At 46.6% G+C, this 72089-nt stretch overlaps 1 protein-coding gene across 2 annotated transcripts; it reads left to right on the forward strand.

Moving 5' to 3' along the window:
* The first annotated feature begins 1216 nt into the window (after positions 1–1216).
* Positions 1217–58539, forward strand: LOC138292881 (volume-regulated anion channel subunit LRRC8D-like). Of its 2 annotated transcripts, none has more exons than XM_069231729.1 (2): positions 1217–1805; positions 55251–58539. In XM_069231729.1, exon 2 carries the CDS (start codon positions 55253–55255, stop codon positions 57728–57730), a length of 2478 nt encoding a protein of 825 aa, XP_069087830.1. In that variant the 5' UTR covers positions 1217–1805; positions 55251–55252; the 3' UTR covers positions 57731–58539. The 2 variants fall into 2 exon arrangements, with proteins under 2 accessions (XP_069087830.1, XP_069087831.1); XM_069231730.1 differs by lacking the exon at positions 1217–1805 and adding an exon at positions 2590–2739.
* The last annotated feature ends 13550 nt before the right edge of the window (positions 58540–72089 follow it).

The raw sequence follows: 72089 nt of genomic DNA on the forward strand, positions 1-72089 counted from the left end.
TTAACATTTGTTTCTTTTGTAGGTTCAGTGCCGGGACACCTGTCTGCAAAATTGAGCGTGTGGGTGGTGGGACATTCGTTCATCAGAAGGGCGGAGCAGGAAACCAGGAAGTTGGATACAGTCAATTTGAGACTGAGTGAAATGTGTGTGGGGGGTCTCATGGCATGGTAAAAGGGGCATGAGGTGGAAAGAATTGCTGCCAGCTTTGGTTAAGTTACGAAAGGGGGCGGTGTGCCCCAATATCTTGATAGTGCATTTAGGAGAAAATGACTTAGTGCAGGAGAAAGGCTTGGCACTGGTAAAATGGATGAAAGGAGGCTTGTTGGAAATAAAGCAGCAGTGGGCAGGTTGTTTTCCAGTGTGGACAGAGTTTATACCTAGGAGAAGTAGGAGGGGGGCATACAAGCCAGCAGCGATAGATAGGGCCCACAGGAAGCTTAAAAGGAGATGAGGCATTTTTGTAGGGACCGGAAGAAAGGTTGCATTGTGCACTCTGATATAGATATGATGCTGTGGATTTTTTTCATGTGGATGGGGTTCATCTGTCAAGATCTGGCAGGGGGCAGAAAAAGGTCAGGGATGCCCGTTTTTCTGGTGGTGGATGCCCAGAAGATTGGAGGGGCCTTTACAGAAGGTCGGTGGAGTTTACAGAGGGGAACCAGGCCCTAAGAGAGGAGGCAACGAATTAGAAATAGAAAGAGAGCAGGGATTAAGGTTATTAAATAGGAAGTTAGCATTTACGAATTGGCATGAGTTAAAAGTTAAGCAGGGGAAGTTCAAGTGTTATGAGTAACAGAAGGTAGTTGGACATTGGATAGTTTGCAAGGTTAAAGGGGAGGGTGATGTTTTAGGGGTGAGGGAGTAGGTGGTAGGCAGATGTGGTTGGTATAGTGAGATATATAGTTTTGGAAAGCAGGATGCCAAGGGCTGAATTGTGATACGCACCTGTTTCAACAAAGCAGCCTTTTACTCACACAAGATGGGTAGTGGTCTGTCTGGGCTCATTTCACCCAAATGTAGGTTCCACGTAGTCTGTGACAGCTGGCACATTGAGCCATTGAAATGTAGCTGCCAGGTAGATTCTTATGTGTACCACATTCCACCAGAGTCCTGACTTTTATCCTCGCAGCACTGTGCATGCTTACTCCTACAAGTCCCAGCATGCAAGGTGCTGTTGGAAAAGAAAACCAGGAGTGGTAGAGAGGGTCAACCATAACACGAAGCCGCTTGACAATTACGAAGCTCTTACAAGCTCTGCTTCTGAAGGCGCGCCTGGGTTGACATGTTACAGGAGAGGACTCTCGACTATGAGCAATCCGCGGGCGCTCCCACAAGATAACTCTGACAGGAGGAGGAGGAGATTCTGAACGCCGCAAAGAGGAAATCGAGCACTTTCTGCAGCCTTAGTCTCTCGCAATGTAATGCGGTGTACATTTCCGGAGCCTTTAAGGAGTCCTTGTTTTGATTAAAAGCAGGAAGTTTACTACAATTACGACCCCCACCCCCCTTCGCAAAGTCCTTGGCGGGAATTCCTGCCTCGGCTGTTGGGATGTTTTGTTCTTCGTTTTAAAGCCCTTTATTTTTGGAGGGAGAGTTTCCCTGGGGCGCGAGGCGCTGCCTTGGCTATTACAAAGGGAAGCGGGTCACGTGGGCCCGGGTTGGGGCGCCGGGCCAAGGGAGCCCAAGGTTTGGGAAGCGCTGACTAGATGGAACAACCGGACACGAGCCAGGAGGCATAGTCCGGGCCACCGCGTCCAGAGGAGCGGCATCGACTGAGCCCGCACCGGAGGATGCCGGCGGCAACAGTAAGTCAGGCCGCACTACTAGTACCAAAGGCCGATTTTAACGTGCCCTCGCTCAGTCTTTAGCGCCGAGTTCGTGTAAAAGTGATCTCGTACATCAGGAGCCACGGACTTGGACATCTATCTAGGCTGTGAGCTCGACTGAGTTACGCTCCCGTTGTTGTGTTTTTACAGCGCTACGCACGCACTGCATGGCTCTAACCCCTGTTGCTCCGGTTCTGTGAGTTGGCGACCGGCCAGCAGCTCGGATTTATGTGGCATCAACACGAGTAGATTTTTGTTTTTTTACTATTTACTGAAGGGCTTTAACAACTACTAGTCATTTTTTGTATTATATCTGAGCGCCTGTAAAACTGTAACACAGCTTCTTAGCGCTGGTAGCGGGATAGCCTCCCGGCGCTACATACGTCGCGATGTATGTCTTCATTTTAGTATCTTGAAATTGGGCTAAAGTATACCTTTTTGGCTACGCCGAAGTGTCATCCCATTCCCCTTGATCGGATTGGCGGAGGATAAAATAGGGTATGTTAAACACCATCTTATGTGGATTTGTATGGGCATTATACGTAAACGATGTTTGATTACCTGCAGGAGCAAAACAAGCAGTGAGGGTGACCGTGTGGAGAAATCTGTAATATGCACAACTCATTGGTCACACACTGCAGAGGTACAGCCATTCTACCTCGTGCGTGACTATGGTGACCAGATGACTCCGTGACACAACTTTTCCAGTTCCGGGTTTTGATTTAGTATCTCAGTGCATTCTTGGGGGTTATAGCCTTGATTGAGTTTAATTGACCAAATTGGACAAACGCTTGCCTACAATGCTTTGTAAAAGAGTAGTCCAGTATTGCTCCATCACCCTAATCGTGACTCGTCACTTCTTAAACATATGAGGCCCGAACTGCTCCGTTTTCATCTGTTTCTCGGAGACCAGGTAATGTATCCAGCCGTTCCACGTTTTCCATGTCAATGCATATCCAGCTGCCCCAGCCCAGGTTATTGCTCTGTTTTATTCAGTGGTCGAAGTGCATTAATAAGGTTGGGGAAATGTGATGCTGCACGCAGCGTGGGCGGGGTTAGTGAGTGGGGCAGGATCAAAGGTTTTGCTGAAAAACTAAAGATTCTGTACTTTTTTTTCAGCTTTTCGCCTTCAGGTAACCTCATATAAAATAATCACATATTAAATAAAAAATAAATGCAAGTTAGGTTATTCAGTGGGAATTAGGTTAATTGGGGAGGCTGTGGCATAACGGCCTGAGCTGCCGACTTCGGAGCTGGGTCAGCCAGGCTCGAGTCTAGGCATTGGCTCAACATACTTAGGTTTTTGGGAAAATCACTTAATATCCCACATGCCTACAATTCAGAGCCTTGAGACCCTCGCAGGTGATCTACTGTGCTTTACAAATCCTGGCTTTATTTATTATGTATTCTATCAGTTAATGCAATGCAGAGGGCCATGTGTGTAACCAGAGAGCCACAAAGTTGAACCTGGGTTGGTGCATTGGAGAATGATGATTTTGGTATGCTTAGTGCTACGAGGTCCCAATCTGCGACAAAAAGCATTATGAATTAAAAATATATCTATTCCAGGCAATATAGGATAGGTTGATGGAAAATGCACAAAAAGGTTTAAAATAAAACAAGTGCTTCTAAAAAAAACAGATTTTAGTGATAACCAGACTGTAGGTAGTGTATTTTCCTTTACAACTGTCCTTTAAAAGCACACACACTGCAGCTCAGCTGATAGCTCCCTAGCATACCACTTAAAAATACCTGTCCCATAAGGAAGCTTCAGTTGATTCCATCAATAAAAGCCAATATCAACTTCCAAACACCCTTCACATTTGCAGATTAACTAGTTGCGGACATTAACATTTCTTCCAGACAAGCAGGCACAATGGCAAGAAGGTTCGTTTCTTGTTAGCGGTCAGCCCCTCCCTTGGTTTCGCAGCTGGTGAGACTCCCTGCCTCACGCTTCACCTGAAGCATTTCAATTGTTGGAATTTACGGTCCCAGGGCTGTTGTGTTTTCACAAAAAGTAGGGGAATTGTTTTTCTTAAATTAAAAAAAAAAAAAAGTATGGGCAACAATGTGCCTCTCAACTCCCACCCACTTCAACCACTGTTTTTATTATAAAATCAGGGCCACATGCCCCAAAATGGAAAGAAAAAACCTAGGCTGGAGCAAACAGTCATGTATAGAGGTGGGCGAGCCACTGAAAGCCCAAGCCTGTGCTCTGGCTAAGCTCGAGGTCCTCTGGGAACCTCGAACCCATAACAAGTTGAGTTTTTAATGTGGCTACTGTCGATATGGTGTTGGGGCCAGAACTGTGGATTTTGGACTTGGGGTACCAGGTTAGAGTCCTGTGATTCTGGGTAAATCTCTTCATCTCCCCATCCTTATAAACAATGAATGGTTATCTTGTGTAATGGGTGCTCAAGTAAAGCACTCCAATACTTTCGGGTTTTGCTCTATATTAGAATTGCAGGAAAGTACACATAGATAAAAACAAAGTCCTAACACAAGGAAAGAGAAAAAAATACACATTTGCTGACTGATATGTACAAAGTGAAGCCAGAAAACCTAGATACATTGCAGCTTCCCTACCTAAATTGTTTGATCTCAGGCAAATATTTTATTTCAGTTTTAATAAAGTGCTTCTAAGTGCCCTGCAATAATTTGAAGTATTAATGTCAAAGCTTCCACATGCTAAAGAAATACACTTTTTTTTTTTTTCTATTAAAGAGACTTCATAGTTTACGTGATGCTTGGTCTATGACTTGCATAGCAAACATTTTCAGGGCTTGGCTTGTGCACGGGCTCCGAGCCAGGACCCTTGGCTCCGCTTTCCCTGTTAATTTGTTGGCTTGCCCACCTTTAGTCATGCATGGACCTGGGAAACCTGGCAGCTATGTGTACCATGCCCTTCTAGCTGCAGCTTCATAGATCCAGTGACATTGGCCAGGCACAGTGCTTAATTTGAGCCAGTGATTGCGGGTAGGGTCCATTAGCAGTTATTTTTGGGAACCAGCACTTATATTTTCATAGAGAAAATAGAAAGTGCAGAAAGTGCCTAGTGGTAGGCGAAAGAGGCAATTAACTGGAATAAAGACTACGCAGCCTTGGCATTGCACCACTGACATTCGATAGCGCCGGTCACGGACTCCATGCACTCATTCGTTTACAAATTAAGCATTGGCTAGGCAGTGCGCTCTGGGCCTAGCATGGCATTGTCATGTTATGGTCATGTGTAGCAGGGTTATCAAGCTGCACAGCAAAGCTGGGATTTTCATAAATAGTGCGGTGCGCCCTGCATGCCGAAAGTGTCAGGACGTGCTTTAGTAAAGCAGTGCAGTGCTCTATGGGCGGCAGTGCAGTGACCACTTCGGCCCTAGAATACCAGGGTGACAGGTCATGTGCAGTCTAGCGCTGTGGTGTACTCTGAAACCTTCCATGGAAGTGCCATGCTTTGTTCGGGAAGTGGAGTGCCTGTTGCAGAGCTGCCACGAATAGCCTGTTTCTTGAAGCAGTGCGTGCCGTGCGTCCCGCGTGTAAAAGCCATACCTTAGTCAGGCAGCGCACTCTTTGGACAGTCCGTGCAGTGGGCGCAGGCCGCTACGCACGACAGGACCATGCGTTAGCCAGCGAGTGCTCAGCACACTCCTTGCCTGCCACGGCAGTACCGTGCTTTGTCCAAACAGTGCGCACCTGGAAGGGCTGGTAGCGCCGTACCTTTTGCAGGTAGTGCGGTGTTTTTCTGCAGCGTTGACATGAAAAGGAGGAAGTTTGTTGAAGCAGAGCACGATGCGCCCATGTACACGTCCACGCTCAGCTGGGCGCGTGGCTGCGTCTTTGCTGAGGGCTGCATGCCCGTACCTGTGCCTGACACGGAGGCAAGCGCTGCCTGCAGCTGGGGATTCCTTGCAGAGCATGCGTGCATCTTCCTCGAGGCATGGGTTTTGGATTTGGCACGATAATCACTTCAAAATTGATTTATATCGCCATCTTATTCACTACTCTATTTTTTTTGAGTGAAGATCCACAGGTTCTTCCTGGACACTAATTTAATGGCACTTGGCATCTCCTGGCGTTATCCAGACCTTTTGCGCCAAACAGCATTAAGAATGGTGTGGAGAATCAAGAGTAGAAAAACGATTTGCTGCCCAGCCCATCAGATTAAAAGCGTCCTTATTCCCGTTGTCCGACCTTCACAGCTTGTGTGTGTGTGTGTATATATGTAGTATTTGCGTAGCGAGAACCCAGCTAAATGTCAGTAGGGCGCTGTACAGGGTCAAAGGCAAAAATGCAGTGAACGAGTGATTGTAGGGGTAGCGGAGCTCTAAGAGTGGAAGTGGACTGTTAGTGCACCATGATATACAGTTCTTTGCAGAGGGGAGTCTTCAGCTCTTTCTTAAATTGGACCAGCGCTGGGACGGTCTAGATGGATGTATTTCCAGACATTGGGTGCACCCATAGAGAAAGTCTCTTATCTTCTTTTACTCATTTCCTTATTTTCAGTCTGGTGGTGCCCGGGGTGCGGTTACGCCAAGAGCCATCGGAAATCAGCCATAAGTACAGGGCTCCAATGCTGATGACTTGGCAGATGATGCAGCTGGCAAGGGAAGCCATTGGAGCCCCACTAGGGTGGAGATATGCGGTCATATGGCTTAATGTCCTTAATGAGCCGTGCAGGAGTATTCCTGATACCCTTAAGGATGGAGAAGGGTAGAGTTGGGCAGGCCTTGGCGGCGTCCAGATCTGGACCTCGGCCTACTGATGAGTGAAGTTGTATTCGTCAGTCGTGGCACGCTCGGAGCATAAAGCACCAAGGCTTTGCTCAATGGTGCATCTCATTCCAGAGCCAGACATTCTTCAAGTATCGCATGAAGTAGGAGGAGAAAGTGGGCCGGTTCCAATTTAGCAGCCTAAGCAGAACCAAACCCTTCCTGCCCCCAGTAATTCACAATGTAAGCCCTTGTTTTGTTCCCTATAAACAGTGACAACGCCCTGCCGACAGAAACCCACCCAACCCCAGGAAAGCTGTCAAGTCATAATGCAACCAGTGAACCAGTGAGCTATTATTTACTTATTTCTTGTAATCTACATAGCCGTGAAGGATGTTATGTAACTAAATGTCTTTTTCTTGGTTAGTGAACACAGGGAAAAGTGATCCAAAGCGGACTCTTTCAACAAGTTAACAAATATCTGGTAGTTAATATAAAACCAGTGATGCCAGGTGTGTGCGACTTTCCAAGTATTAACAAAAAGAAAAATTTTAAGTACCACAGTTTAGTTTTACTTCTTTTATTGCGCTACTCATCCCAATGCAGGGTGTCAGAGCGGTTTACATCACACGTACACTATACATTGACAAATCATGTGTGTGTGTGTGAATCAGTGTAATTGATTTATTACGTAAGCCAGTGAGGATTAAAAGGCGTAGGCCCTTCATAACTCGTTGTGCTAAATGAGAAGGATTATAATTTATGAACTACAAGTAACAATGGATCTCACGTACCTGTTTACATAAAATACAAATCTGTTATTGGCATGTTACATGATAAGCGTTGCAGGAGACGCATTAACCCTCTGTTACTTTGATTTTAAACTCGGAATAGAAAAAAACATAGATCTCTCCAGCAAATGCATTAAGCTGAAGAGTTATGTTATCGTTATTATTGTTCCTTGTGATTTACTGGACACCCAAAGATCTCTACAGCTGGTGCCTTTAACCCCATAAGGCATTTTTAAGATGCAGCCTTTGCAACCAATTAACCAGAACACCTTTAATGCCATGCTTCTCTTTGTTGCCAAAATTCTTTGTGGCGGGGCTTTAAAAAAAGAAAACAAAAAGGTCTGATTCACAAAGGTAAGCTTACGCTTTTGTGTAAGTTTACAATTATTGACTAGTCACAAAGGTATGTTACTGACAGTATTTTACCACTGCTGAGTCTCTGCAGGACTGTCCTATCTTTGTTTGTGCAGACTCCACAGTGGTGACAATACTACTAATAAAACCCCTTTTTGAGTAGTGTTGGACCTGGCTTTTTGACAGGGACATCCCCAAACTTTTTGCCTCCTTCCTCCTATTTTTTCTGACCTGCTGTTGTTGGCTTTTGACCTCTGAGCACTTTACCACTGCTAACCAGTGCTAAAGTGCATATGCTCTCTGTGTAAATTGTACTATTGATTGGTTTATCCATGATTGACTATTTAATCTACCTGTAAGTCCCTATTAGAGTGCACTACATGTGCCTAGGGCCTGTAGATTAAATGCTACTAGTGGGCCTGCAGCACTGGTTGTGCCACCCACCTCAGTAGCCCCTTAACCTTGTCTCAGGCCTGCCATTGCAAGGCCTGTGTGTGCAGTTTCACTGCCACTTCGACTTGGCATTTAAAAGTACTTGCCAAGCCTAGAACTCCCCTTTTTCTACATATAAGTCATCCCTAATGTGTGCCCTAGGTATCCCCTAGAGCAGGGTGCTGTGTAGGTAAAAGGCAGGACATGTACCTGTGTAGTTATGTGTCCTGGTAGTGTAAAACTCCTAAATTCGTTTTTACACTACTGTGAGGCCTGCTCCCTTCATAGGCTAACATTGGGGCTGCCCTCATACACTGTTGAAGCGGCAGCTGCTGATCTGAAAGGAGCAGGAAGGTCATATTTAGTATGGCCAGAATGGTAATACAAAATCCTGCTGACTGGTGAAGTCGGATTTAATATTACTATTCTAGAAATGCCACTTTTAGAAAGTGAGCATTTCTTTGCACTAAAATCTTGTTGTGCCCTTCAATCCACGTCTGGCTAGGTTTAGTTGACAGCTCCTTGTGCATTCACTCAGACACACCCCAAACACAGGGTACTCAGCCTCACTTGCATACATCTGCATTTTGAATGGGTCTTCCTGGGCTGGGAGGGTGGAGGGCCTGCCCTCACACAAAGGACTGCCACACCCCCTACTGGGACTCTGGCAGACAGGATTGAGCTGAAAGGGAACCGGGTGCATTTCTTAGAGACTCTTTGAAGTCACCCCCACTTCAAAGGCACAACTTAGTATAAAACAGGGCCTCTGCCCTACCTCATCAGACACTTGCTGGAGAAGAAACCTGAACCAGAAACTACATCCTGCCAAGAAGAACTGCCTGGCTGCTCAAAGGACTCACCTGTCTGCTTTTCTACAAAGGACTGCTGCCTTGCTGTTGGCCTGCTGCCTTGCTGAACTGCCTGGCTGCTCAAAGGACTCACCTGTCTGCTTTTCTACAAAGGACTGCTGCCTTGCTGTTGGCCTGCTGCCTTGCTGAACTCTTGTCTGGCTGTAAAAGTGCTCTCCAAGGGCTTGGATAGAGCTTGCCTCCTGTTCCTTGAAGTCTCAGGACCAAAAAGACTTCTGCCTTTCACGTGGACGCTCCGTGCGCCGAAAATGTCGACGCACAGCTTGTTTCGCGGCGAGAAAAACGCCGCACACCGACGCTGATCAACGCGACGCCCTCGGGACGATCGAGACTTCGACGCACAACCTCGCAAGGACAAAGCCGCCCGACTTCCAAGGAGAAATCGACGCGACGCCTCCCGTGAGTGCGAAACTTTGACGCACGGCCTCGCAAGGACAACGCCGCCCGACTTCCAAGGAGAAATCGACGCGACGCCTGCCGTGAGACCAAAATTTCGACGCACGGCCTCGCAAGGAAAACGACGCCCGACTTCCAAGGAGAAATCGACGCGACGCCTACCGTGAGATCGAAACTTCGACGCGCAGCCCCGCAGAACGACGCGCAGCCGGAAAATAAGCAGGAGAACCCACGCACAGACCCGGGACATCTGGTAATCCCCGCGATCCACAAAAAGAGACTGTCTGCGCGCCGGAAAACGACGCCCGACTTCCCCGCGTGGAAAAGAACGACGCAAGTCTGTGTGTGCTGAGCGGAAAACGACGCACACACCCCTTTTTCCACGCATCTCTTCTCCTGTGGCCCTCTGAGGAGATTTCCCACCAGAAACCAGGTACTCTGTGCTTGAAAGACACTTTATTGCTTTCTAAAGACTTAAAGACTCTTAATATCACTTTTCAGTGATATCTTTACAAATTCGTATTGCAACTTTGATCGTTTTGACCTACAATTATCCAGATAAATATTCTATATTTTTCTAAACACTGTGTGGTGTATTTTTGTGGTGTTATACTATGGTGTTGTATGATTTATTGCACAAATGCTTTACACATTGCCTTCTAAGTTAAGCCTGACTGCTCGTGCCAAGCTACCGGAGGGGGAGCACAGGCTGATTTTGGATTGTGTGTGACTTACCCTGACTAGAGTGAGGGTTCTTGCTTGAACAGAGGGCAACCTATCTGCCAACCAAAAACCCCATTTCTAACATTGGTGATCAGCGGTGAGGATAGGACTTGTGTTTGTGCAGTGACATACAGTAGCTAAGTATTTCACTACCTACCCACAGTTGAAGGTCAACTTGATTTTTTATCTCTTTTTTGACTTTTGGTCTCTGATGTCCTCCTGGATATACTATTGATATTTTGGACTTTGGATTTTGGTTTTTGCTGGTAAGATCCTATCAGAATGGGATCGCTTACCTACTTATTCTTTTTGCCTACTGACCACCTCACTAAGGCTGACCTAAGGAAGCTTTGCAGAGAATGTGGCCTTCCTGTAGCAAAGAGATCTACTAAAGCAGAGATGCTACGTGCCTACATAGTCTGGGAGGAAGACAGATGGGCAGAGAGAGAGGCAGCAAGAAACCAAATGACTAAGTACCCCTCAGAGGAGGAGGAGGACGACTCAGATGAGGAAAGAGACCCAGTGAAAAAAGAATGGCTCATGGCTCAAGCACGGTGGATGGAAGAGCTAGATGAGTTTATTGAAAGGGCTGAGGCAGCAAGTCTCTTAGCCCTGGAAGAAGAAAAGATTGCAGCTCAAGAGCTGAGCTGTAAAGAGCTGAAACTGGAGGCCGGAAGGGCTGAGTCCAGTTCAGATGGTGGCAGCAAAAATCTTGCATCTAGTACTGCTGAAGAAGGGCACAAGCCCAGAGATGTGGTACCCAACTTGAAGAAGAGAGTTGACACACCCCAGGCGGTTCAAGGGTATGAGGTAGTTCCCGTTATGCACAGGGTCCCTGAGAAGGATTGGGGAACTGGCACAGGGAGTCATATTCCTACTGGGGGGAGGGACACTTTACTGACTCTAGCAGAGAGTGACAGAGAAAAGGGTTCCCCCCTGGTGGACGTCCTGGATATAGAGTGTAGAGACATCCCAGAAGAGTTTGGGTTGAGTGTCAGGGACAGACAGATACTGTCTCACCAGTCTCAGGAGGGTGAAGTAGAGTGCTTTTCCAAGGTTGAGTTACTAGGTGGTTGGGTGAAGGGTACTGTGGTTAATACATGTGAAGGGCAGAGTGATGTAATTGCTGGAGAGCATATGTCTGGTCCTTATTTTCCAGAGCTACGCCAACACCAGGTGGAGTGTGAGTTCTCTGACCCCAGGGAACTTACAGTGGAGGCAGACTTTTGGGTGAGTACCAGAGAGTCTGAAGAGGCATTTGGGGGTGCTCCTGAAGGGAGTGGTCTAGGTGGTTCCCGACCAAGTGAGGTGGGAAAGGATTGTAGTGTCCCAGGTAGGTCTCAGAGCCTAACCTGTACCGTAGGGCCACCTTTTGAGGGAAGCCCCGCAGTGGCAGAAGAACTTGGGGGGATGACTGTAGACAGCATCCCAACAGTTCTGGTGTCTGGCAGTACCACTCCTAGTGAGGGGGTGCAGAAGTCCAGACATAGGGTTGAGAGGGGGTGGCAGACCCCAGTGGAGGATCTTGAAAGTCAGGGGTCAGCTCTGAGAGCAGAGCCCCCCAGGAATGACCCAGGTGAGACCGTTTCTGGTTTGGGGGAAACCCAGACTCTGCCGGATGGGCAGAGGTCGGGAGACCTGCGCCAACCAGACTCTTGTGTGGCCCTTGGGGACGGCGTGTCCCTTGTGGGGGGTGAGAGTGCCCCCCAGGAAGTCCTGGCATGCCAGGCAAGGATTCAACCTCAGGGTGGTGACTCTGGGTTGGATAACCGGGTTCAGAGGTTAAACTTTGACCTGGTGGGGGGTAGATGTGCCCCCCAGAAAGTCCTGGAATGCCAGGCAATGGCTCAACCTCAGGGTGGTGACTCTGGGTTGGCTTACCAGGTGAAGAGGTCAAACTCTGACCTGGTGGGGGGTAGGTGTGCCCCCCAGAAAGTCCTGGCGTGCCAGGCAGTTGTCCAACCTCAGGGTGTCGACTCTGGGTTGGATGGCCAGGTTCAGAGGTTAAACTCTGACCTGGTGGGAGGTAGGTGTGCCTCCCAGAAAGTCCTGGGGTGCCAGGCAATTGCCCAACCTCAGGGTGGTGACTCTGGGTTGGCTAACCCGGTTCAGAGGTCAAACTCTGACCTGGTGGGGGGTAGGTGTGCCCCCCAGAAAGTCCTGGTATACCAGGCAATGGTTCAACCTCAGGGTGGTGACCCTGGGTTGGAGAACCAGGCTCAGAGGTTAAACTCTGACCTGGTGGGAGGTAGGTGTGCCTCCCTGAAAGTCCTGGCCTGCCAGGCAATGGTTCAACCTCAGGGTGGTGACTCTGGGTTGGATATCCAGGTTCGGAGGTTAACCTCTGACCTGGTGGGGGGTAGGTGTGCCCCCCAGAAAGCCCTGGTGTACCAGGCAGTTGTCCAACCTCAGGATGGTGACCCTAGGTTGGAGAACCAGGTTCAGAGGTTAAACTCTGACCTGGTGGAGGGTCAGTGTGCCCTCCAGGAAGTCCTGGCGTGCCAGGCGATTGTTCTACTTCAGGGTGGTAACTCTGAGTTGAATGGCCCAGTTCAGAGGTTAAACTCTGACCTGGTGGAGGGTCAGTGTGCCCTCCAGAAAGTCCTGGCGTGCCAGGCAATTGTTCAACCTCAGAGTGCTGACTCTGGGTTGGATACCCAGGTTCAGAGGTTAAACTCTGACCTGGTGGGAGGTAGGTGTGCCTCCCAAGAAGCCCTGCTGTGCCAGGCAATTGTCCAACCTCAGGGTGTTGACTCTGGGTTGGATGACCAGGTTCAGAGGTTAAACTCTGACCTGGTGGGGGGTAGGTGTGCCCCCCAGAAAGTCCTGGCGTGCCAGGCAATTGCCCAACCTCAGGGTGGTGACCCTGGGTTGGGGAACCAGGCTCAGAGGTTAAACTCTGACCTGGTGGGAGGTAGGTGTGCCTCCCAGAAAGTCCTGGTGCGCCAGGCAACTGTTCAACTTCAGGGTGGTGACTCTGAGTTGAATGGTCAGGTGCAGAGGTTAAACTCTGACCTGGTGGAGGGTCAGTGTGCCCTCCAGGAAGTCCTGGTGTGCCAGGCAATTGTTCAACTTCAGGGTGGTGACTCTGAGTTGAATGGTCAGGTGCAGAGGTTAAACTCTGACCTGGTGGAGGGTCAGTGTGCCCTCCAGGAAGTCCTGGCGTGCCAGGCAATTGTTCAACTTCAGGGTGGTGACTCTGAGTTGAATGGGCAGGTGCAGAGGTTAAACTCTGACCTGGTGGGGGGTAGGCGTACCCCCCAGGAAGTCCTGGTTTGCCAGGCGGTGATCCAGTCTGAGGGTACAGACCCTGGGCTGGAAGACCAGGTTCAGGGTGTCCCCCTGGACCTGGAGGGAGGGGCTACTGATAACAGTGCCCCTACCATGTTGTCTTCTGAGGAGGCCACTCCTAGTTGGAGGGTGCTGGACCCCAGAAGGGAGGGCAGGGGGAGGGAAGCCTCACCCCGGGCCCTAGTCCCACCTGAAGGTACAGACCCCAGGTGGGAGGGCCAGTGGCAGGTTAACAGCCCTGCACTGGTGGAGGAATGGTACAGGGCGACTTCTGTAAGCCCCCTGGCCATGTTGGACTCTGGGGGTACCGCTCCAGGAAGGAGGGTACAAAGCCCCAGAGGGGAGGACCAGGTTCAGGCTGTCATCCCTGACCTGGTGGAAGGGAGAGTGGTTAAAGGGTGCCCAGCACCTGGGGCTACCGCCCCCCACTCTCCACAGCCACAGTGGTTGGAGAGCTTTGAGAGGCCTGGGGCCTGGCTCTCATCCCTGGCAGCTGTCAGTAATCACTGTGGCTTGCTGTCCGGGTGGACAGAGTTATCCCTGGGGAGGGGACAAGTGTCACACCCCAGGGGTAGAGTGGGCAACACCACTATGTTGGTCATGGGGGTACTATCCTGCTCCTGGGATACATCTGTGAGCAAAGTAAGGTTAGGTGCTGCACAGATGGGATCCGCAGGAAAGGAGAAAGGTTCCCCATGGATGGGCTTAGTGGGCCCTGAGAGTATGGACAGAGGGATCCAATTGGAGTCAGGAAGGCGAAGAACTGGAGCATGCCCCTGCTGTTGTGGGCCTGGGTCCTTGTTCTGTCGCCTCAAACAGGGAAGTACATCAGGATAGTGATTGTTCTCCCCTGGCTTTAGGCTGGTGGGGGGTCATGTTGGACCTGGCTTTTTGACAGGGACATCCCCAAACTTTTTGCCTCCTTCCTCCTATTTTTTCTGACCTGCTGTTGTTGGCTTTTGACCTCTGAGCACTTTACCACTGCTAACCAGTGCTAAAGTGCATATGCTCTCTGTGTAAATTGTACTATTGATTGGTTTATCCATGATTGACTATTTAATCTACCTGTAAGTCCCTATTAGAGTGCACTACATGTGCCTAGGGCCTGTAGATTAAATGCTACTAGTGGGCCTGCAGCACTGGTTGTGCCACCCACCTCAGTAGCCCCTTAACCTTGTCTCAGGCCTGCCATTGCAAGGCCTGTGTGTGCAGTTTCACTGCCACTTCGACTTGGCATTTAAAAGTACTTGCCAAGCCTAGAACTCCCCTTTTTCTACATATAAGTCATCCCTAATGTGTGCCCTAGGTATCCCCTAGAGCAGGGTGCTGTGTAGGTAAAAGGCAGGACATGTACCTGTGTAGTTATGTGTCCTGGTAGTGTAAAACTCCTAAATTCGTTTTTACACTACTGTGAGGCCTGCTCCCTTCATAGGCTAACATTGGGGCTGCCCTCATACACTGTTGAAGCGGCAGCTGCTGATCTGAAAGGAGCAGGAAGGTCATATTTAGTATGGCCAGAATGGTAATACAAAATCCTGCTGACTGGTGAAGTCGGATTTAATATTACTATTCTAGAAATGCCACTTTTAGAAAGTGAGCATTTCTTTGCACTAAAATCTTGTTGTGCCCTTCAATCCACGTCTGGCTAGGTTTAGTTGACAGCTCCTTGTGCATTCACTCAGACACACCCCAAACACAGGGTACTCAGCCTCACTTGCATACATCTGCATTTTGAATGGGTCTTCCTGGGCTGGGAGGGTGGAGGGCCTGCCCTCACACAAAGGACTGCCACACCCCCTACTGGGACTCTGGCAGACAGGATTGAGCTGAAAGGGAACCGGGTGCATTTCTTAGAGACTCTTTGAAGTCACCCCCACTTCAAAGGCACAACTTAGTATAAAACAGGGCCTCTGCCCTACCTCATCAGACACTTGCTGGAGAAGAAACCTGAACCAGAAACTACATCCTGCCAAGAAGAACTGCCTGGCTGCTCAAAGGACTCACCTGTCTGCTTTTCTACAAAGGACTGCTGCCTTGCTGTTGGCCTGCTGCCTTGCTGAACTGCCTGGCTGCTCAAAGGACTCACCTGTCTGCTTTTCTACAAAGGACTGCTGCCTTGCTGTTGGCCTGCTGCCTTGCTGAACTCTTGTCTGGCTGTAAAAGTGCTCTCCAAGGGCTTGGATAGAGCTTGCCTCCTGTTCCTTGAAGTCTCAGGACCAAAAAGACTTCTGCCTTTCACGTGGACGCTCCGTGCGCCGAAAATTTCGACGCACAGCTTGTTTCGCGGCGAGAAAAACGCCGCACACCGACGCTGATCAACGCGACGCCCTCGGGACGATCGAGACTTCGACGCACAACCTCGCAAGGACAAAGCCGCCCGACTTCCAAGGAGAAATCGACGCGACGCCTACCGTGAGTGCGAAACTTTGACGCACGGCCTCGCAAGGACAACGCCGCCCGACTTCCAAGGAGAAATCGACGCGACGCCTGCCGTGAGACCAAAATTTCGACGCACGGCCTCGCAAGGAAAACGACGCCCGACTTCCAAGGAGAAATCGACGCGACGCCTACCGTGAGATCGAAACTTCGACGCGCAGCCCCGCAGAACGACGCGCAGCCGGAAAATAAGCAGGAGAACCCACGCACAGACCCGGGACATCTGGTAATCCCCGCGATCCACAAAAAGAGACTGTCTGCGCGCCGGAAAACGACGCCCGACTTCCCCGCGTGGAAAAGAACGACGCAAGTCTGTGTGTGCTGAGCGGAAAACGACGCACACACCCCTTTTTCCACGCATCTCTTCTCCTGTGGCCCTCTGAGGAGATTTCCCACCAGAAACCAGGTACTCTGTGCTTGAAAGACACTTTATTGCTTTCTAAAGACTTAAAGACTCTTAATATCACTTTTCAGTGATATCTTTACAAATTCGTATTGCAACTTTGATCGTTTTGACCTACAATTATCCAGATAAATATTCTATATTTTTCTAAACACTGTGTGGTGTATTTTTGTGGTGTTATACTATGGTGTTGTATGATTTATTGCACAAATGCTTTACACATTGCCTTCTAAGTTAAGCCTGACTGCTCGTGCCAAGCTACCGGAGGGGGAGCACAGGCTGATTTTGGATTGTGTGTGACTTACCCTGACTAGAGTGAGGGTTCTTGCTTGGACAGAGGGCAACCTATCTGCCAACCAAAAACCCCATTTCTAACAAGTAGTAAACAATCAAAAACTTAAAAAGTGTAAGTTCACCTTTGTGAATCAGGCCCTAAATGTATAAATTGAGGTCCTGATTTTGTGTCGGGGTTGTTACTTTTTTGGCACAACCCTGATGCAAAATCTCATTTGTTAAATGTCACAATGTGCTCAAATGTACTCATTATATACTTGCTAAACAAATGTCGGAGGTCTTCAGATCTGATGTCACTTCTTGTAATGTCACTTCTTGTGAGGTTTATGGAGTATAACCCTACTGCCTCTGATGCCCCTTGTGATGTCACACGCTGTGATGGTGTCACTTATATAGTGTAACTTGGGTAGTCCCCAACCCCCCTCCACACTTCTGTTTTTTAGGACTTGCGCCCTGCACAGAATGACACACAGGATGTAATATGTCTTCACATCAATAGCTATTTTAGAGGCGTGATCACAAAATAATGTAGGAGTCATAGAGAGAAAACAGCACGTTAAAGTAACACGGGGAACAGTATTATTCTATGTTGCAATTTTAAATATTGTACTTAAATCACCAAACCGTGCAGTTTTACCCAGTGTGATGAATTATGTAGTCCAGTCAGCACCAGAAACTCCTGGTTCTGTCTAGGATACTGGTCTATAAATCTGTGATGTTTCTGAACCAAAGTCGCCTGCACCACAAGGCAATGATAGCTTTTCTCTGTACTGCCTCGGACTCCCTCTTCACTTAGGAGTGGGTGCAGAATGTTCCAGACATTTCGGGTGAAGCAACATAGGCGTCGGCAATCTCCTTTGTGGATCATTAAAGCAATATATTGCCACAGTGTTTATACTATGATGCAAAATTTCTGTGACTAAAGGGGACAGGCTGTACAAAGCTAACACCAACGTTATAGGTGTAGGTGACGTCTCACAGAAAGGAACGGCAACATATACACACAGCCAGCGACGCAGGTCTAGTAGCGCTGCAACTACAAGTGAGTTCAGAGTAGAGCAGCAATTGATGGGGACAAGCTGTGAAAATTTAATTTAACAATGAATGTTTTCAAAAATGTATTTTAAGAGATTGCTGTTGAGAAGTTTGCTAAAGCTCTCTACTTTGCTTAGCCCCGCTACCCTGAATATCTACTCCTTTCCGCCGGTCTGACTCTGGGAAGGCAGTAGGATTAGTTTAGTGGTTAAATCGCAGAGCTCACTAACCTGAGACCTGTGTGCATATCCCAGCTTCCCACTTGAAAAACCTGTATAAACCTTAAGGTCTGACTGCTGCTCTGAGAGAATGGCGATTCTCCAACAACCATACAAAGAGAATCTTGATTTCATTAAATACAATAGAAGCTAACATTATACAGTAACTTTTATTGCAGCCCCATCATGCAGCCCTTTAAAGAACATAAATACATCCTAAATAAGACATCCCAGTTTAGAATATTCAAACAATAGATCGCTCCATGTCACTATGCATCTTCTTCAAGCTACAAAGAAACAAGTAATGCCTCTTTGGCTTGACTGTGAAATTTTCTTATGGCAAGTAGTTATCTGAAAGAAGACAAAACCAAGTGATAACACCAACAAATTCAATCCAAAGAAAAATAATCTTAATAAGGAAAAACATTAAGTTAATGATATAGACACAATTTATATTAAACAATTTATTTAAATACATAATGTAAGAATAATTAAATGGGAGTCTTGGGTGGGATAATGTTAGCCTCCATTGTCTTTAATGAAATCAAGATTCTCTCTGTATGCTTATTGGAGAATTGCCATTTCATAACAAGACAGGAGACTACCATTGTGCCTGTTTAAAGTCCCCCAATGCCACACCACTCACGTGCTCTACTGGATTAAGATAAAAAGTCGCAAATGTGCTAGCACTTGACCAGTCTGCTGCTTTCAGAATGTCTGCAAGTGTACCACCTGCCTAAAACATTTACGTGCCATTGCACCCCTAGAATAATGAGCCCCGAACTTGGATAAATCAATTCCTGCTTCTGATACTACTGCCCTCACCCACCATGAAATTGTAGCTGTTGAAACTGCCCTGTAGGGTTTAACATAAGACATTAATAGCTGATCCTCGCCATCTGGTCTAAATTCCAGCATTTTTTGCTAATTAACTATAATGCAATTTACTACACACAACTTTCTGCAGTCATTAAAAAATGGATACAATATTTTTAAGACATGGATTAGGTCCTCTTCCTAATCTCAAAATGGACCCCATCTGGGGAATAAAATCGATTACAGACCTGTAATGCCTTAACATCCAATACTTTTTGTAAAATATATTAAACCGATAATGTATCCAACTTCTGTGAAATCTGTCTCCTGAAAAGATAGGAATTATCAGACCATGAGGCAAACAAGTAAAAACCAGATTAACATTCCCTAAAGAATCTCACATAGCCCTAGGCGGATGCCTAAGCTTTATTCCCTTCATTACCTTGTGGTTTAAAGGATCACTACCAAAATCATTCACCAAGCAATGCCCTGCCGAAACGCCAGGTCTGTAACAGTTAGCCGTTCTATAAGACTGCCTGCTTTGAGCAACTGTTTGAGATAATTCGCCACTTCTACTGTAGGATCCTCCACGGGATCCACATTTTTTTACACGCACCAACTACACCACTTTCTCCATACTTCTGTGTATCTTTTCCTGGTACCTGGTGCCCATGATTCATCCCATAGATTTTTAGTCTCACCTGAAAGGCCAGAGTATCTACCAGATCTCCTGAAATACTCCAGACAAGAAGGTTTAAATACAATTCTAACACTAATGTATGCTCCTTTTCTTCCTGCCCTTCTAAAATACCTGGACTCCCCAGAATCAAACAGTGGACTTCCACAGCTAGTTCCATTACTCAAAGGAAACCAGACTTGCAATATCCAAAACAGAGTTACCAGAACAATGGTGCATCATGCCTTCTGGACCTTTTTTTATACTACCCTCTGGATCAGTGTGAAAGAAGGGAATCCATAACAGTTCTTTCCCCTCCAAGTGTGTAGCAAAGCATCCACTGCAACACCCTGGCATCTGGCCTCCAGTTGTAGTACTGATTTTATCTGAAATGTCAGTCTGCTGGCAGACAGATGTATCTGAAAAGGACCCCAAAGATTCTCAATCTTTTGGAAATATACTGGACTTCACTTCCAGTCGCAGGAGTCCCTCAAAAATCTTAAGTTCAAGTCTACTCTCTTGTTCTGATGACACAGGATGAAATTTGCTTTCAAAAATAATATTCTGATGCCAACAAAAATACCAAATTTCCCTAGCTAGATCTGCAAGTTTTTTTGATCTTGCTCTCACTAGATGATTGATATAGAATACTACAGTGAAATTGTACATTCAGATCAATACCACACTGTTTGTTAATATGGATCTGAAACTCATCAAAGCGTTCAGGCCTGCTAACATCCCCGAACAGTTTGTGTAGGGATTATTTCTCCATGGAGCACTGCCCCCCTTCCCCAGTTTCTATCTTTTGCATCCCAACCAAGGTTACTTGCATCTGACTCTACAGTAAATTCTGGAACATTCCCAAAAATGTCCTTACTGTTCCAACTGTCCAGATTGCTCAACCATCATTGAAAGTCCTCTCGCCTCCTGGACAGGGGCATTGTATCTGCATACCACAGAGCTTTCCTCAAACCCAATAATTTCAGTCTCTGAAGAGCCCTGTATTGCAGTGGTCCTGGGCAGACGGTGTGAATTGAAGATTACAAAAACCCTATCACTCTTGCCAGACCCCTCAACGTTACCACTTCCTTTGCTAGGACATGAGCTACCTCCTTCTTGATCTTTGACAATTTTGTCTGAGGGAGACAAAACTGTGTCATATTGGCATCCACCTTAAACCCCAAAATTCCAGGCTCTGTGTAGGAATCATGATTGACCTCTATACATTGATAATGAACCATAACACTTGTAAGAGATCTGTTGATTACTTCATGTGCTTCAGTAATTCTCCTTGATCCTGAGACATCAGTAACATTGTCTAGATAAATCAGTTAGCATACTCCTCTATTTCTCAGGAAAGCAACTACCTGATGGAGAACTTTGGTGAAGCATCAAAGGACTGATGACAGACCAAAAGGAAGACAGGAAAACTGGTACACAATACCTCTCCAACTGAACTGTACATACATCTAAGATTCTAGATCCATAAGAATTGAAAAGTAGACGTCTTTTGGATCCAACTTCACAAGACAGTCTTTTTCCTGTAAAATGTCCAGCAAAAGATGGATCCCTTCCATCTTGAGGTTTCCGTAAATCAAAAACCTGTTCAGGTCCTACAAGTTTATAAAGGGTCACCAGCCCTTGTCCTTCTTCCTCAATAAGAAGACCGTTCTTATGAAAACATTTTCTGAGTTGGCAATCTTGCAGATTGCCCCATGAGCAACATTTGTGCAACCTCTGTATCTACCAGTGCCATGTGTTCCTGGTCTAAGGACAACTCCCTTGAGAAACACATATGGTAAGAAACCTGACAAAACTATTTTGAAACTTTTCACAGTCTGTAACACCAAGAATCCTTTGTCATGGCAGAGCAATTTGGGTGAAAAAACGTAATGTTCCCCCTACCTTTGAATGTGAAGAACCAATTGGATGAATAAGGCTTACTTTGATCTCCAGCTCTCATGAATCTGCCACTCCTGCCTCGTCCTCTTTGCTGGAAGATACAGCTCTCTGCACGGAAACACCTTCCATATCCCCACTGGTCCTGATGGTACCATTGGAACCTTCGTAGCCTGCGGCTGACACCCAGGCCCCTCTTGTCAGGCCTTCCAAAAACTCTATTATTGAACATTTGTTTCATAATAGTTTGCACCTTAATAAAGGCAGTAAACGTCAAGACCTGTTTTCCCAGCGCTTTATCAAAACTTTCCCCACAAAGGCCACTTGGGTCTGCGGTGTTTTTTTGTTGGCAAGATCGCCCAACTTTGGGTTGAACCCTCTTTCTCTATGCAACTAAACTAGCATTGGCATTGCCAAGCAGACATAAGGCCTGTTGGCTCCAGCCTAGGAGAAGCTCCACTTCTATAGGTATGGCCTTAAAGGAGACCTCCTCAGCCATATCCAAAACCCTGGCCAGTGGACCCTGGGTGTCTAATAATCTGTCTTGGCCCTGCTTAAGGCAGCCCTAAAGACATTGTCAAGGATCATTCCTGGAAGTTAAAAGTAAAGTCAAGCGTTCTGAGTCCAAATTGGTGTTATTCCTGACTTATTTTCCAGGAATGGTCTGGAACATTCAGCTCTCACCAGATTCTGCATTTCTTTACCAAGAGACGTGCGGATCCAGAATTTAATAAAGGAGGTTACGTGGTCCAGAGGCCACCAATCTTAGCCCCTTGGGTGCATAATGCGGGTTGGGTTAAACATTTCCACTCCGAATGGTCTTTAATAGTCTTTGAACATGAAAGCCGGTCTAAATCTTCATCAAGGAAATCATTTTCTGATATATCCAGAGAATCGAAGACTGACTCGTCCGCCTCGTTCTTGATCTCACTACAATATGAATAATCATCATCGGTATCAAAATTGCAGTTTCTTGTGCCATGAAGGACACTCATTCTATTCGTGCTGCAGGGGACACCTATATCAATTGTACCAACATGGTCTCTCCTGCTACTTGTGCCGCCATGGACACTGTGCTCTTCTGTGGTGCTCAGATTTACCAATGATTGTTCAGTTGTTTGCAGTGCTCACCCTGACCAAGGAGTGCTCCTCATTTGTGAGTTGTTTAGTTTTTTTGCTTGCATTACCTGCCTTCCTAACTAGTAAAGGCGTCTCTTCCTCTGAAAAGGAGAAATAAATATTCCTTAGAGGGGGAATCCCTTTTCCTTTTTTTGAAAATGGCTGCATCACCTTTTTCAGGGAAGATTTAATTTCCCGGTCAACATTTTTTTTTTAAACATATCCTCACTAAGGTGAGGGTTCGGTATCTCCCGCCTCCTGGTTTCATACGTTTTAAAAATTAAAGAATGAATAATCTCCTCTTTCTTTTATTAAGTAATATTCAGCTGTTAGAAATTCTCACTATTGGTTCTGTTGTCACACCAGAACCTTTGGCAGGTGCTCGTCTTGGTGTGGCAACATAGTATGCAGGCTGAGCCTGTCTTAAGAAGTAAAAAGGCCCAACCCAAAGGAAGAAGGCTTCTGTGAAGCAGAGTCCCCTTTTTACCACCCTTTGAGGACTCAGCTGAAGCGGAGGTTTGGAAACACGCAGAGGCTCTCCTCCCAAGCATGAGAAAGCATCTCTTATGCCTTACAAGATCGCACCAGTCCCAGTGTGCGACTGTAGGCCTGTGGACCTTACACTGCGCATCTTTTAAAAGAAACGTGGCCTGAAGAAAAAATCTGCATGGAGGACACCCTCTTTTCACAGTATTGTGAGAAAATAAAATAAGCGTTGTGAAAAAAAGGATACCATAAATTGTAAGGGAGAAAAAACATTGACACAGACTTACCTGAATGTGTCAAATCTGCAAATCTTATAAATAGATTAAATTAGCATTTTTACAAGTCAAAGGATAAAACAAGGCCATAGAACTTAACAATGCAGATGCAGCGAAAAAAGAGGAAGATGCATAGTGACATTGTTAGAAATGGGGTCTCTAGTTGGCAGTCAGTTTGCACCCTGTCCAAGTAGGGACCCTCATTCTAGTCAGGATAAGGGAGATAACCGCTCAGAAAACCCCTGCTCACCCCCTTGGTAGCTCGGCACGAGCAGTCAGGCTTATCTCAGAAGCAATGTGTAAAGCATTTGTACATAACGCACAGTGATAGAGTGAAACAATTTAAAAGGACACCACACCAGTTTTAGAAAAATAGCTAATATTTATCTATATAAAACAAGACCAAATATGATAAAAATCCAACGTACAGTAATAAATATATGAATTCTGCAAAAGTTACTTAAAAAGACAGTTCCTTGAAGTCGATAGCTCCACCTAGGGCTATCACGGCGTCGTGATCAACAAAACCAGTAGTTCAGGCCAGTCGCGGGCCAGCTACAGTGTTGGGAAGACTACAGACAGTACCTTTTTGCATTGCAGGGTGTTGTGTTCCTCGTTGTGAGCTCCAGAGAGCGGCATCACGGTGTCGGTTCTGGAGGTGGTGCGGGAGTCATCGGGCCCTTGAGGTCACGCGCGTTGCAGATCGAACTCCGGGCTGATGAAGTCAGGAGTGCTTAAGTGGATGGCATTGGGGCTGCTGTGTGAAGCGGGACGATGCGACGTGCAGTGCCCTCTAGTCACGGTGCATGCAGCGGCTCGGTGACTGCATCCAGGGGCGTTGGTGAGACCAGGGCTGCGGTGTGAAGTTTGTCATGCGACGTGTGGTGTCACCAGGTCAAGGTGTTTTGCAGTGGCGTCCTCGTTGCTGAAGCGCTGTTGTTGGTAGGCCCAAGCCGGTGGTACGGGACGGTGCTTTGTGACCCTTATAAGCGGTGTCCACAGGCCACGGTGCAGGCAGGAATGCCTGGTGACGACACTGGAGTCGATGGTGTTGGCATCGGTGGACCGGGGCAGTGGGGCGGGATGGTGCTTTGTGTACCTCACGAGTGGTGTCTACAGGCCACGGTGCGAACAGTAGCTCGGTAAAGTCATCCAATGACGGTGTTGGTGAGACCAGGGTTGCGAAGCGGGCAGTGCTGCTCTGTGTGGCGGCAGCAAGTCACAGTGCAGGCCAAGGGTGGTGTTGCCGGCGTTGCTGTGGTTTCTCCTCTTGAACAGCACAAAACACACTGTTCCCAGTGCTGCAGGTCGAGGAAACTGAAGTCTTTGGTGTCTCTGCGACTTCCAAAAGAAGGCAAGCTCTACTCCAAGCCCTTGGACACACAGGGAAGTTCACCCTTTGTGGGGTTTTTTCAGACAGAAGCAGCAACTGGAGGCCAGTCCAGCAAAGCAAAACACCAAAGGGACAGTGCTCCTCCCCCAGCTCTTCAGCTCTTCTCCTTGGCAGAGGTTCCTCTTGATTCCAGAAAGATTCTAAAAGTCTGGGGTTTTGGGACCAATACTTATACCCCTTCCGCCTTTGAAGTTGGCAAAGTCTCAAGTGTTTGAAGATGCTTACTTGTCCAGGCCAGGCCCCAGACACACACCACGGGGTTGAAGACTGCATTGTGTGAGGGCAGGCACTGTCCTTTCAGGTGTGAGTGACCACTCCTCCCTCCACACTAGCTCAGATTGCTCATCAAGATATGCAGGCTACACCCCAGCTCCCTTTGTGTCACTGTCTAGAGGAGAGGTGTAAACAGCCCAACTGTCAAACTCATCCAGTTGGGGAATCCACAAACGAGCAGAGTCACAGAATGGTTTAAGCAAGAAGATGCCTACTTTCTAAAAGTGACTTGCAATCCAAAAACCAACTTCACTAAAAGATGTATTTTTAAATTGTGAGTTCAGAAACCCTAAACTCCAGATTTACATCCGTTCTCAAAGGGAATCTGCACTTTCAAGTGATTTAACAGCAGCCCCCATGTTAACCTGTGAGAGAGATGGGCCTTGCAACAGTGAAACCTGAATTTGGCAGTATTTCACTGTTAGGACATGTAAAACACGCCAGTTCATGTCATACCTTTTTAAATATGCTGCACCCTGCCCAGGGAGCTACCTAGGGCCTACTTTAGGGGTACCTTACATGTACAAAAAGGGAAGGTTTGGGCCTGGCAAGTGGGTACACTTGCCAGGTCGAAATGACAGTTTAAAACTGCGCACACAGACACTGCAGTGGCAGGTCTGAGCCATGTTTACAGTGTTACTAATGTGGGTGGCACAACCAGTGCTGCAGATTCACTAGTAGTATTTGATTTACAAGCCCTGGGCACCTCTAGTACACTGTACTAGTGACTTACCAGTATCAGATATGCCAATCATGGATAAACCAATCACCAATACAATTTAAATAGTGAGCACCTGCACTTTAGCACTGATCAGCAGTGGTAAAGTGCACAGAGACAATAAACCAGCAAAAACAGAGTCCACGATACCATAAAAACAGGAGGTCAGAAGGCAAAAGACAGGCGAGACATGCCAAAAAGTTGCCAAATCTAACAGACATGGAGTTATATATTGTTTAAATATTCTAAACTGGAATGTCTTATTTATGACATATTTATGTTCTTTAAAGAGCTGCATGTTGGGGCAGCAATAACAGTTTTTGCATTATGGTAGCCTCCAGCCTTGTAATGAAATTCAGACTGCTGTGCAGAGGGCACCCCAGACAGATTGCTTCACAGATAGTTGTGTGGTGGGCCCCTGGGCTGCTCTGCAGACAGCTGTGTGGTAAGCACCCAACCGATTCTCCAGAATCTTTCGCAGCAGTGTTGGACCTGGCCCTTTTTGCAGGGTTATCCCCAAAATATTTGCCTTCTTTTTCCTATTCCTCCTGTCCTGTTTTTGTTGGCTTTAGGACTCTGGGTCAATGCTACTAGTGAGCCTGCAGGACTGATTGTGCCGTCCATACGAGTAGCCCTTTAGATATGGCTCAGGCCTGCAATTGCAGTGTCTGTGTGTACAGTTTTAAACTGCCATGTTGACCTGGCAAATGCACCAACATGCCTTGCCCAACCCTTCCCTTTTATTACATGTAAGTCACACCTAAGGTAGCTCCAAGCCAGCCCTATGGGCAGGAGGCAGTGTACTTAAAATGTAGGACATGTACTGGTGTGTTTTTATATGTCCTCATAGTGAAGTACTGCTCATTTCATTTTTTCACCATTACAAGACCTATCTCTCCCATAGGGTAATATGGGGATTGCCTTACAATACCTTAAGTGTAATTTCCCATTGGGAGCAGATAGAGAGGTGGAGTTTGGGGTCTCTGAACTCACAATTTTAAAATACATGTTTTGTGTAAATTGGTTTTTGGATTGTAAGTTTGAAAATGCCATTTTTAGAAAGAAGGCAGTTTCATACTTAACCATTCTGTGCCTTTGTCTGTCTGCTGACTACACATCAGGGTCAGGATGACAGTTGAACTGTTTGTGCATTCACTCTAGACAGTCTCACAAACGAGGCTGAGGTGTTTCCTGCATATCCTGATGGCCCATCATCAGGCTGATGGGTCTTCCTGAGCTAGAGTGGTGGAAGGAGCTGACACTTGCACTTTCCTCCCACAAAGCAGTCTCCAACCCCTTGAAGCGTGTCTGGGGCCAGGGTAGAGAAAGGCAGGGTCTTGTACACTATAAAGATTTCTCTTTGAAGTTTGTCTACTTCAAAGACAGAAATGGGTATAAGTACTGGACTTCTGACACCACATTGAATCCTTCTGGACAGAGAAAATGCTGCCAGGAAGAAGAGCTGGATGCTGTAGGAGATACTACCACTCTGCCAGTTGCTTTGCTTTGCTGGCCTGCTGCTTCCTGCTTCTGTCCTGCAAGTGGAAGGACTGGACTTGGCTTTCTACATCTTGCTTCCAAAGGTTCTCCAAGGGATTGGACTGAGCTTGCCTGCTGTTAAGAAGTCTCGAGGACATCAAAGACTTCATCTGCCAATGCATGGGCTCTCTTGCTGAGTGTCCTGACTTGCCAAGTGGTACCACATCCATTTCCTGGGCCCTTGAGAGTGAGCTCTGGTGCAACAAGGAAGAGGCAAGTGCATTGACTACGAGAATGACTTTGGAACCAGTGCCGCTCAGTGTCCCTGTGCTGTTACTTGCACCAGACCCGTGGTCCCCGGTGTGTGCCATGACCACAGCCTACAACACAGGTCTTACGCTGCCACAGCACCTCTGAAATACCACCACAATGTGAGTCCAGAGTGCTGTGTCACCGACGTCCATGGCATATGACTCAGAAGCAGCACCTGTTGCCCCATGGTGTGATTGCAACACTGCGAAGTCGATGCATCGCGTCTTGACCTCCTGAAGTAATAGACCCCGCCTTATCATAAGGGATGCCAGACTGCTGTATGGCAGCAAGCTGGCATCACAAAGATGCTCAAGGGCACCCCCAAATGTTCAGCAGAAAAGTAGCCTGTTTAATGCTCACCACGACAATGACGCATTTACCCCAATGCGACCGAGTGTCTTTGTTGGAAGCAGAACGTTAGGTGGCATGTAAAGATTATGTGCGACAAGGCATAGCTAGGAATCTTAAATAAGAGGCGTTTCCTTTGTAATTAAGGGCACAACCTGAAATATCTGAAACTAGATTCCTGTGCTTGACACAATTATGCTACCGTAAGATTTTGGGAGTCTCGCTAACACCTTTCTGTTGTTCCATCTAATGATGAGTTACATGAACAAGCGCAAGCCATGCTCATTGAACTTGCCAGTACTAGTTAGCAGTGTCAGATAAATGAGTAACACGAAAATAATGGTGTGGCTAATTAGAATTGAAAATGTTTCAAATCTGAAAACAGGAGGCTGTGAAAGTAAATATGTCTAAGGTCTGTGGAAAAGGGCGTAGCCGTCGGTGTCCCAATCACCATTTTAATCCCCACCTGCATATTTCACAAGACCTCCCCTCCTTCCCCATCACTGTCTTTTCATTCTTTCAATGCTCTTAGAGGATTGTAAGATTAAGAAAAGTATGCGAAATGTAAACAGTGACTTTTGCTTACCCAAACTATCCTCCGTGGTTCTCACAGTCATTGTTGAGAAATCGATCTGTAAAAGTGTCTGTTAAGTTAATTCGGGGCTTGATAGGTGCCCGTTGCAAAGTCTTTATTAATATCAGGTCCGAGACCTGGCAGCATCCGACCCACTTAAAGGGCAGCTAGGAAGATCAAGGAGACGCTCACTTTGCTGCAGTTATAGGTGCACACTCCGATGACTTCTACAACTTATGCAAGCTGCGGAAGTGAAGCCACTTTTTCCAGTGACCACTAATCCAACCGATGGCGCCCTAAACAATAAACTTCCTGGAAAGTTTAAATTAACAGTTCGCTGAGGGCTGTGGCAGGCCAGACAGGGTTCTTTGCAGCAGGCTTTTGCTGTATCTTTAGGTCATTCCTCCAGGAACTGGTACTCCGTTCTTCATCGTTTGGACAAGGAGGGCACCTGTATGTGTCATTATTGTGGTGGGTCATTTTTGCAATCCACACTAAATGTATTCAAACGTCCAGGCAATTTAGTTTGTTTAAAAAAAAAAACAAGGCAAATTTCAGAGTCACCTAGGCCTCCAATGTAAGATTTGCTTATTGCGCATCTCACTGATGACTGTTTTTACCTCAGACCAACTTTATCACGGATAAGCGGTTGTATTTTTATTGGATTGTCTTTGCTCAATGCCTGATGCAGCTCCTTCTGCCGGAAAGCAATGTTTGGTTGTTAGCCCCAGTAGAGATGACTGTTGCTAACAGTGGGGTGATTGGACTTACAGAGAGGGGGCCTTAGCTTGTATCTTTCTCGGACTCACAACCACAAAGAAATAGTCACTAATGTCCTCCATCCTTCAGTCACTCACTAGTAGAGAGTGGGCTATAAATTGTATTGTATGGTAATTGCATTTAAATAGCACATATTGCACCTGATGCGTTGAAGTGCTATGTGATAGGTGGCACAGTACTCGGTTGCCCAAAGTTAGTAGTTAATCCAGTAGTTATTACTTATTGTTGTAGATGACTTTGTTGTTGAATTAGTCTTTTGCTCTGAGGAAACTGATGCATTTCCTCCATATATTTAGCATTGGATTAAGTCAACAGGTGTTAGACGTAATTATTAGAGTGAGTTCATGCAAGCTGAAAGAAGCATTTTTAATGCAATGGGTCTCTGTGTGCTCGAGTTAGCGCTATTGGCATTGTAAATTCCTAACTGGACTTTTCTTGCCACATAGATTGAAAATGAAGAATGAAACAGTTGACATAAGCGACCTGATTCAAAGTGCCACTGCTGCCATGAGCATGAGAGTGAAGGGCAGACACAAAAGGAAAAAGAAGTTTGCTTGCAGTCAAACGTATTGGCAAATTTGCAGTTATCCATGTAACAGGGTCGGTGTCCAAGGCAGTAGCAAAACCGCCCGAGGAAGGACAAACGTAAGACATTTACCAATGATCACAAAGGATTTTTGAAAGGCAAACTGATGAGCAAAAGTAGTGGGCGTAGGTAAAAGCCCACAAGACTTAAAACAGGTCAAAGTGCTTGCGCTCTCGAGCTAAAAATGGGATGAGTAAATAGAGTGGAGGAGGTTGGACATTACGAGATTGCAAGGAGAGGTTACACAGAAGAAGGATTAGTCACTTATGAGTAGGTTAGTAGATAGGCTAAAAAGGTTAGATAATGCAGAATGTTTTACTCAGAAGGAGAGTGTGATTTATAAGGAGGGTTATGGTTAATATACTGAAGTATAACATAAAGTAAGGTGGCAGGCAAGTGAAAGAGTAGGGTACACTCTGAGGTATGCCAGCAGAGGATGGAGTGTAAGGAAAGTATCATTCAAATAAAAGGGTAGTAAGGATTATTCTGACTATCTATATATCAGATTAACTTTCATGCACAGCTCAGGAATATTGAGAAAGGCTCTAATCTGGGGAAGAATAAAGAGTATAAAAGAAAGTTTATTACCTGGAGGCAGGTGATGTAAGTTATAGTTTTTTAGGTTGTTCCTTTTGGCTGTTGATGGTGTTGCTACAGTCTTTGTTTATACTTGGGCATTTAAAACTATAAGATTTGTTTCACTTTGTATTTGTATTTTTAATTATGAGTACTGAGGTATATGGTATGTCTGCATAGAGGGTTGTTTAGGTTTGTCTGAATGGATTTTGAAGTGTGGTCATCCACTGTGGTTTGCGAAGAACGTTCCATTATGTGTTTATTTCAGACAGATACATGATTGGCACATTTCTAGATGTTGTGATTTTACCTGATACTAGGGGTTGTTTCTAAAGGATTCGGTTGCTTTAGCACATCCTTGAGCTAGGAGGAGTCTTGGAGGAGCTGTAGGCAGAAAATTAGAATGTGTGGATTCTTTGGTGGAGCATATTGTGAATAACCAGGGCCTAACCATCTTTCTGAACTTAGTTATTTTCCATGGCTCTGATCTTTGGGTGTAGAGAATTCCATACTTTTGAGGCTTGAATGGAGAAAGTAATGCTGCCAATAGTTTTCTTTCTGTAAGCAGGAATTATTATGCAGGGTGCCAGTTTGAAATATAAGTTCCTGGGTTTGGAGGATTGGGATTTTGGCTTGAATTATGTTTTTCTTTGTTGCCACTGATGGCTGTGTGTGTGATGTACAGTAGTTTGAAAGAGGACTTCTTTGCTATTGGGAGCCAGGTAGATGTTAGTTTGTATATTTACCTGTACAAGTAGTCTTCTTGCTGAAATTTAGAATCTTTGTAGTCTCCTGACAGTTGAGAGTGGGATGCTGCTCTATAGACCATTGGCACAGTCACGTTTGGAGAGGATGAGTGATGATGTTTGTACCTTTTGAGGACATCCAAGATGTGGAAAATATGTGTCAGTTTTCATTATCGAGAAAATTTGGTTTGGACAGACTGTCTACTTAAACATTTATGGAAAATACAGAGTCTAAAGTCAAAAATTCTGAAATTTTTCACACACTTGACTGCTTTTGGCGGGGGTCCCAGTTGATCTAGCCAGAAAGATAAGGGTACATTATAATCTTTCTTTTCACAGCAGGTCAGTATTTCAGTTTTTGAAGAATTGAGCTTCAGCTGAGTCCATGTCGTTTTTTGTTCTACGGCTGTGAGTCAGGTGTTGACGTTCCTATGTACGTAGGTTTCTCCAATTTGAGAATGATCTATGTCATCTGCATAGTTGTGGCATGTTAATTTGAAACGCTTAAGATTTAGTAGTGGTTTCATGTATATGTTAAAAAGTAGAGGTGAGATGAAAGACCCTTGTGGAGGTCCTGTTTTTATGCAGTAATGATTTGAAGGGAAAGGTGAACCTGGTATGATGGGCTTATATAAGAGGATATCCAGTTAAGGGTGATGCCATCTATCCTGTCGTCTTTCGGCCCATAAAGTAATCTGTCATGGTGTGCTGTGTCAAAAGCTGTTGAAAGATCTCGGAGTAGTAATGCAGCCACACCGTTTTGTCAACTATGTGCAAATCATCCCAAATTGCAATCAGGGCCGATTCAGTCCCTCTCCCTCGGTGAAATCCTGTTGGGCAGCCTGACCGTAGTCTGTTTTCTTCTGTGAATTGGCCAGTGTTCTTTATCCTCCATTCTTCCCCACTTTTCGTTTCAAAAGTTGTGTGGGTGTCATTATCAACTAATAGTGTATCCTTCTTGTTCATTCTCTGAGGCCTTTTCCAGTCGATTCTATGGGACAATACAGGACATGCATATGAAAAGAGCTCTTACCATTCTAAGGTGGGGAGCCATCATTGGAGCTGCTCCTAACCTATGCCTCATTAGATCCAGGAAATGTAACTTCTCCTTCGCTCTTTCATCTACAGTAGATGTTCTTCATCGACAAGCACTGACCACTCACCGCATATTTTCCTGCACCTCTGAACGCTATTAAATGTTAGCACCTTCTTCCCCCAAAGGTGTCACATGCTTATTCTACCCACAGTATAAGCTTTCTTCAAACAGAGACGGAAGTTAGCATTGCCGCAATAAACCTTTTTTCCTGGTAAAATGTCTTCTACAGATAAAATGTTCAGAGCCAATAACCGGTCCAGTATGTTGCCTTTTGAAGCTCCTGCCAGTAGTTCGAAAATCAGATACACACTTACCACTTTCTGCCTACGATTGTGAAATGTAACTGCTAAAGTTTGACACTGTTTTGAGAGCTCACAGATGGAAAGCTATTGCTTAAAACATGCAGCTGCATCGCTCAACTTGCATCACTTTCATCGCCGTCTATATGATGATGCAAAACTAGATAGTGTGTGAATACTATCGCCAAGACCAACATTTCCGTGAGCCCTCACTGCTACTCTTAAAGGTCAGTGCATTGAGACGGCCCAGTCTCCCCAGAGAAAAAGCAGAAACATAAAAATATTGACTTTAAACTTATTTACTAATTATTTGGTTTACTCAAACAGAAACTCAATTTCGAGAAACATAAGGGGTAAGGGGGAAATCATCTGAGAGCAATTCTGCCGAGAGGGTTGGGAGCAATCGACCTTTGCAAACATTCCCACTGCACGAAAATAAGCAATGACAGTTCTGAAGTCATGAAGTTCAGCCCATCCACCCCCTGAGCAGCTCACGATCACTGCTAAGGATAGCTGGAAAAGATTTGCTTATTAACATTTCCTCTGAAATGCTCTCCCTTATTCTGGTCCTCAGCACAGGTGCAGGATGTTGGAGTTATCCAGACATTATCTCTGCTAAAGTGCTTTCTCAGATGTCACTAATGCCACGTAGGCGGAAGTAAAGCACTGTGGGTAAAGCACTCTGCTGATCTCTGTACAGTTTGCAAGTCAAGAGTTTGAGTGCCACTCGGGCCGTCTTGGCAGGTCATGTTTGAGAAGTCGATAAATGCAAAACCACTTGGCTAGGTAAATGCAAGGCATATTAGTTACAGACTAACAAAATAGCACAACGCGCTGTACAAAAAACAAGTTATTATCTTGATTAATTTCGAATCCTTGGCAATTACGTTTGTTTGCTTCAGTTTTCAGCAGGAAAAACGATGCGTTAGGTTTATGCTCCTAGCGCACACGTTTAAGCATGGGTTTTCAAGAGGCGCGGTTTAGTTTAATAATTGTCTTTAATGCGGTGGGGACAGAAACAAAGCCTTTGAGGCAGTAAACTCCTCCGTGGATTCGGGCAGCAGGCTATCGGAAAAATAATTAATAAAACGGCCATTCTAATTGTCATCAAAGTCCAATAAAGGTTATACTGCCTTGGGTCACCGCCATGGTTGGATGGCACTGATTCCTGGTAGATTCATTGGGAGTACATTATTCGAAGTCATGTGCTACAAAAACTCAAGCGGTTACTGGGGGAAGTCTTGTTTATTTAGCCTGGGGCTTCCTTAACCAACCAAGCACGCTCCATACTCGACAAACAAACTTTTCAGCGGCATGTAAGTAAACCAGGATATCCTATAGACATCCACAATCTCTCTGTACACGTGGCCGATGAATGCACGAGAGGTCTGCTTAGGCCCCCATGAAAACGTCCAGCTATAAAGGCTTCTGTTCACTTGTTGATTCTGGGCAGCGCTAGAAGCCAGCGGGCATACCCACTCCACAGAGGCACACCTTCTGCAACAATGAGATCTTTAAACCAGGGCCATAGGGCAGGCCCCAAACATTAAAGGAGCACCCATTTAGCACGTCTGTGAGATACGGGAGTCCCGGGTGCCCCTTTTCATATTCTGAGTGGGGTGCTCATCATTTCCCGCAAGTCGGCTATACTGCGGCGTATGGCCTGCACGCTGCTGTCTTCGACACGCCAATGACGCTCCCTGCCAGTGCCGCACATCCTTCAGGTGCAGCACGACGCCGTCTACTGCCCTCTCCTTCCCTTCAGCTCTGTTCCCTCGTTGGTTTAACTATTGAAAATGTCCACACCTGTCACCCCACTACGGAAGTGGATATTATTGCAGTGCACGGCCCTTTTTCCAAGGCTCACTTTTCACGAGTCTAGCTGAAGTAGCGAGCGCGCGCGCGCTCGCTGCACACTTAGACAAATGAACACTGACACATTGACTTGTCGTACGCCGGAGAGTTATGATCCCGCTCTGCCGTCGCCACCTTTATTTTAACACTCCCAGCCGACCGGAACGAGTTCCCTCTTCCGGGGCATATCAGGATGGTCTAGAGGAGGGCCACTAGACTTTTACACAACATTACATCCCTCCCCAACTAGATCAAAATACCCACAACATTAAACTACAAGCAAAATCTTTGACTAGGCAGTGTATTCGGCCTCGGGTTATACCTTCCTGATTGGGATCGGCTCTTACCAACTCCAGCCACGGGACGCTGGTCACAGGCTGCATTGGTGGACTCTGTCCGTCAGCCAACGGCAACTCTACTCACTCTCTGGTCCATGACCCCTAGTTCTGGACCAATCTTGGAGGTAATCCTCACTAACCGGTACATCTGATGGGCCCTCAAAAGTGACCTTCCAAAACCAGGAGGTGTTCTGAGTTACCTGGTCTCTTCCCTTCTCAGCGGTCACCACAGTCCCAGACCCTCCAGTTACAGTCCATAACCCTCGGCTCATAGGGCGTGCAGAATTTCCAACCTGGTATCCAGTCCTTGATGATCACCTGATCACCAATACGAATGTCCCTTGATGCAGCACGTCTTCTCATGCTTGCCCTGTCCTTCACTTACTTTCTCCTAGATTGGGCTTGTTCTGGATGGTAGGCGGCAGGCTGCCACCCAGGAGACCTGGGAATGGTGTCCCGTCTTGGCCCAGTAAGCATTAGTGACCACAGAGCCTGGCTGGTGGTGCAGTGAGGGGTCCCTCTGTATTCCCGGAAGAACTGATGAAGGCTGAGGTCTGGGTCACTGCCTTCTAATACAGCAATCCTGAGAACCTTATTTAGCGTGCGCATAAACCGCTCCACTTCTCTATTAGCCTGGGGCCATTGCGGCGTGATTTTCCAGTGTCTAATGCCCAGCCTCCTCAACATTTCCTGGAACTCGCTTCCTTGGAACGGGGGACCAATGTCCGTCTTTGCCTCATCTGGTAGATCAAACAGGGCCAGAATCTTCTCAAGGGCCGGACCTATTTGGGCAAAGGCTGTGGACACAATGACTTCAACCATGGGATATTTGGAGTATCCGTCTACGAGGACCAAGGTGATCCTGCCGTCCGGAAAACTCCCAAAATCTAGGCTAACTTGTGACCACAGGGAGGCACAAGACTCTTCAGTGATTATCGGGGTAGGTACATCAGGAACGGTCATAATTTGGCAGGCTGGGCATTGTGGCACGTATTGTTCAACTCCCCCCCCCCCCCCCCCCCCCTCTCTAGACCAGGGAACCATACCTTTTCCCTCATGCGTGCTTTCATCTTGGTCATCCCTAGATGTCCACCGTGTGCCAACTGAATGACCCGCTGCTGCAACTGGAGAAGGATGACCAATCTCTGCCCACGCAGGAGGAGCCCATCTGACATCGAGCTCAGTTCATCCCGGACCCTCCATAGCTTTGTCAGCTGTTCTCTTTCAGGCGTGGCCCAGTTGTGCGTGTTCTGGAGGAACTGTTACCACGTGTCCCCTTCCAGCACTTGCTTTACCCACAGCAACACATTGTCTTCCAGAAGGGCTTCTGAGATCTCTTGGGTGCTGAGTGCTTTGGGACAGCTGCCCCGAACTAGCGCTTGCACATGTGCTTCAGTTTCGTCCTCGTCTTCACCAGCCGCTTGGGTCTGCTCTGGCGGGTGGTCAGACAGCAAGTCCTCAGGGTTCTTGGCTCTGGGCTAGTACACCACCTCAATGCAGTAGTGCTGGAGCAGGATGGCCCACCTTTCGAGGCAGGTGTGGTGCAGTTCCCTTGAACACCTGGATGAGTGGTTTGTGGTCAGTGACGACTCGAAAGGGCCTTTTGAGGTCAAAGTAGGCCATGGTGGTCTCACTCAGCAGAGCCTCCTTTAGCACCTGGAACGCTTGCTCGTCTCGGCCTCCCCAGGCCCACGGGACGTTCGCTATTGTGAGGGCTCTGACTGGCTCTGGTAGCTTAGCCAGCTGGGGGATGAATCTGCCACAATAAGTCACTATCCCTAGAAAACTCCACATTTCTGTCACCGTTTGCATGGTGGGGGCCCGTTAGATGGTGCAGGATTTTCTTGGGTCCACTTGGATCCGTTCTTGGTTAAACACCTACCCAAAGAAGTTGATTGACGTTTGGAAGAAGGCACACTTGTCTTTACGAAGGGTGAGCACATGCTCCGATAGACGTTGGAGGGTTGCCTTCGGATGCCGATGGTGGTCCTCGGCGGTGACAGAATAAATTAGTATATTGTCACTGACATTCATGACATCTGGCAAACCAGACAACGTTTGCCAGATGGCGTTCTGGAATACTTTGGCTGCAGATGATATATCGAAGCTCAGGCGTTTGTACCTTCGTAACCCAAGGTGTGTTGAGAACGTAGTGATACACCAGCTCTCCTCCGTCAGGCTCAGTTGATGGTATCTGGCGTTTAGGTCTAACTTCGAGAACCACCTGGAGCCATTGAGGTCTGCTACCCTAGGACCCTTGACCCTAGGGTAGGTCGCTTCCCCTGCCGCTGCAGCTCCACCTGCCCAGGCTCCTGGCACCTCCCAGCAAGACCAGCTAAACCGTAAGTACCCGCCCAGCCCCTCGCCCAGCCCGCACTACTCACCTCTCTTTCCCTGAACTTCTGACTTCTGCCTTCTGCTCTCTCCTCTCTCCTCCAACCTTTCTCCGCACCTCTGCTGTCCATTTCCCATCGCTTTCTGCTCCTCCTTCTGGTAGCCATCTTCCTCCGCTCTCTGCTCCTCTTCTGCAGCCCACTTTCTGCGTGTTCTGCTCTTCCTCTGTGCCCCGCGCCTCTTCCTCACCGGGTTCTCTTCCTGCTTTGCTCTTCATCTGTGTTCTTCATTTCTCCTCTTCCTCACCGCGTTCTCTTCATCTGTGTTCTTCATTTCTCCTCTTCCTCACCACCTTCTCTTCCTGCTTTGCTCTTCATCTGTGTTCTTCATTTCTCCTCTTCCTCACTGCGTTCTCTTCCTGCCTTTGCTCTTCATCTGTGTTCTTCATTTCTCTTCTTCCTCACCGCGTTCTCTTCATCTGTGTTCTTCATTTCTCCTCTTCCTCACCACGTTCTCTTCCTGCTTTGCTCTTCATCTGTGTTCTTCATTTCTCTTCTTCCTCACCGCGTTCTCTTCCTGCTTTGCTCTTCATCTGTGTTCATTTCTCCTCTTCCTCACCGCGTTCTCTTCCTGCTTTGCTCTTCATCTGTGTTCTTCTCCTCCTCTGCACCCCGTCCTGCATGTTCTTTCTTCTTCTGTGATCTTCTGTGGTCTTCTCCTCCGCTGCACCCCGTCCTGCGTGTTCTTTCTTCTTCTGTGGTCTTCTGTGCTCTTCTCCTCCTCTGCACCCCGTCCTGCGTGTTCTTTTCTTCTTCTGTACTCTTCGCTGCGTGCTCCTTTTCTTCTTCTGTGGCCTTCTCCTCATCTTCTGGACTCTTCCCTCCTCTGCTTCTCTGGTCTCTCCTCTTCTTCTTGACTCTCCTCTCCCCCTCTTCTGTGGACTCTCCTCTTCTTCCTGACTCCTCTCTCCTCTTCTTCTGTGGACTCTCCTCTTCTTCTTGACTCTTCTCTCCTCCTCTTCTGTGGACTCTCCTCTTCTTCTTGACTCTTCTCTCCTTCCTCTTCTACTCCTCTCTTCTTTTCTTCCTGACTCCTCTCCTCCTCTGTAATCCCCCCTTCCCTATCTTTTTTCTCCCTTCCCCTCTACCTGACCCCCCCGCCCTCTGCTTTCCCGCCGCCACCTCCCGCTCGGCCCGGCCCCGCCCCCCCTGCTCCCATTTGTCGCTCCCGCCTCCTGCCCCCAGCTGACCCCTCCTCTCCCCCTCCTCTCCCCCTCCTCCCTCTTATGGCAGCCACTGCGCGGCACAGTCAGCGACCCTTGACCCTAGGGTAGGTCGCTTCCCCTGCCGCTGCAGCTCCACCTGCCCAGGCTCCTGACACCTCCCAGCAAGACCAGCTAAACCGTAAGTACCCCCCCCCCCTGCCCAGCCCCGCGCTACTCACCTCTCTTTCCCTGAACTTCTGTCTTCTGCCTTCTGCTCTCTCCTCCAACCTTTCTCCGCACCTCTGCTGTCCATTTCCCATTGCTTTCTGCTCCTCCTCCTGGTAGCCATCTTCCTCCGCTCTCTGCTCCTCTTCTGCAGCCCACTTGCTGCGTGTTCTGCTCTTCCTCTGTGCCCCGCTCCTCTTCCTCACCGCGTTCTCTTCCTGCTTTGCTCTTCATCTGTGTTCTTCATTTCTCCTCTTCCTCACCGCGTTCTCTTCCTGCTTTGCTCTTCATCTGTGTTCTTCATTTCTCCTCTTCCTCACCGCGTTCTCTTCCTGCTTTGCTCTTCATCTGTGTTCTTCATTTCTCCTCTTCCTCACCGCGTTCTCTTCCTGCTTTGCTCTTCATCTGTGTTCTTCTCCTCCTCTGCACCCCGTCCTGCGTGTTCTTTCTTCTTCTGTGGTCTTCTGTGATCTTCTCCTCCTCTGCACCCCGTCCTGCGTGTTCTTTTCTTCTTCTGTACTCTTCGCTGCGTGCTCCTTTTCTTCTTCTGTGGCCTTCTCCTCATCTTCTGGACTCTTCCCTCCTCTGCTTCTCTGGTCTCTCCTCTTCTTCTTGACTCTCCTCTCCTCCTCTTCTGTGGACTCTCCTCTTCTTCTTGACTCTTCTCTCCTCCTCTTCTGTGGACTCTCCTCTTCTTCTTGACTCTTCTCTCCTCCTCTTCTGTGGACTCTCCTCTTCTTCTTGACTCTTCTCTCCTCCTCTTCTGTGGACTCTCCTCTTCTTCTTGACTCTTCTCTCCTCCTCTTCTGTGGACTCTCCTCTTCTTCTTGACTCTTCTCTCCTCCTCTTCTGTGGATTCTCCTCTTCTTCTTGACTCTTCTCTCCTCCTCTTCTGTGGACTCTCCTCCTCTTCTGTGGACTCTCCTCTTCTTCTTGACTCTTCTCTCCTCCTCTTCTGTGGACTCTCCTCCTCTTCTGTGGACTCTCCTCTTCTTCTTGACTCTTCTCTCCTTCCTCTTCTACTCCTCTCTTCTTTTCTTCCTGACTCTGTAATCCCCCCTTCCCTATCTTTTTTCTCCCTTCCCCTCTACCTGACCCCCCCGCCCTCTGCTTTCCCGTCGTCCCCCTCCTGCCCCCAACTGACCCCTCCTCCCTCTTATGGCGGCCGCGCAGCGGACGCGCGCCGAAGGAGCGCCAAAGGCCAGCCCGTCTGCGCCCGGACCGCGCCCAGCGCCACGACCCCTGGCCCCCAGCACCCCCAAACCCCGCAGCACCCCTACGACCCCACCTCCCTCCACGCTCTCAACCCGGGACGCTCCAGAACCTGCTTCCAAGCCAACCCTAAACGCACCCATGGACCCTTCGCATGCCTCACCTGCAAACGCACCTTCCACCGCGACTGCACCCCGCCCGCCAGCCCACGCGTCAATAACCACCTCGAATGCATCCTCATCAACGCATGCTCCGTCCACAAGCACGCCTTTGAACTATGGGACCTCCTGCACTCCACCGGACGTCGCCTTCATCACTGAGACCTGGATGAACGCCTCCTCGCCCCCGACATCGCCATAGCCATCCCCGATGGCTACAAGATCACCAGGAGAGACTGCACCAACCAAATCGGTGGAGGAATCGCCATAGTTTTCAAGGACTCCATCAACGTCACCACCTCCACCGAAGACACCCCCCTCGCCGCCGAACACATGCACTTCCAGATCCACACCGACCCCAGGACCACCCTCAGAGGAACTCTCATCTACAGACCCCCTGGACCACGCGCCCTCTTCAGCTAATCCATCGCTGACTTCATCTCCCCGCACGCCCTTGCCTCGCCCATCTCCCCGCACGCCCTTGCCTCCTCGGTGACCTCAACTTCCACCTGGAGCAGAACAACGACCCCAACACCACCACCCTGCTCGACAACCTCGCCAACCTCAGTCTCAAACAACTGGTGAACACCCCCACCCACATCACCGGACACACGCTCGACCCCATCTTCTCCGCCAGCAACCACGTAACCTTCAGCCACTCCTCCGTAATACACTGGACCGACCACAGATGTGTCCACTTCACCTTCAGACGCAAGACCCTCCACCTCCGCACTCAACCCATCCCACGCAGACATTAGAACAAAATCCCAACGGAACAGCTTCTCTCCACTCTCAGCGACAACCAACCCACCTTCTCCACCGACCCCAACGACGCAGCTCTCAGCCTCACTCATTGGATCACCAACTGCGTGGACAACCATGCACCCCTCAGACGCCTCCCAAGACAGACCAGCACCAGGAAACCTCAGTGGTTCACAGACACCCTCAAGGAATAAAAAGAAAACCTGCCGTACCCTCGAGAAAGCCTGGCGCATGGACCACACCGCAGAAAACATGTCTGCCCTCAAAAACGCCACCCGCGAACACCATCAGCTGATCCGCGCCACCAAAAGAACTTCCTTCACAGACAGACTGGACAAGAACACTCACAACAGCAAAGAACTATTCAACATCGTCAAAGAGCTCTCCAATCCTAACTCCAACTCCATCACGCCATCGCAAGACCTCTGCAACTCCCTCGCTACCTTCTTCCATCGTAAGATCACCGACCTACACGACAGCTTCGAACACCAGACCCAGCCAACCACCACAGAACCTACAACCCGAGCCATCACCCTCAACGCCTGGACTCACATCAGCCCGGAGGAGACCAAAACTACCATGAACTCCATACACTCTGGTGCCCCCTCGTACCCCTGCCCACACTTCATCTTCAACACAGCCGACGACATCATCGCCCCGCATCTCCAGACCATCATCAACAGCTCGTTTGCTTCTGCCACCTTCCCCGGGAGCTGGAAACACGTGGAAATCAACGCCCTACTGAAGAAACCTACGGCGGACCCCAGCGACCTGAAGAACTTCCGCCCCATCTCGCTCCTCCCCTTCCCTGCCAAAGTCATCGAGAAGACCGTCAACAAGCAACTGACCAACTTCCTTGAAGACAACAACCTACTCGACCCCTCTCAGTCTGGATTCCAAGCCAATCACAGCACAGAAACAGCCCACATCTCAGTCACAGACGACATCAGAACTCTGATGGACAACGGAGAAATAGTCGCCCTCATCCTCCTCGACCTCTCGGCTGCCTTCGACACAGTCTGCCACGAACCCTAACATCCCGCCTGCGCTCCACCGGTATCCAAGGCTGGCCCTGGACTGGATCACCTCTTTCCTCTCCAACCGCTCCCAAAGAGTCTACCTCCCTCCATTCCGCTCAGACCCCACCGAGATCATCTGCGGCGTCCCACAAGGCTCCTCGCTCAGCCCGACTCTTTTCAATGTCTACATGAGCCCCCTCGCCGACATCGTACGCAAACACAACATCATCACCACCTCCTACGCCGACGACACTCAGCTGATACTTTCCCTCACCAAGGACCCCACTGGCGCCAAGACCAACCTGCAAGATGGAATGAAAGACGCCGCAGAATGGAAGTACTCATCCTCGGAAACACCCTGTCCGCCTGGGACGACTCTTGGTGGCCCACGGCCCTAGGCACCACACCAACCCCCTCAGACCACGCATGCAACCTCAGATTCATCCTGGACCCGCTTCTCACCATGACCAAACAAGTCAACGCTGTATCATCTTCCTGCTTCCTCACTCTCTGCATGCTCCGAAAGATCTTCCGCTGGATCCCCGCCGACACCAGAAAAACTGTGACCCACGCCCTCGTCACAAGCCGCCTGGACTACGGAAACACCCTATACGCAGGAACCACCGCTAAACTCCAGAAACGTCTGCAGCGAATACAAAACGCCTCCGCCCGCCTCGTCCTCGGCATACCCCGCAACAGCCACATCGCCGCCCACCTGAGACACCTGCACTGGCTTCCCATCAACAAAAGGATCACCTTCCGGCTCCTCACCCACGCACACAAAGCCCTCCACAACAAGGGACCCGAATACCTCAACCGTCGCCTCAGTTTCTACATGCCCACCCGTCAACTTCGCTCCGCCAACCTCGCACTCGCCGCCATCCCTCGCATCTGCCGCACCACAGCAGGTGGGAAATCCTTCTCCTACCTGGCAGCCAAGATATGGAACTCCCTCCCTGCCAACCTCAGGACCACCCTGCATTCCGGAGGCAGCTCAAAACCTGGCTCTTTGAGCAGCAGTAACCCCCTCCCCCTAGCGCCTTGAGACCCTCATGGGTGAGTAGCGCGCTTTATAAATGTTTTTGATTTGATGTCATCCATAGTGGGCGTAATGTGCCTCTCCCTCCTGATGGCCTGGGTGGGAAGTCGCATGTCAATACAGAGACGGATCTTTCGGGGCTGCTTCGGTTTTTTGTCTGTCACCATGGGCGACACCCATGGAGTGGGCCCAGACACTTTCTCGATGACACCTTGATCTTCTAGGTTGGCCAGCTTGCGTTCTACTAGCGGTCTAAGATGAAATGGTACCCTCCGGTGCCTCAGGGCAATTGGCTTCACTGCCTTGTCGATATGCAATTTGACTAGGGGTGCTTTGTGGCAACCAAGACCTGTGAACAACTCTGGGAATTGTTTTAAGATCTCATCTACTTGGCATGTCCTTATGCTCTTGGCGAACAAGACCAGTCCCAACTCTTCCGCTGCTTGACTACCCAGGAGGGTGTCCGCTTCTCAGTTGACTATATGGAAGATCATGTTAATTTCTTGCCCTCTGCCTTAACCTTCACGGTCATGCACCCTTTTAAAGGCAGGGGTGTGCGGCTCCCATACGTTAATATCTTTGTCCTCGAGGGGACCAGTAGTAGACGAGGCTAGAGGCCGCAGTATTGTTGGATTCCTATCACGTTCACCAACGCTCCCGTACCAATGAGAACTTTTATGGTAGACTCAACCACTCGGATAATGCACGTGGGCTACGTCCATCTGTGTTTCTTTAATTCGTTTGTGAACAATATTAAAAACACCTCCTCTTCCTCTTCATCTTCCTTCTCGAGTGAAAAGTCTTCCAGGTTGCAGTGTGATCTTGGGGGCGGATCATCACATGCCATGGCGTCATCTAGCAACAGTTGCTTTACCGCTTGCATTGGTGGGTGTCTCCCTCTCATTCCTCTTCCTCTCACACCCCCTTTGCAGACGGTGGCAAAATGATTGAGTCTCCCGCAATTGGAGCATGTCCTCCCTTGAGCCGGACAGTCTCTTGGATTGTGTTCGTCCCTGCCACAATAGTCACACTGACTCCCTTTCTTGGTGGGGACATATTGCCTTGGCTTCCTCCATGTTGACTTTGTTTGCCCCACATCCGCACGTTCGGTTTTGACTGCCGTGGATTTCTCTGTCAGGTGTGACATCGCCACATCCATCTCGGCGGCTCTGGCTGCAGATAGGTCATGGGACCGTGCCATGACAAGGATTTCGTCCAAAGTGATACTGGGTTGTCTCAATATCAGACCTCTCAGTGTCTTGTTCCTGCAGCCCTGTATTATTTGCGCGCGCACCTCATTTTGTTGATCATCTCCAGTACAGGTGCTAGCCAGTTCACGGAACCGGGCATAAAACTGATCAATAGATTCACATTCACATTCTCTCTGCCACGCCTGCCGTGGTTTAAAGCATTCAAAATCGGGGTTCAGAGCCCTTACCGCCGCATTATAGTCATAGTAGGCGCCTGTGTTCAGCAAGTGTCTAAAGAGTTTATATATTTCACCCCCAACGAAATGGAGACCTCTTCACCGCACCGTCCCTTTAGCGGGTGGCCACAAAATAGTTCTCCAGGCGCCCGACCCACACTTTCCATCTGGGTGATGCTGTGGCAGGATCTGCTAACCCACTCGTCCTCCAGTGTTCTTCCAGATGCGCAGCTCACTTATCCTCTGACGTATCAAACACAAATGTTTTTTGAAATGGCACACGGAACTACTTCAGTGTTTCCTACTGCCCAATATGTCACTATTTTGAGTGCAGAATCGAGCCTTTCTCCAATAAGCCAGCCAATTCCCAGCTACTGAGTGGCCATAGTGTGTAAAATCATGTTTCACAGTTGTACCCAGGGCATTGGAGTGAAGGACATGGCGATGACAAGGGAAAATAGCCAGTGAAGATGGGCACACGATTGGACATTGGTTATGAGAGGCAATGCTTTTGGTCTTTCTTCTTCACTAACCTAAACCAAATCCAGACTGAACCCTCATTTATCAAACAGCTAGTCCAATTTGGCAAACTTCTATTGCTCTATTGATTATCTTTTATGGACAAATTCTTCTTTCTCACTATACCAGGTGATTTAAATTTGCAGTCTGATGAACCGATTTAACTCACTGGCTAAACATGGTTAGTCCATCTCTCTGACCTGACCTTTTCAGCTATTTATTAAGTCTGCCAAATACAAGATTGGTCTTTTCCTCTTGTACGCAGTCGATTGACTCTATAGGATCACATCTTAAGACCTAATTCTCTAGGCACACTGGTCCTCTTATTAGGGTGGCACCACTTGAACCAGTGCACACTATCCTTAGCAATCTCTTTAGCGGGTAGCTTGCCCTCAGTATTTGGCATGAATTTAGCATCTAGTTAATCTGATTGCTTGAGCAAACTTACATCCAACAGGCAGGGGTATAACCAAACTCATGATATTCACTAACCAACATTAGATTTAAGATGGATGAACAGAGTTACTCAAAGAGCCACGTGGGAAACTCAGTGCACAGAAGGACAAGCAATATTACTCCAAGTATTTACAATTCTTTCATGCCACCAAGGCATTAGTAAAAACGAACATTAGCTGTACCAATAGATGTGCCTGTAGTATTTAGAATATACATTTAATACATGGGATTCTGTATTCCCTGTATGAAGAGCAGTCACTAATTTCTGTATCTTCAGCGACTTGTGATGCACCAAGTCGCTCATTATAAAGAAAAGATGTCGGAAATCAACTAGTATAACGTTATTATAGTCTAGTTCTGACGTCACGATGCCTGCTGCCAGGGCCAGCAGCTGAGGTCAGGTCACAGAGCATAATTAAAGCAACTGTTTAAAGCAACAAAAGGAAGGTTGCTTTCCTTTCTTCTGCTCTACTTCAATAGCATACATTAACAAGCAGAGAGAATATGTTTACTTACACTCCTTAAAGAAAAGCTAGAATATTTCTGCATATTTCTACACATTCCGTGCTACTGCAGCTTATTTTTTAAAACTGACTTGTAATGAACTATTTCTAATATTTGTTTGCAACAAATAGCTAATATGTTTTTGTGTTTAATTTTGCACCAAATGTTTTATTTTTATTCTTCATGTTCGCAAACCTGCTCGCTCTTTCATATGAAAGAGCTATGCACCAGGATTTAAACTGGTTTATGGGAAAGATGATGGTGTGACCATCTATTATATGGGATAAACCCTGTCATTGCAAGTCACCTTGAAGTTCCATAACCTTATAAAGGAACTCGGTCTTTGGTTTTGTTTATCTATTTTGTTATTGAACTCCTTGATGACTTCAGTATCCTTAAAATGTATGGCATGGTGTACTTTATCCCTTATATAGTTCATGCCAAGGTTCATGCATGCAAAATAGCGAAACAGAAACCTCTTTACGAACCTCATTAATGTGCCAGATGCTAGAAAGGCCTTTTGTCCCAAAACTATAGAGCTGTGGTTGTTAACCTTTTACCTTAAGTGACACCCCAATAAATCACTATCGGAAGCATGAGACCCTGAACCAAGCAATTTCTAGTATTTGAACTTTAAAATGATACACACAAATGGAGAAAGAAATATACATAAAACAATGTTTCAAAATGTGAAATATTTTATATAATTCACAAAATTAGAAAAAAACAAAATTTTAATTTTAATGGTATTATTTTAGTTTTTCAAAAGTAGGCTTTATTTCCAAGAAAAACAATAGTTGGACTGTAGTATATCACTGTCTTTTTGTTCCTAATGCATTCTCTTTCTCTGTGTGTGTGTGTGTGTGTGTGTGTGTATATATATATATATATATATATATATATATATAAAATTTGCTGTTGATTTATTTAATTTTCCAAATCTCTGAGTAAGTGTCAGAGATCCCTAGGGGGCCAGAGAGGGCCTTTAATGGGGCAAACGTTTAGTTTAGAGTGGTGGCCTACTTGAATAGTATCTTGAACAGCATGTCATATTCTTTCCAACTATCTTTACTCTATTTTACAAGCAAGAACTACTTAAACTAAGAGAGGAAGGTTTGATTTGGGGAGGGTGGTGGAATCAAAGGTGTTGGATGCGAACAGTTGGAGTTCCCCAACTTGGAGAATGGAGAGAACTCCGTGAGTTGTTAAGGAGGATGGAGAGGAAATATTAGAACTGAAGAAAGTGGCAGGATGAATGATGGATAGTAGCAGCACAAAGGGTGGGATATTAAGGTTGTTTGAATTGTCCTGGGAAGGTGAATCTTATAAAGGGTTATTTTGTGTTGTTAAGGTTTATCTGAGAAGTTAGTGGATGTAATAATTGATATGATGTGAAGGCATGCTGCGGAAAGGTAAGGGAATGAAAGAAGAGGACACAGGAGTGGATGGGCGTGTGCTGCCTTGCATGTTACAACTGCAACTTTCTTGACTATAAACCACTACATTTACAAGAGTCTTGCTGCTTTATTGCTTGCAGCAATTGGCGATGAATGCTGAAGTAGAGACTGCCTGTTTAAGACTCTTACTTTCTATGTAAACAGACCCCACCTTTGACGCCTTCTTCAAATGACAATTAGCGCTCTTGGTAACTATAGATACTCTTACCTTGCGCTATATGGTGGAATCGTGCTACGTGGATTTGGTTTTATAGAGCACCAGCGCATCGAAATTTGTTTGCAGCCGGTGTGCGCCCTCTGCTTGTGGAGCTGACATGCACGCTTCACAGTGACAGCAGAGGGACGTGCTCTTGGCGCGTGTAGTTGCATGAGCTGGAAGTAACAACGTCATCAGGAACATGTTGTCCTATGCATGCACATAAGGTTAGCGCACCGATTTTTAACATCATTCAGAACCCAACGTCTTGACACAAGGTGACATTGCGTGAACATGCACCCCGCCATGTTTTGCTCAACTTTTCAAGCGCTGACTGAATTTTACTGGTATAACTCACTCATACCGAGGGTTTACCAAAGAATAGCTGGTGTACCTTGCACTTTGAAGCATTTCTATTTGCACTGCTTTTCAATCCACAACCTTGTTGCTGAGATGAGATTTATTTTAATTTAATCTGCCAAATTTGAGTTTATGGCACCTAATTGTCACTCTGTGCTAAGAATTCCTGTAACTTGCAGATGAATTAACTGTGTTGCCTCTTCAACTCTTTACTCCCCGGTACTGACAAATTTAATTGGATACTTTATATATTTATGCTCTTCTCTCAATTACATATGGAGTTTTTTTGTTGTTGTTTTGTGTGTGGTGAATATAGGACAGAGGACTAGTCAATTTTATTGGTGGAGATTCAACATTGAAAAATTCCACTTTGCACACAGTATGTCTAACTAAAACCCAAACAACAGTCCATCCCAACCATTTTGGCACGCAGGTTCTGCACCCATATTACAATGGGGAGAGTGGAAATAATTTGTTTTTCATTATCTTGCAGCTGTGGATGACACAAAGAAAAAAATCATTCTATTACATTCTGTTGGTCCTCACAGGCTTAACATGTTTTTCACAGATGACCAAAGTGGTGGTTGCAGGGGATGTTAATGTTTTTGATGCTGCAACTAAAGATTTAGATTTGTTATTTAAACCTAAGGTTTGCCTGGACATTACATTTTTCCAATACAAGAAGTAAAAAGTGGAATCTATGGAAGATAATTTCTCTGAGTTATAGAAACTACCTATGGATTGCAGGTTTGGCACTTTACAAGATGAGCTTGTATGTGATTAAGTTGTGATACATTCGTGTAATTCTGCAATTTAGGAGCGTTTGTGAATAAATGGTGATTCTTCCCTGAATGATGTTGTTGCAATTGTACATAAGGCTGAAATTTTTAGCAAATGCACAGTTGCGTTGAAATAAGAATCTAAAGACGGAGAGACAATTTGTAAGGTACGTAACAAACTGAGCAATAATGCAGTTAAACTTTATAAGTAAAACAAAAAAGCCTAAAGAGCAACTTAGGTGTTGTAGGTATAACAGCAAGGAACACTTGGCTTTTAGTAAAAACTGTCCAGCTGCTAAACAGAAATGTAGGAACTGCAGAATTTTCGAACATTATGCGAAAGTTTGTAAGAAAAAAAGAAATGTATGAAATGTGTATGTGAGGATGACCGTATCGATTGTGGTGAACCTTCCACACGTGATACCGTAAACTGTGATGACCAGGTGAGTTTATGCAACTTTTAAGCTTTGAACATTCATGGACAAGAAGGAAAAGCTAATCCTGAGTGTTCAATTACTACTGGTGATGTACAATTAATGATTTATGTAGACTGTGTCTCAATTTACAATTATTAATGAAGAGTTATAGAGAAAGAAATTTGTACACAAGGTAGGGGAACGACTTAAACCTACAAACATTCACTCAGAAGGATATAATGGAGAATGCATAGAGGTGATTGGTTTTCGATGGTTCATATTCAAATTCAAACATAGATGTTACATATAATGCTTGACCCTAACAGTACAGAACACATACTAATAATTTATGAAGGTGTGAAAATAGGTAACACCACACAAGCAAGTTTAAAAAAAGTTTTCAACAATAAGGTAGGGAAACTCGAGGGTTTTGAGCACAAAATACTCCTAAAGTAAGAAGCAGAACCCAAAATTCACAAAGTGAGAAATGTACCATTTATGGTCCAAGAAGAAGTTTTTAAAGAATCACAAAAACCTGTGTCTTCAAGGGTTTGTAGAGCCGGCTAGATGGATAAAATTGTAAGATAAGGTTGTGTTGATTTGTGCCACTTAGCATAATAGTGGATCGGTTTCCCCTTCTAAGGATAAATGAGATGGTGGCCTCCCTGAAAGGTGCTAAGTGGTTCTCCACTATTGATCTGTCATCTGGTGACCACCAGATTCCTTTGTCTCTTGAGTCTAAACATTACACTATATTTGTCGCACCAGAGGGGTGTTTTTAGCTTAAACGCATGTTGTTTTGATTAGCTTCAGCGGCAGTTGTATTTCAGTGTTTGATGTTAAATTTGTTTTCCAAAGAAGCAGGAGTGAAATTGTTTAGGCACAATATTTTACTTTTTGCCAGCACTAAGGAGGAGCATGATAAAAGATTAATGGACATTTTCAAAATTTTAGAATCAAGAGGTTTAACTATTGAATTTCGAAATGCAAATTTGCTGAAGAAAGAGTAACTTAAATTGGTCATGTTACTGATGAATATGGTGTTAGACCAAAGCCATTTTAAATCGAAGCAACTGAAGATGCTTCATGCCCCTCTAACAAAGGTGATGTGCGCTCATTCATGGGAATGGTGGAATAGTGTGCTACGTTTATTCCAAGTTTCACAAAAAGAACATTTCACATAAGGCAGTTGTTAAAAAATAACATGTTTGAATGGTCAGGTTAAGGTGAAGAAGAGTTTTGTGATGTCAAATCTGCTATTGGAAAAGCTTCTTCTTTGAAGAGTTTCAACCCTAATGTCGATAGCGTCATTACTATTGATGCTTGTAGCAAAGGGTTAGGTGTGGTATTATCACAAATTGACAAAATTGAAAAGGAAAATGTAATTGCTTACACATCCTGATCTTTGTCTTTTTCTGAAGAAAGCTATCCTACAATTGATTGTGAGCCATTGGCATATGCATGGTCCTTAAAACACATTTAGGGGGAAACCATGTGTTTTATGTTGTGACCACAAACCCTTGTTAAGATTATTAACTACAGAAGGTGCTGTTAAATATTTTGCCTGAATACTTCAATTATCCATTTGGATGCAGAAGTTTGATTACAAAATGGAGTATACCAGATAAATATAATGCCATGGCTGATTTTCTTTCCAGGATGCCTATGCAAATAGAAGAATGTGAGGGTGAACTTTGGAAAGGGCTCCAAGTAGCAAATGTTCATGACAGTGGTGCTCCGCAGTTAAGGTTGAAGAATGGAATGGAATTCCGAATACGAAAAAGATAACACTGCAGAAAGTGTTAAAGCAATTTAACAATGAATGGCCACAAAATAATAGTGTAGAGGAGACTATACAACTATTTGTGGAAGTTAGGTCTGAGCAACAGGAGACAATGGGCGCTCGTGCACGGGGAAAGAGTGATTCCTCCACATAGGTTGCTTGAGATGGTTGTTAATTTGGCAAATTAAGGTCATTTTAGAATTTAAAAAACCCAAAGTCTGTGGTGAACAAAATTGTCTCTTTGCCGGGGGTTGACTGGGATGTGGAGAAATTTGTGAGAACATGTACCAAGGTCATTTGTGCGGACAAATCTTTACAAACAGCTAGACCGCTGATGTGTTGCCTTGCTAATTCTCAGAATCCAAGGGAATCTGTTGCCGTGGATATTCTGGGACCAATGTGCATTCCTCAAAAATATGTGTTGGTTCTCATCAATTTATTTACACAGAGGTCTGTCCTTAAGATTGTTGACCATGCTGATATTTATATTTGTTTTTTTCATTTTTAGATAAAGTTTTTATTTCTGAAGGTTATTCCCTCCACCATATTAAGCAACATTGGTGTCCAATTTGTGTCCAAAAAAGCTCAAATGTATTTTGAGAGGGTTTGAATTAAGTATAAAAAGACTTAATTATATAATCCAAGTAGCAATGACATGGTCGAGAGATTCAACCATGTTATTAAAGGAGCTATTCAGTTGGCCATTGCCGGTGACTGGGTAACTCAACTTGGAAAAACTGTATGGTCTTATAGAATTACCACCAATTAAATCTCTAGTGTGTCTCATTTTGTGATGGCAGGAGGAAGAAATCCTAGATCCACATACAATACAGGTTGGCTATTTCCTTCCGGTATAGTAGAATGGATTGTGGAAGCAGCTTGGGAGAAAGTTAGACAGCCAAAAGAATAGTAAGCTGTATTATGACTCAAAGAAAGGTACAAAAAATTTGAAGATTAAAGTAGGTGATTGGATCATAATTTTCTTTTTTTTTTTTTTAAACCTGGTTGTGTGGTGAAGGGTGAAATCACATTTTATGAGCCTTAGGAAGTAGTAGAAGTCTTAAATAACTCTGTCCGACTGAGCAATGGCAAGATATGGAATTTTTACAGAGTAGCATTTGGATTTTCTGATGCATGGAAAGAAATGGGAAATTAGTTTCAAATCAGTATTCAAGACCCGTTGGTGGATGATCCAAAATGTAATGTTATTTCTGTAATTGTTGCAAATTTCTTAACAGATTCTTGTGCAGATTTCTCTGGATCCCATGGCCACTGACCTTGTTCAGTCTGGTGCTTATAACGTAATTATTGTTGAAAATATTGTGCAGCAACCAGATTTACCAGATAAAATGTTGTGTGGAAATGATGGTGGTGATATATGTAACAGAAGAATTAGAAAATCACCCAGAAGGTTGGAAGACTATGTATGTGAACATTTATGAAACCTAGTATGTGAAAAAATTATCAGAACCATATAAGGCTTTAGTTTATTTGTATATATTAATAATTACAATCGCCACTATGTAGTTATATATAGGACCTTGTTTCTATATAAAAAGCGGTTTTTTTACTTGCCTATATTTGGCGCAACTAGACAAATCTTCATGAAACTAAAAACAAAATTGCTAGTCATGTCAGCTGCTGTCTGGAAAGTATTGGGGTGATCTGCCCAGGGGGGCTAAAAAAAAAAGGGGGGGGTCCCAAAACATGTTTTACCCATTCATATTTCCATAGGGATTTTGAATAGCGATAGCCCTGAACTTACTGGACAGAATTACCCCAAATATGGCAGAAAGGTAGGTCCAGGTCCAGAAAGTGACCTTTTTTGTTTTGGTGTAATTCCAGTCAGTAGTTTAAGAGAAATTAAAGAAAACCTAAATGTGTATATATAGGGACGTGAAGAATTGTGACTTCTCCCGATCTCATGCTAAAATCTGATTAGCTGACAACACTTCAACAACGAAGCCATTAAAGTGTTGTCAGCCATCTTGGGACTCCATTGAAGCCTAGTCCCAGGTGGAAAAAAAAATACAAAAGAGGCCAGGATACGAACACCCTGACCCCATAGCTCTGGTGCTGGGGTCCCAAAGGGACCGCTCCCCCACCCCATCCGAAGGCTAAAAATAATTTAAAAAAAAAAAAAAACTACTGCAAGTTTGCCATGGGGTCGTTAAACCACGGTAAAAAAAAAAATTTTATTTAGAAAGCGCAGTTTTTAACTAAGCCCCCAGATGGGCCAGGTCCCAGGGGCACTTTTTTTTTAATGTTGGGGGGGGGGGGAGGGGGGCAAGCTGTTCCTCACCCCCACAGCACCGAGGACCCCCACCTCCCTGGTGCTTTATGAATTCTGAGTGTGCCTTCCCTCCCCCGTGCCCCAGGGACCCCCTACTCCCCTAGGGCACATACTCAATAATGTAACCGGGGTTCTTTTTGGGACTGCATTGTCCTGGGAATCACCACCTTCACAGGGCTATGCATATGCTGGAGGGGGCTCCCCTCATGGAGCTACAGATGCCCTGGGAACCGCCATCCCCCAGGGCCGGCTCCTGCTAAATGCCAGGGTGCCCACCCCCAGAACAAAGCCAGACCTTTCATCTCTGTCCCCTGCATGCAGAAATGTTTATGGGGGACAGAGATGAAAGGTTTACTAAAGCAGCTCCGTGGTTGCTGAAGCAATGTGACCACAGGGGAGGCCTTGAGGCTTCCCCTGCGGTCCCAGATTGCCTATAAACTGCTTGTTTTCCAATAAAAAAAAAATACAAATAGGGACGCCGGGGAGCCCTTGAGGGCTTCCCCACCGTCCCAGGTAGCCCATAAATGGCTAAAAAGAAAGACAAAAAAAATAGCTCAGCATGAAGGTGACGGACCTTTGCACTAAGGGTTCGAGTCTCGTGTTTTTATTTTATTTTTTACTACAAATATTTATATATTAAAAGGTGATTTTATTTTTTTAAATAAGAAATACATTTTCATTTTTAAATTAAACAAATGTCATCCTAGGTATATCATACATCAAAGCCTAAACAAGTCTCTCTCTCCCTCTTTTTCTCTCTTTCAATCGTTCTCCCACTCACAACTCTCACTCACCCACTCAGAGACCCACTGAGACCCTTGTGCACCCATTCACAGCTCTAGTCAGACCCTCACGCACCCACTCACAGCCCCACTCAGACACCCACACACAGACCCGCGCCCACACTGACGCACCCATTAAAACACTGGTATACGCACTGTTACACCTAGACAGACTCTGTCACACCCATTCTCATCCCCAGCATGCACAGCATGGAGTTGATTTGTTAGGGTGGTTGGCGGCAGGCCAGCCCTACTACACACAAGCGAAGGCAGTGCACAGTGCAAGGTGCTTATAGGGGTTTGGCCTTGGACCTGGCCTGGCCAACCGCGGCCGTGCATGGCCAAAAGCAATGTACTGCGTTGGTTGGATTATTGTACACTAATTGAAATTCACTGGAAAAAAACAAAGGTTACAGGGACGTTAATGTTAGGAAGTAGAATTAAAAAAACAAACCTAGAAATTCACTTAAAAAACTATAGGTCACAGGGATGTTACAGTTAAGCTTACATTTTAAACATACAAAACCATAGAAATTCACCGGTTTTAGTTAGTGATCTCAAATAACTATAACTGTTGCCCTAAGGTAACTATAACTCGCGCCCTTGCCATGCACTGCTCATTACCCCACAAACTACGGCATTCATGACATTTCTTTATAACATCTTTGATAATATAAGTGTAATATTTGCAGTGACATTTTTGACAAAAAAACTGTGCATGGTGAGGGCCCAAGGTATAGTTGCCTTAAGGCATACGGTATAGCTATGTGAGGTAACTCTAACTATAACTGGTGAATTTCTATAGTTTTGTATGTTTAAAATGTGAGCCTAACTATAAAGTCCCTGTAACCTTTGGTTTTGAAAGTGATAGAATATATAAATTCTCTTTCTCCTGGTTGAAATTTTCAATATATATATTTTATTGATTTATATCATACAGCATTAGCTTTTCAATTTTTGTATAAAGAGAGGTATGTGTTGTATAGGGTTATCTTGTATTGTAAAGGGTTATCATAGAACTTAGTGGATGTAATTGAAATGAAGGTAAGGCATTCTGTGGAATGGTATGGGATTGGCATATGAGGACACCGGAGTGGATGGATGTGTTGCCATGTACACTACAACTTACTTGACTATAAACCACTTAATTTACAAGAGTCTTGCCACTTAGCTTGCAACAGCGGGTCACAAAGACTTTAACTGTGGGGGGTGAGGGTTGTAAAAGGAAATACAGTGGGTCGGAAATGTCTTTCTCTTCCAAACTGTTTGTACGGCTGCGAGAAATAGAGCTCTCCAGCGGTACTCCACAAAGAATACATGTATGGGATAAACAAGTAAAATGCAACCAAGTGTTGGCTTTAATCAGAGCAGTAAGACTCATGTGCTTCCCCAACTTCCACCATGCACCTTCTGCATTTTTGTTTTCAGTCTCAACATCTTTCCATGGCCTTTGAGCAGGCTGGGTCATCCTCTCTTAAGTGGTCTGGTTTCCCTTCTCTTACCAGACTGTTACTTCCGGATACCCCCTCTCTCTATTTGGGTGTGGCACACTCCTTGAAGCATAGTTTCACTCCTTGGCAATCTTACGGGCACCTTTGAAGTCTTACATCAGACACTCCTTTGATTCAAAGCATTACCTTTTTATTACAAAATCTCCTGTTATTACTCCTGTGAGCGCTTGAACTCTGAGATCCCGAACCTCATTCCTTCTCTGAAGGCCTCATGAACCTTCCCAACTCTTGACAACTTAATTCCACTTTTTCCTCCCAGCAGCTATCATGCTGCTTGCCTGATCTTGATGCAACATGCAGCTAAATAACTCTCTTACAGGACAATAAAAGATATATTTTTTATTTTTTATAAAACATTACTTCTTTTACTAATTTGTCTATTTTTCTGCCTTTTCCCTCAGAAATGTTTACCATCACAGAAGTCGCTTCACTGAATGACAACCAAAGCTCCTTCAAAACTCTGAAGCCCTGGTGGGACGTCCTGATGGACTATCTGGTCATCCTGATGCTCATGGTTTCATTCTTCTCTGGAACTCTCTTGATCTCCAAAGACCAGGTAGTCTGCCTTCCATTGGATGAGAATGTGAGCAAGACTACAAATTCTTCACATCTGCCAACTGTGGCATTGGCCACCACTGCCAGCACTCTGACTGCCACCTCTGACGTTGTGCACGAAACAAGCTCTGGATCAGTTGTTGGAGCAGCTTTTGGAGAGGAACCACATCTACCTTTCTCCAGGAGGGCCTCCACGACAGGCGGTCATCCAACCAATCTAGACTATCAACAGTACATCTACATCAGCCACGTCTGCTATCAGAAAGCATTGCCATGGTACTCCAAATACTCCCCGTACCTCGCCCTGATGCATTCTCTTATCTTGCTCATCAGTAGTAACTTCTGGTTTAAGTATCCCAAGACCTCTTCTAAGATTGAGCACTTCATCTCAATTCTGAAGAAGTGCTTCGAGTCACCCTGGACCACCAAGGCTCTTTCTGAGACAGCTTGCCAACACTCTGAAGAGGACCCTGGGCGTCTCAAATCATGTGCTTCACGGGCGTACGAAGGACGGACAACTGATGATGTCTCCTCTCCAGGCTCTTATAGAGGAGACATTCCCTTTGAGATCTCGGAGGTGTCCTCATCCAACATCCTGGACAAAAAGGATGGAGAACAGGCAAAAGCACTCTTTGAAAAGATTCGCAAATTCCGAACACACACTGAGGATGCTGACCTCATTTATAAAGTCTATGTTGGACAAACAGTTTTTAAGGTTGTCAAGTTCCTTATCATTTTAGGGTACACTTCCAGCTTTGTGGGTTCAATCCACTTTCGTCACATCTGCAAGCCCAACATAAAAAGCCTGACTGGCTATTCCATCTTTTTCTGTACCCACAACCTTGCGTTTATACTTCAGAAGTTGTTGATTACTTACATAGGCTTAGTTTGCATATATGGGCTGGTTGGTATCTATACTCTGTTCTGGATTTTTAAGAAGTCTTTGAAGGAATATTCATTTGAGAAGGTCCGTGAGGAAAGCAACTTCAGTGACATCCCAGATGTTAAGAATGATTTTGCATTCTTGCTGCATATGGCCGACCAGTACGACCAGCTGTATTCAAAGAGGTTTGCCATTTTCCTTTCAGCAGTGAGTGAGAACAAGCTGCTGGAGCTCAACCTGAATCATGAGTGGACATATGAGAAGCTACGGCAGCACATCAACAGGAACTCGAGCGGCAAACTCGAGCTGCAGCTCTTCATGCTTTCTGGTCTGCCTAAGGCTGTCTTTGAGATGATGGATCTGGAAGTTTTGAAGCTGGAGCTCATCTCTGATGTCAAACTACCTGCAAAGATCTCAAAGATGAGCTGCCTCACTGAGCTCTACCTCTACCACTGTCCTGCAAAGGTGGAACACATCGCCTTCAGTTTCTTGAGGGACCACCTCCGAGTGCTGCATATCAAGTTCACAGACATTGACGAAATCCCTCTTTGGGTTTATTCCCTAAAGAACCTATTGGAGCTTCACCTGTCCGGCAACCTCAGCTCAGTCAACAACAAAGTAATTTCTTTGGAATCACTCAAGGAGCTGAAAAACCTGAAAGTGCTGACCATCAAGAGCAACTTGAATAAAGTCCCATCAGCTGTGACAGACCTGGCTAGCCACCTCTCCAGATTGGTGATTGAGAATGATGGGACTAAGTTGGTGATTCTAAATAACTTAAAGAAGATGTCCAATCTCTTAGAGTTGGAGCTCCATCACTGTGAGCTGGAGAAGATCCCCCATGCCGTCTTTAGCTTGACCAGTCTTCAGAAACTTGACCTTCAGTCCAATGGCATCCAGGCGATTGAGGATATGGCAAGCTTCCAGCATCTTCGTCGTCTCACCTGTTTGAAACTCTGTCACAACGCCATCTCTTCGATCCCAAACTCCATTGAGGTTGTGAAAAACCTTGAGCAGCTTTTTCTGTCGAACAACAAGCTGAATTTCGTGCCAACAGCCCTGTTTACTCTAGTTAAGCTACGGCATCTCGATCTCAGCAACAATTTGATCCAGGTCCTCCCAGAGGAGATTGGTCAGCTTGGTCTTCTGCAGGTCCTCTCTGTGAGCGGCAACCAACTCGAAGAGCTCCCCAGCCAACTTTTTAAATGCCTGCGACTGAAAACTTTGCATGTGGGGAGGAACAAGCTGTCTTCTCTCTCTCCTGAGATTGGAGAGTTGATTCACCTGACCAACTTGGATCTGAGAGGGAATGTTCTGCAAGCGCTGCCATCAGAGATCAGCTTCTGCTCACTACTGAAGAGGAGTGGCCTCTCTGTGGAGGAAGACCTTCTTCAAACATTGCCTTCCTATATTAGAGAGGGCCTGGTGGAACATTCACTGTGAAGGAGCTCACAACCTAACTTTCTCTGTATATTGTTCTTATTAAGATTCTTTCCCTTCTAGCTACCTATTTCTGCCATTACTGAAAGGTGATAGAACTGATTACTACAGAGGATAGTTCTGCTTAAATCATAATCTTTAAGCTTCAGAGTGAACAGAAACTGGCTCTTTGGAGGTGCAGGAAAGATCATTGGCTAAATATGATGCTATATGAGTTCTAGCATAAGAAAGTTGAGAAGTTATGGATTCAGTGATTTCAAATTTGGGAGAGTTATTATCAGAAATGTCTGCAGGGTTGTAGTGTTCTTTTTTTTTTCTTCTTTTTTTTGTAATGTGAAAGTTCTATTCTATGCGATAACTTGGCACATCACTGGAGGCTGATGTGATCTCAAAGCGTGGAAATAATGTGGCCACCTGAAGCCTGTAGGATGGGGTTATATTGGGAATTCCTTGATACCAGAGCTGAGGAAGAGCTGCTTGGACCTGCTTCATACGTGGTTGGTTTAACTCTTACAAGACAATAACGAAACCTGGTTCATGGGAAGAAGAAGGGCAAGGGCAAATCTGTGTGAGGGAGCTGCACCTCCTAGAAAAGTCATATTTCAGTAGTGTGTCCAAATTGTTGGATCAATTGTGGATGGAGTTACCCTCAAATCAAGAGGCAGTGTGCCCCCGAGACAAGGTTCAACACAGCATTTCAGAATACAGCCAATAAAAAAAGGACTAATGCAAAAAGTGAACTAGAGTGGATTTGAGAAAAACTGAAGATTTATTACAAAATTCAAATGTCTAATACAGAAATAGTAAAAGTGTACATAGAGCAATAGTCTCATTTAAATGCATAAAGGCATTGTTATGAAGGCTGTCAGTAATAGAAACAATCCAGAATAATAAGCAAAAATCAGAAGTAGACATAGGGGGTCGGGCCAACGACCGCGGAAGCACCGCCAACAGGCTGGCGGTGCTTCCTGGCCAATTCTGAAAAGGGTCAGAAAAGGGAAACCGGCGGTTTTCCCCTGGCCATAGGAATCCTCCATGGCGGCGCTGCAAGCAGCGCCGCCATGGGGATTCCGACCCCCTTCCCGCCATCCTGTTCCTGGCGGTTCTTCCCGCCATCCTGTTCCTGGCGGTTCTTCCCGCCAGGAACAGGATGGCGGGAACGGGTGTCGTGGGGCCCCTGGGGGCCCCTGCACTGCCCATGCCAATGGCATGGGCAGTGCAGGGGCCCCCTAACAGGGCCCCATAATGATTTTCAGTGTCTGCTTAGCAGACACTGAAAATCGCGACGGGTGCCACTGCACCCGTCGCACCCCAGCAACTCCGCCGGCTCCATTCGGAGCCGGCTTCATCGTTGCTGGGTCTTTCCCGCTGGGCGGGCGGGCTTCCTTTTGGCGGTCGCCCGCCCAGCGGGAAAGTCAGAATGACCACCGCGGTCATTTGACCGCGGTGCGGTCTTCTGGCGGGGGAACTTTGGCGGGCGGCCTTCGCCACCCGCCGAAGTTGGAATGACCCCCTTAGTCTCCAATGTGCCACATAATCCATAAGAAATTAGGCCACATCCCTAGTAGAGGACACAAGATTCTGGCTTGCCCCCAATTTTAAGGGTTTATATTCAGATTTATTGCATACAAATTGCACAGAACTGCAGTCAGTGTGGTATGACCATTGCTCCAATAAATCACATTTTTACAGTTAAATAAGTTACATACCCCCTATCACCTTAGAACTAACCTGCTGCATAAATATTGATTCAGCACATCTGACCTAATGTCATAAGGAGGTTTCAGAATAAACTACATAAACAAGAGTGAACCATTGTGAATGAATACAATAACGCTTGCAAACTGAAGGTCCTTGGAAATTATTACTAAAGCTTCCTCTAGCAGGCCCCCATGGGAAACAGAGTTATTAAAAAAAAATAAAAAAAAAATCCACGTCTTGTTGCATGTAGTGTTGGGCCGAAATATAAAGAGAATAAACATTATGATAGAGCATCCATTTTGGACAAGATGGTGTTGAGGCCTAACTGAGGCCTAGCTAGCTTAAGCCAAGAAAACACACTTTCACATGGAGTAAATTTGTTTCAATTGTAATATCTCCATGCTAGTATACCCATGTGAATTCAAGTGTAGATTATTTGCCCTACACGTTATTATTAATACACATTTTGATTTAAATGCACCAAAACTCCCACAAAGTTTGTTATTATGGTAGCATAGCTAAGTGGGTTCATCTCCTGCCACTGTGGTTTGCAGGCAGAAAGTTTGAAATGTAGTAGTCCATTCAGCACTTCATTCTTTAGAGTTTGGATATTAATGGCTGTTCATTTAAAGATGTGAGATAATATTAGTAAAGTTTATAAAATAACACATTATTATATTTTGGAATGGTTAAAAATATAAGGCAAAGTAATGCCTGCCTTCAGTGTCCAGGCTTTAGTTAGACATTGTTAGAAAAAGTACTTTTTGTCTCAATTTCAGTGCGTTTCACTCTACTCCATATTCAGCATGCTTTCTCCCATATTGACGTTGCACTGTTTACTGCCCCTCTTCTTCCAGGGCCAGTCCCACTCACGCTTTTCACCCTTGAGTGACCCTTGTTTTTTGGCCCTGTCTTCCAGATTAATCTTAGCACATGAAATCCTCTGACAATACCCTACCTTCCCTAGACCACTACTTCCATATTGATTGGTTTCACCATATGTACATGATCTAAGTTCAGATTAATTATATATATAAATGTGCATATTCTGAAACTCTGACATGGATTCTACTGGCAAGGATCCCGGTGCTGCGGACTGATATTGCAGACCCTTGAACACTAAAATGCCAAAGCATTAAAGGTGTCCTACAAAAGCCAGCTTTAGAATTGGATTGTACCTTTAGAAATAGCAATAAGGACAAAATGTGGACATAGCAAAGAGCCCGATAGCCAGGAGGAGTCCGACAGCCTTTAACGGAGCCCAGCCAGCATTTGCCTTCTTGAATTAATGGTGAGCCAACCACTTTGTTTTCCTCTGTTGTTGAACATTTTTGCTAGTTGTTGCTACTTGTGGTTAAAATACCATTGGTTCATTGTAACAACTCAAAACCCCACATCACTTTAAATGCTCTTTTTAATATACTGTTTTGGGGAGGGGGCACCTAATTAACCCCTTTGTTTTGCTGGATTACCTACATTGCAGCAATATATTTTTCTATGTGCTTCGTGGAGGAGACAGAGTTGAGAAGGGTGACTGCTCCTAGCGCAGTGTGAGAACACTGTGCTCACCTAGGCACAGATTTATACTTTTTTTGCGCAGCATTACTGTCATTTTTTTGACGCAAAAGTGGGGCAAACTTACAAAATACAATTGTATTTTGTAAGTTTGCCCCGCTTTTTCATCAATAAAATGATGGTAATACGGCGCAAAAAAATTATAAATCAGGGCCTTAGTCCTTCACAGAAGACATGTTGCATGGTTCATGTATATATTTGGATAAATAACTTTAAAGCACTGAAATGTATAGTAATATTTTAGCTTGTTTTTTTGTATACATATATATGTAAAAAATCTATATATTAAAAAATACAGTGGCACCTGCCACTGAATAGTTATAGTTAGGACCATGTTTCCATAGGAAAAACATATTTTTTTGTTTGCTAGTGACCTTGGCACCCTTCGATGAATCTTTACAAACTTACCAAAAAAGGTTCATCTGCCTCAGCTCCTGCTTGAAAAGTTTGAGGGTGGTTCGTTAATAAGGGACCCTGAAAAAAAGAGTGGGGGGTCCTGAAACACGTTCTCCCTATTGATTTTTTTCCTATATGAAAATTAGACACAGATATAGCCAAAACAGCTGAACAGAATTACACCGAATTTGGCAGAAAGCATGATCATGGTCCAGACAGTGTGCTTTTAGTGATTTGGTGTAATTCAGTTCAGTAGTTTTAGAGAAATTAAGGCTAGGACCTAAATGTTTCACACTGCAGAGGATCCGCTGAGCTGATATATTTCATAAGATCTTATTGTCTGCCACCACATCAACAAAGATGTGATGGCAGCTGTTTTAGCAACTGGGACTCAGTCCCCTGCCCTGAAAAACAAGTAAAAAAAATTATATATAAGGGAAGCATGGCTAAGCCAATTACAGAAGAATCGCTAGCTGAGCGACTGGGTGTGGGCTGCCTCCGTTGTAACTGGGGCTGCTGGTATTATGTGGCCAGGACTCTAAGTATACAGCCGTGGCGCATCTAAGCCAGAGTGCGAGAAGCAAAGTGTTGTGCTGGGCCCAGCAGCCTCCTGAGGCTGTGACTAGGGAGAAACACTGACTGCCAGACTATAGAGGGGACCTATGGAGAGCATACTACTGGTGGAACTCGACCCAGCTGGGTGCTCAGGGAGTGAGGAGGCCTGCACTGGCCAGACCTGTGGTGGCTGAGAGGTGCTGGGTGACATGCCTGAGGCCGCTGTGCTGGGCGGTTGGGCTAGGATATATCTGAGCCTTTCAGGGACTTGTGGGCAGCAGGAAGAAGAGTGCCTTTGGCCCTGCAGTCAGATTGAGGAGATGGCATCCGCAGTGCATAACATTGAGGATCTGCAGTTGCTGAAACTACATGGAACTCGATCAGTGACTTCTAAAGGTGGGAAACTACTTCATTTCCTCTGCTCATGAGTTAAATTGAACTGGGGCTGACTCAGCAGTGCTGAGGCAGTGTAAGTAACTGACTGTGATCAAGCAGATGTCTCGACCCACCCAAAAGAGGGGACTATAAACTTGCAAAGAACTTGCTGGAAGAAGACTGACAACTGCCTTGTATTGAATCCCCAATCAAAGGTTCAAGAGGGACTCTGATCCTATGAACCTAGTTGTTTTGGAGGCCTTGATCTCCCTGATTCTGGTAGGGCCAAGTGGCCTCGAAGACCTGAGCTCTTTACTATCTATGGACCTCATTACGACTTCGGCGGTCTTTTCTGAAGACTGCCGAAGCCGCTGCAGCCAGCTGACTGCCATTGTTGGCAGTCTGCTGACTGCCGTATTACGAGTCCTAAAAGGACTCCTACTCCGCGGCCTGGCTGATGGAGTTGAAGAGGCGGTTCCACCACCAGCACTGCCATGCCAACAAGACTCCGCCTCCTGTATTACGATATGTAATACGGCGTGGTGGAGTCCTGTATGGTGGATTGGTGCTGGTGTTGTAAAACGCCAGGACCCATCCCCTCCCGGACTACCACCTTGCTGGAAAAGGTAAGTTGATCGTCCAAAAGTAGTGGGGTTGGGTGCATGTGTGTGGTGTGTCTGTGTGCCTGAATAGGGGTGCGTGAGTACATGTCTGTGTGTGTGTGTGCATGAGCATGAAGGGGTGTGGGTGAGTGTGGATGAAGGGGAGGGGGTGTGGATGAAGGGAGGTGTGTGGATGAAGGGGAGATTTGTGCATGAGTGTGAATTTGGAGGGGGTGTGTGCATGTATGCTGATGAGAGGGGTGGTTGCATGGGGGTATGTGCCAGTGAAAGGAATGGGGACTCCTGTTGCCGAAGGCAATGATAGGCTGCGAAAAGCCTGGCGGTCTGCAGCCTCGTAATACGGCCGACGGCATTCGGGCTACAGCCAGCCCATAGGTGCTTACCGATGGCCGCGTCGGTGTGACCTCGCCGGCGGGCCAGGCAGCTTTGTGGCGGTTTGGCTGCAGCCAAACCGCCTATCTCATAATGCAGTGGTCTTCACCACCGGGTCCGCGGTGGGGAGACTGCCAGCCTCGCAATGAGAGCCTATATTTGGTGCCTTCCTACGGCTGTGCATTCCTGCTGCTTCAGGACCCCCAGGAGACTGTTGAAGGGAAGGACAGGCTCACTCCCGAGATAACCAGGGCAGAATTGATAAATTCACACAGCTGATTATAGGCCTGGAAAGCCAGGAGACATGCTCCCCTCCACCCCTATTTTTGGAGCCTACTACCTCTATTCAAGCGAATCAGGGCTCTTGGTCTTCACTGAAAGGAAAGATCATTCAGCTTTAGTCTTGACATCTCACTGCACCAACAAGATCTGCGCAATACATTGGATAGGGTTGCAGAGGAGCAGATCACTGGAGCAGAGTACACCATTTTGGGGATTCCAAGCCAAATTGCAGGCCTCCAGATGGTGGTGCATCAGATAGAATCCTGTGCAGAGGCTGAGGGGTGGTCCTTGCACAATAACATTTGCATTGTGGTATCCCGGAGGTGGAAAAAGGGACTGATCCTATGCCATTTATTTTGAACTAGTTGAAAACCATAGTACCCCCTAGGAATGTCTTGCTGTGTTTTGTTTGGCCGAGTGGGCACAGAGCTGTCATTTCCTGCACCCAGCCAGGGGTGCTACCACAGCCTATCATTGCCTTCATCTTCAGTTATGCAGAGAGGGATGCTATCTTAAGGGCCTCCAGACAGCTGGGCAATCTAACCTGTGGCTCGGCGAAAGTGGTGATGCTTCTCGATTGCATCTTTAAAAGTTCAACAGCAGCCTCGTCCATTGCCACAAGTGAAGCAGAATTTGCGTGCTGTGCAATTTACATACATGCTACTCTACCCGGCCTGCCTCAAAATCCTTTTTTAAAATAGCTTTGTTCTTGGACATGCCGGAAGCTGCTTGGATTAGGTGGACAGTCTGCTACAATTGAGCCAGCAGCAATCCGTTGGCAGGTGGGCTGGAGAATTGAATGGAACTGACTCTGGAAGACAGATGCCACGGCAGAACTGCGGAAGTATGCAACACCATCAGTCCAAGGATAGATCGTGAACATTGAATAGCCCCAAGCAGCAGCATTCCTCCTGTGCGGAGGCCATGACAAAGATCTCACCACCTCTCTAGAACACACTTGAGACCTTGCTATCGTCTCCAGTTGCCTGGCTGTCTGTGTGCAAATTGTCCTTGTGTAGAGATGGTGTCTGTTGTTGGAGAACCCCTCTCCATATTGAATACCTATTAGGGAATTGTATTGCAATGTTTTGGGTACAGTGCCAGGCGTTATGCGAAATGGGGGTGGGAGGCACAAAGCCGGCAGCAGGGGTTGTGAGATGGGGTAGTTACGCACTTTTATGAATGGAGTTTGATGGCACACACAAGGCCACATTGTAGGTATAGCCCATGGACTGTAGCTTGGGTAACCAGACACAGCAAAATGGCTGCATTGTTATTGAATTACATAGGGACACATGCTGGTGCTGCATAAACTGTGTTTGTCTCCCATGGAATGTTACTGGTCTGGGAAGCAAGATCCAGAGAGGGGTGGTCCCTGGATAACTATGGAGGTGTGGGTGTCCAGATATGGTCCTCCTTCAGTGGATGAATTTCAAGGGTAATTACTGTAAAATGTTTAGCACAGGCAGGTATAGGCTACTGGCCCATGCAAGTTTGACATCTGATTAGAGAGGGGTGGCTATATTGATTAAAGAGTTGGTTCCCTTTCTGGAGATGTGGGAGGACCCCAATGGGATGCTTTGTGGCTGTGGCCAGCACACAATACAGAGTGCTTAACCTTACCTCCACCCCCAAGCTTTGACCCTAGAGGAAATTGGATCACTTTTGCCACGCCTTCCCAGGAGGACATTAGTTTGAGTGGTGGACCTGAACCTACCTCCTGTTGGTTGAGCTTAACAAACAACACCATGACAAGGTTGGGGGTGGGCATGGCTATAGAGGGTTTTGGAGGCTGTGAAGTTTGTGGAAGTCTGTGAATGCACACACCCATTGCCAGGCTAAACTCTGTTACTCAAAGCTCATCATAGTTTATACCACATATTTCACTGCCTCACACATGGTCACACCACTGAGCAGTTTCAAAGTGGCAAATATTTGGCATTTGGGATATCTGACCATTCCCCAGTTTGCATGGACTTCTGGTTGGGGAACCACATTCTTACTGCACATGGCTTCTTGATCCTAAAAGATAAGATAGTGAGGCAAAACTCCAAAAAGACACACAAAAATCTTTCTCAGAAAATAAGCACTCTCGCCTCCTCTGTAACCCGTGGGAAGCATGCAAGACTGTTATTAGGGGCCAGGTAATATCAATAATGGCTGCTAAAAACCGACTGCACATTGCGGCGGCTGCGTAGGTTGAGGCTGAAATTCTCAGGTTAGTACAGAGGTGCGCTGTCAATCAAGATGCTCAGACTGAACATGTCCTCTTAATAAAACAAGAATTCCAGCTACTACTGCATAACAAGGCCCAAAAACAGTACCTTGCCACAGAAAGGCATATTTATGATGTAGGGGCACAATGGGTAAACTGCTGGCCTGGTTGGGGAGACAAGATAGTAGCCTTTATTGGGGGATATTCCTCAAGGGGCAAAAAGAGACCTGATATCCAGAAATACTGAGATTGCTGCAATGTTATGTACTACTACGAAGCCCTCTTATCAGTCGAAAACATGCAGGGGCCTGGAGGAGGTGCTGGAATTTCTAGAAGATATTCAGTGCCTCAGCTTTCCCCTGGAGATAAGCGGATGCCTGTGGAAAATTTTATTAAAATGGAAATCAATGATTTCATTAAAGCATTGTAATCTGACAAGACTGCTGGGCCCAACAGGCTACCAGTGAAATGTAAAAAGAGGCATGGCTAGTAAGTAAACACTTCACCTCTGCCATGTATAAAGGAGCCAGGTTACTACCCCACGACCTTGGCATGGCAACGATTGGGAACACTTGAGTATGGATGAATGTAGCTCTTACCTGCCAATATCACTACTCAATGTAGAGACAAACATTTGAGGAACAATATTGGTCCTAAGCCTCAGGCGGGTCATCTCAATTTTAATATACCCAGACCAAACGGGCTTTATGCATGACCCGGAAATCCACCTCAATCTTAGACGGCTCTTTGGATGTGTGGAATATACTAAAGGTGAGTTGAAACCAACCGCTCCTATGTTGCTGGACGCTGACAAAGTGGTCAACACGGTGCAATGGGGATACATCTGTGATATTTTGACACGTATAGGCTTTGGCGTACACTACATGCCTGGGGTTAGTCTGCTTTATAACGAGACACTAGTTAAATTGAGGGGAAATGGAACATTTTAAAAGCCATTCCACCATGGAGAGGAACCTAGGCAAAGGTTTTTTCCTTGGCCTCAAACCATTTGCTTGCTGAGTATGAAGCAACATCCTAGTGCGTAGGCTCAGCTGTGAGAACACCTGAGAGGAACACATATCCTTGTATGCAGATGACATCCTACTTCATCTGGCAGACCTGGCGTTGACCATAACACATCTGTTGTTTATGTTAGATTTATTTGGGGACTACTCTGGTTTCTGCATTAACTGGGAGAAATCAGTTCTGTATCCACTGTTAGAGCAGATATCATTGAAAGTCCTATGGTACCTGATCCCCTCAGTCCCAAGGAGATTAATATATCTAGGAATATATTACCAGAGATGGGGAGAAATTATTTAGGGATTTATTTTTTACATAGTCCTAGACAAGTTCTGTAGTGATTTTATTATAAGTGATTGGCGCAGCCTGCTGCTGTCTCTCTTATGGAGGCCTGCAGTGCTTAAGATAACCATTCTACCACAAGTTTTGTATAGGTCACAGGCTACTTGTCGTTTGTTTTTGGCCCACTGGAACTGCAGAGAGGTCTTGATTTTTGCAGGTTCTGCCTTGACCCTGGTAGGGACGGCCCTTTCTGGTAGCCACGGTGCTGCCAACGGAAGAACACCAAAACCAGTCTGTGCCCTCCAGAAGGAGTCCCAGACAAAAAACCCAAAAGGGAAAATCCTCTAAGCAGGAACTTCCTGAAACAAAAAAGAAGCAAAAAGATAAGTCTTCCCACAGGAAAAATAATACTGAAGAGGCTGGAACAGGCAGGGAAAAATATAACTGGCGAAAAAAGTAGCAGGAGCGAAGATCACCACCAAAGGAAGTGTTGCAGCGCAAGGAGAACAAGAATCACTCACCTTATATACCCAAGAACAGGAAATTACCAACAGGAAGTAGAAAGTCACCATATTGGAAAGGGAAAGAAACATAGGAACATATAGAGAAAACACCATGTTGAAAAAGGTTCCTAAAGCATGCAGGGGAAAAGAAGGCATGGCAGCTGAAGAAGCACATAAATACAGGAGGAAAGGAAGAAAAAGAAAAGAAGGAAAGAAAAAAGGATAGGCTCACCAGGTAAGTGATGAAGGTGTCCAAGGAAATATTTAGTGCGTGCCGCACCCAAAACTTACTGATTTGGGGCCTGAGCGAGAAAGTAAAGTTCAGCAGGGTGCGCATGAGCCGAATGCTCGGCTCGCACTGTGGTCTGCCGTGGTGCGACAGTAGGTTCCACCCCTCGCCCCCCCCCCCCCACCAGAGCCCTGGGTTTGTGTGGATAGAGACCAAAAAAACGACGGATCAAAAGTGGGCTGTGAACAGAAGAAGCATCTTCCCAAGAACATTCACTAAGAGGATAGCCTTTCCAAAGAATGAGATATTAGAGATGGTTCTGAAATATGCGAGAGTCACATATTTCTTGCACTTCATATTCGGGTTTGTCATTCACCAACAAAGAGGGAGGACATGTGAATTGTCTACGAAAAGGGTCAGGTGTATAGGGTTTCAATTGAGAAACATGAAAAACTGGATGGATTTTCCATGTTCTAGGTAAATGGAAATGAAAAGATACAGGATTATTTTTCTGAAGAATACAAAAAGGTCTATAATAACAGGTTTAAACTTTTATTTTGAGAAAGACGTAGAGGTACAAATCTGGAAGAAAGACAGACTTTATCTTGTACTTGATAAGACGGAGCCTCACATCGTTTCTTATCTGCCATTCTTTTCATGTGTCTTTTAGTGAACAAAAGATTAGACCGAATAAGACGTTGAATTCTTTGTAATCTTTGGGGAAAAAGAGGTGATTGCATGAATTGTAAAAGAGGTCTTAGGAGTGGCAGAAAAAGATTTGGCATGAAATCCATATGAGCAGAAAAAAGGAGTGGCTTTAGAGGCACTGTGGCCCTCATTACAACCCTGGCGGTCGGTAATAAAGCGGCGGTATTACCGCCAACAGGCCGGCAGTAAAAAAAATGGAATTATGACCACGGCGGAAACCACTAACGCAGACAGCCACTTTAACACACTGACCGCCACGGTGGTAGCAACAAGCACCGCGGCGGTAACCGCCAACAGCCAGGTGGAAGACAATGTACCGCCCACCCTATTACAACAAGCCAATCCGCCAGATTTTTGGGGGCGGTGCCAACGCCATCAAAAGCACGGCGGAAACAATACACAGAAGGGAAACAACTCACCTCTGGACACTCAAGGAAGAACCACAACGCCATGGAGCCCGAACTACAGGTGTTACCCATGCTGGTTTAAGTCCTCCTACACCAGGAATACGAACAGCGGTGAAGACGACCACGGTCAGTACCGCACCTAGCACACAAGGGAGGGGGAGGAAAAAGAGAGTGACACACACACGCAACACCCCCACCCCCAATACCATACACACAAACAGATGCAACAACATTACATATCCACCCCATACCCCCCAGGAATAACGCAAGGACAAAAGAAAGTGAGTAAAGTCAGTGTAATAATATACAGTTCTAGAAATACGTCCTCAAAGCACAAAACAGTATCTACAATATATGGAGGGACACTGCCCAGTGCATAATATCAGTGGTCCACAAGCCCATATCACATAGGCCAAGGCCCCACTTGACTCATGCCTCAATACAGAGAGAACACTGCTGGGGTATCAGGTTGAAAATACACAGGCACCTCAGGGGGGAAGGGGGGGCACCTCAGCCGGAAGATGGTACAAGCAATTCCACCTGGAGGGGGCTACATGCCCTCTACAATGTCCTGGGGAGTGCAAAGCCACAGTCTCTAGTGGGTGGTGTGCTCACTGCTTGGTCCTGCGGAGTGCAAAGCCACACTCTCTAGTGGGTGGTCTGCCCACTGCTTGGTCCTGGGGAGTGTAAAACCACAGTCTCTCTAGTGGGTGGTCTGCCCACTGCTTGGTCCTGGGGAGTGCAAAGCCAATCACTCTAGTGGGTGGTCTGCCCACTGCCTGGTCCTGGGGAGTGTAAGGCTACAGTCTCTCAAGTGGATGCCTTCTTCCACTGGTTCTGGAGGGGGGCTTTGTGCCCATTGTGCTTCATCCTGGCAAGGAGGGGATGAGTGGATGCCTTCTTCCACTGGTTCTGGATGGGGCTTTGTGCCCAGTGTGCTTCATCCTGGCAAGGAAGGGGTGAGTGGATGCCTTCTTCCACTGGTTCTGGAGGGGGCTTTGTGCCCTGTGTGCCTCATCCTGGCATGGAGGGGGTGAGTAGATGCCTTCTTCCACTGGTTCTGGAGGGGGCTTTGTGCCCTGTGTGCTTCATCCTGGCATGGAGGGGGTGAGTAGATGCCTTCTTCCACTGGTTCTGGAGGGGGCCTAGTGCCCTGTAATGCAGATCTTAGGGAGTGCAAGGTCACAGTCTCACCTGGGTGTCACACGTACAGTTTTTGCAGGGGCCAGGACGCACTACAGCCAATGGAGGCATGACTACACACTGCCCGCCGGCAGTGACAGCTGCTCAGTGGTGGCTGTGGAGGTGTTGGCGGCCGTGCTGCCTGTGGTGACTGGAGGCTCCAGCCCATCCCCGGCAGCCTCGGACGGCTGAAGTGCCATGGCTGGTGTTGTTTGCTCAGATGCTGCTCCAGCACCAGGCTCCATATCCATCCTGCCTGTGGCGTCTGTGCCTTTCTCATTGCCCTTGGCAGCTGGCGGTCCCTTCCTGCCCTTGGCAGCTGGTGGCCCCTTCTTGCCTTTGCCAGCTAGTGGTGCCTCCTTGCATTTGCCAGCTGGTGGTGCCTCCTTGCCTTTGCCAGCTGGTGCTCCCTTTTTGCCCTTGGCAGCTGGTACAGGCACACTGGCTGTGTGGACGGGTGTCTTCTCGGAGCCTCTCACAACTGCAGTGGCTGCAGAAACAACAGTGGCCTTGACTGGGTGGCTGAGGTGCCAGCCTGGGTCCTGACCACCCTGGCCCGAAGTGAAGGATGGGAGGAGGGTGGGGGGCAGGGAATAGGTCCAGGGTGGAGAGGAAAAGCTTTTTAGGGACACTGGGGCTGGAAGAGGGTGAAGGTGTGGCAGTGGAGGAAGAGGTAGTGGTGGTAGGAGGTGTCTGTCTGCTGTGTTTGGGTGCAGGTGCATGGGCTGGATTCTGTCGTGAGGTGGATGGCTGTTGGGTGTCTGAGTGCTTGCATTTGTGTACTTTGGAAGGAGGGGGCACAGACACAGTGGGAGAGGACACAGTGGACATGTGCATGGATTTGGGGGTGGTGACTGCCAGTGAGGGGCGTGTAGTGATAGGCGTGATGGTGATGGAGGTAGTGGATGAGGATGTAGTTCATGCAGGTGTGAGTGGAGATGCTACTGGGAGGGAGGTGAACGAGGAGGAGGGGGACACAGTGGAGGCAGTGGATGTTGGTGTGTCTGCATCTGAATGGTGCTTGTGTGATTGCCTGTGGGATGAAGTGTGGTGCTTGTGTTCGCCGGAGTCACTTCTGTGTGTTGATTTGGGTGCATGCTGGTCTGGTGGGGTGCTTGGGATAGGAAGGGGTTGAGGGGAATGGGATTGGGTGGAGGAAGTTGGAGGGGGGAGGCTAGAAACAGGGACAATGGCTGCCATCAGGGAGACGGCCAGAGCCTGGAAAGATCTCTGTTGGGCTGCCACACCAGAGTGAATGCCCTCCAGGAATGCCTTTGTTTGTTGCAAATGCCCTGCCAGACCCTGCATGGCATTCACTATGGTTGACTGCCCAACAGAGATGGATCGCAGGAGGTCAATAGACTCCTAATTGAGGGCAGCAGGGCTGCCACACCAGAGTGAATGCCCTCCAGGAATGCATTTGTTTGTTGCAAATGCCCTGCCAGACCCTGCATGGCATTCACTATGGTTGACTGCCCAACAGAGATGGATCGCAGGCGGTCAATAGACTCCTAATTGTGGGCAGCAGGGCTGACTAAGGCAGGGTCTGAGGTGCCTGGGGCGAAGGAGATGCCCACCCTCCTAGGTGAGCGGGTACGGGAAACACGCTGAGGAGCTGCTGGGTGGGCGGTGCTGGTATGGGGGTGGCGGTTGTACCTGTTTTTGGGGTGGCCACAGAGATGTCCCCCATCACGGGTGGAGCTTCCATCAGAGGAGGTGTCGCTGTCCGAACTGTCCCCTCCAGTCTTTGCTGTGGTGCTCCCCTCGCTCTCCGTCCCACTGGTGCCCTCACAGTTGGTGGATTCGGCCTCATGGGCCATGTGGGATGCAGCTCACTAAGTCGCCGGTGCTCTGCTCCTCCGCCAGATGATGCTAATGCACACAAGGAAATGGTGACAAAACAAAAAGAGGAGGGGGAGAGACGGAGGATACAC

Source organism: Pleurodeles waltl, chromosome 4_2, assembly GCF_031143425.1.
Source record: "Pleurodeles waltl isolate 20211129_DDA chromosome 4_2, aPleWal1.hap1.20221129, whole genome shotgun sequence".
Taxonomy (NCBI): Eukaryota; Metazoa; Chordata; class Amphibia; order Caudata; family Salamandridae; genus Pleurodeles; species Pleurodeles waltl.

Excerpts from the sequence above, each read along its gene's own strand:
- LOC138292881 (XM_069231729.1), top strand. The coding sequence starts at position 55,253 with ATGTTTACCATCACAGAAGTCGCTTCACTGAATGACAACCAAAGCTCC.